At 34.4% G+C, this 72,089-nt stretch overlaps 1 protein-coding gene and 1 pseudogene across 3 annotated transcripts in view; one reads left to right on the top strand and one right to left on the bottom strand.

Moving 5' to 3' along the window:
- LOC105421379 (pentatricopeptide repeat-containing protein At5g66520 pseudogene) overlaps positions 1-393 on the bottom strand; it is a 2,827-nt pseudogene extending 2,434 nt beyond the window's left edge. The window contains exon 1 of the transcript XR_016056683.1: positions 1-393. This exon is cut by the window's left edge and continues 2,434 nt beyond it. The product of XR_016056683.1 is annotated as a pentatricopeptide repeat-containing protein At5g66520 pseudogene (transcript).
- A 40,436-nt stretch (positions 394-40,829) lies between these two features.
- On the top strand, positions 40,830-46,996 carry LOC18443628 (IQ domain-containing protein IQM1). Of its 2 annotated transcripts, XM_020673223.2 has the most exons (11): positions 40,948-41,367; positions 41,460-41,577; positions 42,506-43,196; positions 43,660-43,774; positions 44,013-44,078; positions 44,497-44,585; positions 44,715-44,802; positions 44,926-45,072; positions 45,306-45,398; positions 45,582-45,683; positions 46,067-46,996. In XM_020673223.2, exons 3-11 carry the CDS (start codon positions 42,607-42,609, stop codon positions 46,541-46,543), a joined length of 1,767 nt encoding a protein of 588 aa, XP_020528882.1. In that variant the 5' UTR covers positions 40,948-41,367; positions 41,460-41,577; positions 42,506-42,606; the 3' UTR covers positions 46,544-46,996. The 2 variants fall into 2 exon arrangements, with proteins under 2 accessions (XP_011626842.1, XP_020528882.1); XM_011628540.3 differs by lacking the exon at positions 41,460-41,577 and having other exon boundaries at positions 40,830-41,367.
- Positions 46,997-72,089: the final 25,093 nt, after the last annotated feature.

Below are 72,089 nucleotides of genomic sequence, written 5' to 3'. Positions count from 1 at the left end.
ATCATGAGAGAGAGAGATTTTTATATTGCGAGTTGTCTCTCAGCCGTTGGGCTGAATGACTGTTGCTGTGTGGGGTGGAATGCTCCAAAGTTTTGCAGTTCCAGTGTTGATTCTCTTTTTGAGATTCAACTTAAATCTCTCTCTCGAGCTGGGTGGGATGGTTTGAGGTTCAGGTTCCAAGTTCTAAAACCATGCTCTCTCTCTCTCTCTCTCTCTCTCTCTCTCTCGCAAGAGAGGGACTATTTTACCGCTCGCGAGTTTGTCTTTCAACGAATCCTTATCAGACTTCGTTGGTTCCTATTTTGATATGGGATTCACAGTTTGAAAACCTGGTAGGGTAGGGTAGGGCAGATTGGCCATATGGAAATCGCTTCAGATCCGTTGATCGGGGTCTTGATCGATACATCCGCCTGTTTCGGCCTTAAAAGAATTTAAAAGAATTATTAAATTTTTTAAAATTGTTTTATAAACTCTTTTAAAATTTAGTTTTATAATAAATTTATATAAGATTGCAACTTTAAAATGTAGAATTAAAGATGCAACTCAAAAATTCATCGAAACAAGTTGTTTTAATGGTGAAAAACACTCGAATCGATCATCTCGACATCAAGATGCATGACTATGAAAAAAAAAAAAAAAAGTTTGAGTCTCAAACATAGTGCATCTTATAATACATTATCTAGACTGTCGATTTTCAAAATTCTCATATGTTTACGATCTTCTTGATTTTAAACAATTTTGAAATATAAAAAAATTATAATTAGAGATGAAAAAATATTTTTTGATAATCTGAAGAATTTTTTACATCGAAATTACATGTTATGATAAAATTTGGAGGTGTACCTTAATTGGATTGTTTAAGGTTGCAACCTTATACAAACCACACCCATTACTTATAGTTTTTCATTATTTTATCAAAAATATGTAAATACTGTGATCATATTTCATGTTTGAGTGTATGTTATCTATTACATTCATTTCAGAGACAATAATCCATCTTTCTCCCTTTGGTAGTGTGCGATTTTTCCAAGCATATTGTGTTAGTTACAATAAAATAATAATAAATAAATAAAATTGATAAACAACTTACTAGGATTTGTCTTTAAATCACACAAGGGACTTAAGGTTCCATACCAAATGCTATAGACCAAGCCATTCAGTGACAGGAAACCTTGAGAGTCATATTTGGTGAATCTCATTCACCTTCAATCTCTCTTTTCCTATCATTTTCTTTGTCTTTTCTAGAGGGGTTAACCTCTTTTTATAGATAATACATTTCTTTTGTAACTCTCACATTCATGGTCTATAGGAGTTGAGATCTGAGTTAAGATCTGAGTTGAGATCTAAGTGTAACTTTTGCCTTAATTCCCTGAAGTGCGGCTAATTAAGACTAACAAGTTGCCGCCAAGTTGTTAATCCTATATAATGAGTTAAACCTATCACTAGTCCACTAATGACTCACATAATAGGATGTCACCCAAGCATTCCCACAATTTGATAAAAGATATTTGGAAATTAAATAGACTTTGTATATGTATAACATAAAAATAAATTATTACAAAGAATCCAAACATACCATTGGGTTTTCCCTCCAGGGCATTATCCTATTAAAGCTCAAAAATAGATCCAAGTATATGGCATTGCCTCATGTTAACCACATGGGATTTCACAAATACTTCAATATGGCTTTTGTACTATTATTGAAAACACATTTCTAGGAGAAAAGGGCCTGATAGGCCTCATTTCCAATTACTCCCACTTAGCATTAAGGTCATTTGTCGTCTTTGTATAGACCATTACCTCATACTTTCCACATTGGATTTTCACATTGGATTTTCATATACTCAACCAGTGTAGTCTTACACCACACTTAGATTTCCTGGCCTCTAAACAGCCTTGTATATGGCATTGCTTCATGCTACTTGCATGAGATTTTACATATACCCTACCAATGTGGTCATACACCACAATTAGATTTGCTGGCCCCAACAACCTTGTATAGGGCATTGCCTTATGTTACTTGCATGAGATTTCATATATACCTTGCCAATGTGGATCATATACCATACTTATATTTCTTGGCCCCTGCATTACCAAGAAAGAAAGACCTATGTGATCTTTTACTGGGGAATAATATTTTTTTTTTTATATCACCTTTTTTGTTTTGGTAAAAATCACTTATAGGTGGTCTTTTTACAACATCATGTACTTGAAAATAAAATCAACTTGGCAATAAAACCAAGATATTAAACTTTGATGCCATTGAAATAACTATCCACTATGCTTGAGAATAAAAAATAAGATTGCAAGAAATAAAAGAGAAGAGTGCCGAAGATTACCTCAAGCGAGCTTATTACACCCCACACCGAGTCACCATCCGATGGCTCGGGATCGACGATCTTGCTTCAATCTCAAACCGAGAAAGCAAGTTTAGGCCAAGCAACACCAAATGAACATGAACCCCTTTGATCACAAACTCAAGCCCTCAGTGAATTCTCTTAGCAACCTAGTTTGAGAGAGATATATTATTTTGTTGCTAAGCCTAAAACCCTTAGCCATAAATCTATAGTTGAGAGATGGGAGAAAGAAGAACTCCATAGCTTAAACCCTTAGCCCATTTTCACAATGTGGGAGAGAGAGAGATCAAATATGAGAGAGAAACTTTCTTAAGAGAGAGATAATCTTTTTTTTTAAGAGAGAGAGATATAAAGATAAGGTGTAGAGATTTTAGGGTAGAGACAATCCCTTTTTTATAGGCTTGAACAATATTAAGGTTTCTTAAGGTTTTATTTGGCTTGCCTCTTCTTGTGAGATTGAACATGGACCGTCGATCAAGGGTGACGTGTGGGGTGAGAGATTAAAGTCATCCATTCTATAGATAGGTCATCAACATTATGGAAGATGCATGAACCCTTGTCCCCCGTGAACCCTTGTCCCCCTTTCCTAAATCATTTTCTCATTAATAGAAAATAAGCTAATTTAATTTTAATTAAATATTGTGTATTCCATAAAAAATAACACAGATCTACACATATTTTCCATAAAATCTATCAAATATATATCAAGTCAATATCTACTTCCATATTAAGTCAATATATGGTTAATACATACTCAATCCATAATTTAACCACATGTCACAATTTAAAGTTACCAAAACATAAGGTCATATGAACCACAAAACAAAACTTTCCATAAAAAGTAATAAGAGGTGGGGCGTGCCACCCATGGGAGGCACATGTGGCCCACCTTCTAGAAACATGGTGGGCCCATATGCACAATGGGCATCCATGATTTATTTTTTTATACATTTAAAATTAACAAAATAATTTCTAATGAATATTAAAATATTATAAAATCAATATCTTTAATTTTATAAATTCAAAAATTATAAATAAAATATCTAAATATTCATAAAAATTCAAATAATAATTCTAAAATAACCATTATCATAAAATAAACATAATTAAATTAATTTGATGGGAAATGGATCCATATAGTTTAGGAATTGAATTAACAATCATGAGGCACTCCACCTTCAACTGTGGACTACGGACCACACTTGCTTTATCAGACCGACCCAGAGTTTCCCATGACCCACAATTCAAGCAGGAGCTCATTAGCCAAGGGGTCGCAATCCCAATCATTGAATTACAGGTCCTCCTCTAGAGACGAGTCCATGTTACCAAGACCTGATGCGACCACAGTTCTATGGCATATAGGGCGATCTCTCGTACATGCATACGTTTCACCCTAAAAGGTGGATTTCTGGCTTTTTCGAACAATCTATCGATATGCATGTTGTGTGATGGCACATGGATGGAATTTTGGTCCCCGTCTATGTCAGCTACCATCACACACAAGCGTTACGTAGTCCCTCGGCTCACTCATTCGGGCATGTTCTCCGATCTCATCAAAAACTATCCTATGAACCCTCCTCGGTTTGTTATTCATGCCCAAATAATAAGGATTTGTCCCAACCGACAGGCCTAAATCGTCAAGCACAGTCCGGTATCTGCAAACATCGTTTGTATGGTATGGTCCACGAGGGACCACATTCCCACTGAGTTTATGTTCCACTATATCATTTCCTTTTACAAGCACTCATAAGGCCTTTATGGGACCACATTCCCCCTGAGTTTATGTTCCACTATATCATTTCATTTTACAAGCACTCATAAGGCCTTTATAGGCCACATAAACCCAACATCTCTCACTTAGCCTTTGAAGGCTTTACATTTTCTCTTCCTCACTTTCTCTCATTCCTATCTCCTCTCCCAATTACAATATCTCTCTCAAGCAATTTTCGCTTATTTTCTCTTAATACATTAATCATGGCTTTCACCATCAATCCTTTCAGAAAAAGATTTATAGAGCCAATGTATTTTCTCTTTACTGCTAGGATTTCATCCCAAAAGTGGTCGTAGTCTATCTTTCATGTCGCATCGCGAATCATGGACCTATTGTCGTAGAAGATCATTATGTATCATCATCACATGGGATCGTATGTTCATGGGCTCAAAGGAGTTCTTCAAACAAACTACCCCCTTTTGTAGTCATACAACCAGCGCCACACATCCGAGTTCCTTGGGTGAACAACATCGTAGTCTATTATTTCAGCTGACATGCCAAGGTGCTCCCACTGGAATATTTAGTTTATCTAGATCTCAATCTTTCTCGATCTCACCTCATTCCTGAAGTGATAGACACAGTTTTATATGCTTGGAGCTCTTATGGAATCGTGGCTCTTTTGACACATATATCACTGTCGTGTTGTCGCAGAAAATCCTTACTGTCTCACAACACACAGAATGAAGGTCAAGTCGATTAAAAAATTATAGTCTCCTTGGCCACCAAACAGCATGCCACGTACTTTGTCTCCATAGTGGACAATTCCACCACATCTTGTTTATTTGATTTCCAAGAAACTCTGTCTCCTCCAAGCATGAGCACATATTCAGATGTAGAGTTCGCATCATCTAGATTCGTGAGATAACTTACACCTGTATATCTGAATATCCAAGCAGCTAAAAGAAATGAATGACTGTATTTGATTCTACTCAATTATTGCACATATAACATATATATTCTCAACATTCTTATGCCTATATCATGAGGTAGCATTGCAAGTTTCATATAATATGTAACTTAATACATGTTAGTTTCACAATATGCAAAAACTTCATGAACCACAAAGGTTCAACCATACTAGTTGCCTTGGTAGTAAATCCATACAAACCAAGTTATCTAATCAATACAACATGTGTCAAGGAAGCCTAGCAAGTGGACCTTTCTACAACATTCTCGATGGTTCAACGTCTTAGGTAATCAAATATTTTAAATAACTAGAAACTTAGATCAAGGCACATGGGTATTTCAAAACTAGTGCATGCCAGTTTTTTTTTTTTTTTTTATAAATACTGTCAAGACACAATGTTTTTCTCTTTAATAAAAAATATTAACTTGGTATATATATATGAATTCACAAACAATAGTTAGTATAACAGTTTAAAATGATTTTTTCATAAAGATTTAGTGGACCTTGCAAGACTATATGGTTTTTTAGAACCACATTCATAGAGTTAGGTTTTTCTCAAATCATCCATTTTAATTTTAAAATACATGCTTAGCCTTCATAAATCATTTTACCACATTCACCTTTAATTTCCTATCAAGTCAAATTTATGGCCATAAAACAAATCATAAATACCATCTTATAATTTTATCCAAAATAAAGCATGACTAAATAATGGTTATTAAAGCCTTAACAAAATCCTTCCTTTTTGGCAAATATGGAGATTTTATCAAGAGATTATCATCACATGTAATACATCATATTATAGACATTATTGGGAGGATGGTCACTAAGACTGAGTTCCATCAGAACATTCCCTTCATACTTACATATTTGAATGAGCCACACCCATCTCTCGTGTTTCATACTTAGGCTTAAAGCCCTCGATCAAACCGCATCTCCATGTATATTACCTTAAGTAGTTCATACTCAAGGACAAGGAGGTACAAAAAAATACAAGGTCTTCAAAACTGTCTCTTTCAAATTTGTTAGTGCCTATCACCTAATGTCCATACACACACTCCATATATATTCTTATAAAATAATTGGCCAAAATATAACCAAAGCATATAAAATAAAAGTTATTGCATCATCTTTCCCTATATGAACTTACTATGTAATGTGGGATAGATTTCATACCTCAAAACCATATAGTGTGGTACCGGGGCTTTCTTGATTCATTGTTTTTACTTGTTTGACAAGCTTTTGTGATCTTAGAAGAGCACGCAACTTATGGAGAACATATTGGTCATCAATTTCACATGTCACGAAGTGTCCATCTCTTCGACACTGGGATTCTCTCTGTCTCACACCATAAAAAAAAAAAAAAATCTTCTTCATCTCATCATTTCAAATATCACAATTTCGATTCTCCCACTGATCTTTAGCATTTCTATGCTATCACCAAGTCTCTCTATATATCCCTTCATTTCGAAGAAACCAAAACCCTTTTATAGGTATTGTGTTTCTTTTTTTTTCTACTATTCCCATCAAATACTCTTCACATAGAGTATCATATCTTGCCAACTCTGTACTACCTCTCTCTGAAGTTTTATTATAATAAGCCATACTCATAAAACACTATAAAACTTTTTAAATGAGCCTTAAAAAGGTCTTCATTATGAGGAATCCAAAGATATGCCTTAACATACCACATCTTCTGTAGAATTGAACATGAGTATCTCATGATAAAAATATGGTATCTCTCAACTCATAAAGAGTTTATCTCTGAATCTTTTTTAGCACTTAAATAAACTAAAAAGCATAAAATATTGATCAGTTCCATCCATAAATTATGCCATTTAATGAGTCTTCATCTTAGTGACTTTTTCGTACAATGCTATTTTCTCAGCAGAAAATTAGGTTGAGGACATCTCAATACAAAATTTGTTTATTTCAATCCTCAAAGAATTTTGTCTTGAAATATTTTTTTGAAAATTATACTCAAAACCAAATCACAACATCATGGTGTGAATCCCAAATAATATTTTTCTTGAGAGAAATAAATAAATGACATTTCCGTCACAAAAATAAATCACACTACAGAATTCTAGGGTGATCATTATCTAGTAAAATTATATTTTCTCTCTACACTAATGGAGTTTCCCTTTCAAACCAAATTTGCTTGAAATTAGACACATAACGATAACACATATAATTCCACAAGCCTCATATGACTCTGTTAAGTAAGCTTGATAAATATAGTTATCATGTCTCAATGGAGAACATACCAAATTACAAAAAATTTAGGATGACATTTTTTTAATCCAAAATTTGTATTCCTCTCTTCTCGTAGATATTTCTCTTTCAAATAAATTTTATTAGAAAATATACTTAGAATGGAAGTCTAAAAATTTAGTGTGGACCATAAAACATTCTGTTATGCATAACAATATAATCATGACTTCCAAGTCATAGAAAAAGTTTTTGTTGTAGAAAACAACACTTGCGCATCCTTCAATAAATTGATCATATCTTGCAAACCACAAAGACTTTCTTGATGAAACTTCTTAACCTTGAAAGTAGACTCAATTTTATGAGTCACATGAAATTTCAGCCAAAAATAAAATCATATGATTAGTGGGAAATATCATGGAACTCAATAGACAGTTTCAAGATTTTGTAAGGTCAAAACTAACACCCTTCATGTTGAGTCCATAACTCTAAATTCCCTTAGGATCTCCTACCAAAATTTTGTAGGTAGATCCTACTCTTAAACACACACAATATCACAGAAGTATATAATAGAAAAATATATCATTATGTTTTTCATATCACTGATCCAATGTAAACTAGAATACCCATTATGCAGAGTGCTTTTATCGGTGTTTGAATATTTCAATAATTCTTTAACCGATGTGTATTACTTAGCCACAAAGGTCATTAGCTTTCTTATTTCTCATTCTCAAACTTGATCTAAACTCAATAAAGATAAAAGAAAACTAATAGCATCAAGTATCAGTAGCTCTGATACCAATGAAAAAAAGAGTTATGTGATCTCTTACCGAGTCATCACCATCCGATGACGTGGGATCGACGATCTTGCTTCAATCTCAAACTGGAAAAGCAAGTTTAGGCCAAGCCACACCAATTGAACATGAACCCCTTTGATCACAAACTCAAACCCTAAGTGAATTCCTTTAGCAGCCTAGTTTGAGAGAGATGTATTCTCTTTTTGCTAACCCTAAAACCCTTAGCCATAAATCTATAGTTGAGAGATGGGAGAGTGAAGAACTCTATAGCCTAAACCCTTAGCCCATTTTCATAATGTGGGAGAGAGAAAAATCAAATATGAGAGAGAAACTTTCTTAAGAGAGAGAGAATCATTTTTTTAAGAGAGAGAGATAGAAAGAAAAGGTGTGGAGATTTTAAGTAAAGACAATCCATTTTTTATAGGCTTGAACAATATTAAGGTTTCTTACGGTTTTCCTTGGTTTGCCTCTTCTTGTGAGATTGAACATGGACCGTCGATCAAATGTGACTTGTAAGGTGAGAGATCTGAGTTATCCATTCCATAAATGGGACATCAACATTATGGAATGTGCATGAACCCTTATTCTCATTTCCTAAACTATTTTCCCATAAATAGAAAATAAGTTCAATTAATTTTAATTAAATATTGTGCATTCCATAAAATAACACATCTCTATATATATTTTTCATAAAATCTATCAAAGATATATCAAGTCAATATCGACTTCCATATTAAGTCAATATATGGTCAATACATACTCAATCCATAATTTTAACCACATGTCACAATTTAAAATTACCAAAACATAAGGTCACTTGCACCACAAAACAAAACTTTCTATAAAAGTAGTAAGAGGTGAGGTGTGCCACCCATGGGAGGCACATGTGGGCCTCACCTTCTAGAAACATATTGGGTCCATGTACACAATAGGCCCCCATGATTTTTTTTTATGCATTTAAAATTAACAAAATAATTTTTAGTGGGTATTAAAATATTGTAAAATCAATATCTTTAATTTTATAAATCCAAAAAATATAAATAAAATATCCAAATGTTCATAAAAATTCAAATAATAATTATAAAATAATCATTATCACAAAACAAACTCAATTAAATTAATTTGATGGAAAATGGATCCATATAGTTTAGGAACTGAATCAACAATCATGGGGCACTCCACCTTCAACTGTGGACTACGGACCACACTTGCTTTATCAGACCGATCCAGAGTTTCCCATGACCCACAGTCCAAGCAGGGGCTTATTAGTGGGTAACCAAAATCTGCCCGATGAGCCAAGGCGTCGCAATCGCAATCTGTGAATTATAGGTTCTCCTCTAGAGACGAGTCAAGGTCACCAAGACCTGATGCGACCACAGCTCTATGGTGCATAGGGGGATCTCTCGCATATGCATACGTTTCACTCTAAAAGGTGGATTTTTGGCCTTCCCAAACGATCTATCGATATCCATGTTGTGTGATGGCACATGGATGAGGTTTTAGCCCCCATCTCCATAGGCTACCATCGCACACAAGGGTCACACAATCCCTCGGCTCACTCATCTGGACATGTTCTCCGATCTCATCAAGGGCTAACCCATGGACCCTCCTTGGCTTATTCTTCATGCCCAGGTAACATAGGTTTTTTGCAACCGACTGGCCTAGATCGTCACGTACAATCTGGTATCTGTAAACATCGTTTGTATGGTATGGTCCACGAGGGACCACGCTTCCACTGAGTTCATATTCCACTATATCATTTCATTTTACAAGCACTCATAAGACCTTTAAAGGCCACATAAACCGAATATGCCTCACGCTAATGAGATTTTACATATACCATGCCGATGTGATCATACACCACACTTAGATTTTCTAACATCAACAACCTTATATATGGTATTGCCTCATGCTACTTGTATGGGATTTCACATATATCATGCCAATTTGATTATACACTACACTCAGATTTCTTGGCCTCAACAGCTTTGTATGTAGCATTGCCTCATTCTACTTGCATGAGATTTCACGTATACCCTGCCAATCTGGTCAAACACCACACTTGGATTTCTTGGCCTCAATAGTTTTGTATATGGCATCGTCTCATGCTGCCTGCATGGGATTTCTCACATACCTTACCAATTATTCACCAACACATTGGATTTTGTCTACATCTATCTTTTAGCCAAGAGAAAAAGGACCATTACTTCTGCTTGTTTCTTAAATATGTCATCCACCATTGGTCTTTAAGTCCAAAGCTCATATTCAAATCATAGGTCAAAATAATAAGAACAACAATAATTTGACAGAGCTTTAGGTGGTGGAGGTTCGAGTCCTCTTCAAGGCATTAAGAATGCTCATTGAATGAGCAATTCAATAACGTTCTTAATGTGTATTGATCATCATCGATATAACAAATTCAATTCTAATTTGGTAAATGATGATTTACTTCTACTATCCAATGAATAGCTATCAACAATATACTAATTCAATTTAACATTATACAACATTAAATATGTTAATGTCATGTGGATATACACATAGCAATATAAGGTGCCAATGATTGCTACATCTTAATTTAAAATAATAGCATTAGAAGGTGCCAATGATTACTTTATCTCAATGAAAAGTAATAGCTTAGCATCACATCTTCGAGGGTAGAAATTTAATTTTCTAAATAAAAGGAAGAATAGTAAGCAAAATAAATAAAAATAAATCACAAATCGATTAAAAATAATAAACAATATTATCAATCCAAACAAAATATTCGTACACATGGCCAATAAGCTTATATTTTCCAAATATGTTGTAATGCATAATCTTGTAAAAAAAATGAGGGACGTAAAAGAATATTATCACAAATATAAATATTTTGTTGAACTTGGAATATTCATAAGCATTTATCACCATGAAATATTTCAAATCAAGTATTTCTTTACCTAAATAGTTGTCTTGTCGTAATATGTATAATTGCTAGAGGGTTATGTTAGAAGTAGAAAAGTAAATAGCGAACACCAAATTTCTCTTCTGTATATGGGCAATGAGAGAGTGCATCTCTCTTTCCTCTCCATATGTTTTCATACAAATGGTTAGATGAATGGATATTGAGATTTGCCTGAGAGTGAGCAAACCACCTTTTGTGCATCACAAGGTTTACCAAAAATATAAAATAATGTTTTACATTATTACGATCAACGCAACTTTTCAATGATGTTCATGGGTATAGACATGGGGATGTTGGTGTTCATGTGGTTCATGGCCCATGGTCTAAATGAATGCATCTATGTTCATTGAAGAGATAGACTTACTTATCTTTAGGTAGAGAGAGAAAGATTTACGTTTTGAAATAGGACCACATATTGATTTATATTGGTTTCATGCTATTAAGATAAAATAGAATGTAATCAAATTTTTAATTTAAGGCAATAAAAAATTTACTATAAAATATTTGTAATTGAAATATTTCAAATACTTTTCATATTCAAAGTGCATTGATTTCATGCTATTTAGATAAAATAGATTATGTACAAATTTCTAATTTAAGGCAATAAAGAATTTACCAAAAAATAAATAAATCTAAATGGAACTTACTCGGATCTATCTTTAAATCTCACGATGAACTTAAGGTTTCATACCAATCCTATAAACCAAGCCATATGGTGACATGCAATATTGAGAGTCATCTTTGGTAAATCTCATTCACCTTCAATCTCTCTTTCTCTATCATTTTCTCTGTCTTCTCTAAAGGGGTTAACCTCTTTTTGTAGAGAACATGTTCATTTTGTAACTCTCAAATTCATAGTCTATAGAAGTTGATATCTAAGTGTAATTCATGTCTTAATGCATTTAAGTGCAGCTGATTAGGATTAACAAGTTGTCACCTAACTGTTAATCGTATGTAATGAACTAAACCTGTTATTAGTCCTCTAATGACTCATATAATAGGATGTCATCTAAGCATTTTTCCAATTTGATAAAAGATATTTATAAATTAAATAAATTTTGAATATCTAGAATATAAAAACAAATTTTTACAAAGAATCCAAACATACCACTGGGTTTTTCCGCTAGTGCAACATCCTATTAAAGCTTAAAAATGGATCCAAATATATGGTATTACCTCATTTTAACCACATGAGATTTCACATATTCTTCAATATGGCTTTTGTATCATTATTGAAAAACAAATTTCCGAGAAAAAAAGACATGATAGGCCACATTACCAACATATTAAACATGCGACTTTTTTTCTTTTTTTTTTTATGAGGTTAATCCATAGGTTTAAGAGGTTACCCAGAAGTCTTTAAAGATACTCTAGCTTAGCTTGTAAACAAGAGAGAGTATATTAACACTCTGCTCCCTGAGCATAACATCATTTCACCTTTCCAAATAGTCAATCCCTTTCTCACTTGAGAAGTGTATACACCATTTTAAATATGAAAAATTTTTATATAAGCTTGTAACTTTAAAATTTTATATAAATCCATTACAAAATATTGTTTTGATGTCGGAAAACCGTCTAATTGATCAACTCGACGTCAAAATGTAAGACATCAAAAAAATAAAAATAAAAATTTGAGTGCTAAAAATAGTATATCTCGTAATGCATTATCTGGACCGTCTATTTTCAAGATTTTCATGTGTTTATCGATCTACTTAATTTAAATTATTTTTAAAGTTCAAGATTTAATAATTAAAGCTGAGAATAAATTCTCAAACCATCCTAAAAAAAATTTCATACCAATATTATATTTATAATAAAAATTTGGAGGACGTATTGTTTAATGTTGCAAACTTATACAAACCACACCCTTTGAATATTCAATCTCTTTTCTCTTGAGAAGTGTATGTATACGTCTTCCCTGGGGAAGAAAAGGTCACAATCGTGGGTGTTTTAATTAAAACACCCTTCGTTTTCCCTCTATAGATTTGAACATAAATATATCAGGAAAAAGGGTAAGATGCAATTTATGTTAAAATGAGTGTTGGAAAGAGCGAGTTGGGCCGACTAATCGGTTATGGCCCGAGCCAATTAGTTGGACCGACTGCGACTTAGAGAACTGATTAGTGCCAAGGTTTATGCTAAAAAAAAAATGGGGTTAAAAAATCTCAAAAATTATAAGAAAATCATAAAAAATGTTTAAATTTTTATGTATTGCTTTTTTATATTGTTACATAAAATAAGAGAAGCAAAAAAATATTATAGGCATAATTGAGTCCGGACAAAAAAATTTAGGCACCTGAAGCAATACTCTTTCGTTGAACTTTGAAATTTTTTATACTAAAAAGCTAACTTGAGAATAAAACCAGTTTTATAAATTATTAATTTCATATCACACTTTAGTAATTTGAGAATAAAAGTAGACTTATACCTTTTTTTATTATAACATTTAATTTGAGAGGAAAAGATAAAGAGAAACCAAGAGAAAGAGGGAGAGATACCGAGAGAGGGAAGCAAAGTAGGAGAGAGAGGATAGGGGAACCGAGAGAGAGAGATAGATAGATGTTGGGGTAGGCCCCTGCCCCAATTGAGAGAGAGAGGTGTTGGGGCAGACCCATGCCCCAACAGAGAGGGAGAGAGAGGCCCTGCCCAAAGAGAGAGGTTGGGGCAGCCCTTGCCCCTGCCCCAATTGAGAGAGAGAGAATGTAGCCCTAGTCAAATAGAGAGAGAGAGAATATAGCCCCAATCAGATAGAGAGAGAAAGGGGGGAAGGGGGGTCGGGGCACCTTGCCCCAATCCACATAGAGAGTGAGAGACTCACTGTGTACGAGAGAGAAAGAGAGAGCCGGCCACAGAACTTGAGGGTCTTATAGACCCCCTATGGCACAAAAATTTCATGCATAATAGAGATTCTCTTCGTATCTTTTCTCAGCAAAATACTCAATAATGGAGCCTAAAACACTTAAGAAAATAAAATAGAGGACTGTAAAATCCATATTCGCCTTGTAAAAAACTCTTTATGTACTACAACAGTGTAAAAATCTACCAATTTTTTTAATAAATCTCCAATTAGTATACATATCAGTCAATTAGTGTATAAATTGGCCAATTTTTACACTAAATCAGCCAATTAGTACACTGTAGGAGAATGTCGTAATGCATGGCCTATGAAATCGGGGCTACTCGGGCTTAGCCAGTGCCCAAGTCCAAGTTAGCCTGCAGATTTTTTAAAAGTCAGCAGACTTTTGAAGGAGTAGTTAAAAAAGGAGGTAACATGCAATGGATTGAGAAAGAAATAAGTATCTTTTTATAAATAATTTAACATTTACCATCATAAATAGGGGTGGGTGGCTGTTGGATCGGTCTTTTTTTTTTTTTTTTTTGACCTTGCTGGTCAGGTCGGACATTATCGGGTCAGGTCACAAATCAACCTAACCCGACCCATCCGAACCCAGCATAAAATATGTAAAAAATATAAAATATATACTAAATAATATATAAAATAAAATTTTATTTTTAATTTCTAGACCTGGGTCCGGGTCGAAGTCCCTTGGACCTGACCTAATCCAGGGTCGAGTCCAAGTGGGACCTAGTTAGGCCAATCTGGTTTGGAGTCCGCCCCGTCCCGACCCGACCGGTTTCCACCCTTCTTCATAAATTACTTCCAAAACATATGTCCATTTGGAATTATATGCTAACTTGCTAAACATCCTTTCTGATGCAGGCACGGACTGCCAAAATGTAGAGGCTACTTTCAACATCCCCAAAGAACTTTTAAAACGTACCTTAAGTGCCTTATCCCAGGAGGTAAATATCTATGCTTTTAAGTTTCTTTTTTTTCTTTTTAACATTCCATGTGCATGCAACCTCTCTTTTGCATTTTGCGATAAAAAATTGAGGCTAACCTCAATTTCTCAAAATTTAGTCATGGAACTTTTTATTAATTTTTGGTTATCTTAATGTGAATATTGTGCAGTTTCAACTTTAGAGGAGTCCATTTCCCCACCCTTTGTACAATCAAATGTAGTTTCGAACTTATTCAACAACATTTTGGCTTCTTATTTTATAAAATAATTGGTAGACGCCATGTCTCGTCTCGCATAAACTTTTAAGCTCTTATTAGTCATACATCAGGGTTGCTATAAGTCTATAGAGAGGCAAGGCCTATAAAATATAGGCGGGTGCTTAAAAAATTATAGGTATGCTTGTGGCTGCTCCATTGAATTGAGGGTGTGGGGCATTTCTTGGCTAATAAAGTAAATTTGAATTAAAATTTTTGAAACTGATAGAAAAATAAAAAATTGTAGGAACCGGGTTATCAAAACTGATTGATTCTTTCTGGAATTGCCAACTTCCTAATATATTAAAGGAACTGGCTCGGCTCCACATATTTTTAGTTCAGATTAGGCAATTCCAATCTGACCAGGTGTTTTTTTAAATACCGATGGGATTTAGTTGCCCATTGGATGGACTTATGATCTTAATCATTATGCACACACAATATTTCCAAGTTGAATTTCACACCCGAGCATCTTTCACTTTGAGAACTTCCAGACATGTTGTCAAACAAGTATTCCAAAATTCCATATATTAACAGTTCTAGCTCTTAGGAACCTAGAACTTCTAAGTTCAAGGAATTCACAACTTCCAAATACCAAATGTGCCCAATTGAAATCGTGAAATAATCAATAATGAGCGAGTACACTAGCTACTGCAGGATGCATACTGCCCAATTACACCCTTGTGCGGATAAGTTATTTGGATCTGAAATTTTGGAATCCACTCAAAAATCACCATGTTATTGTTAAAAATAATAATAGATTTAAGTTCTTTAATACTTAGATATGATTGTCCAAAAATCAAGCCATCTGCGTACAATTATAGGATGCTATTTTTTTTCAAGCTCATCGAAAACATCTTGAAGGGATTGCATCCATATAACTTTGGTTCCTAAAATTTGGCGTACATTTATGACATGTTTGGTTCGTGTGAAAATGTTTTCTAGAAAATATTTTCACATGAAAATATTCTCTCATATGGTCAAGTTTGAAAATATTTTTACATCAGTTAATTATCAACTGGTGTGAAAAGATGCACTGAGACTAATTTGTATAAAAATATTTACATATTTGACCGCATGAGATAATTTTTACATGTTAATAAATGGATAGTATCTCATGAGCGTGGAATATTTAAATGGCGTCAAATGTGATTTCTTCAAAAATCCATCCAGATTTGGGATACGAAACATATCTTAAGCCACTCAAGATATAATTGTACTTTAGATCCTTGCTTTTGTGGCTCAAAAAATAGTGTAGAGCCGATAATCTCCAAAGAATTAAAATGAACGATCCAACAGCAATGTTAAAAATTGTATTTTTTAAGGTTTGAAATTATTTTCCCCCTTTTTTTCTTTTGTTTTTTTCTTTTTCTTTTTATTTTAATGCGCATAATATTTTCCTCAAGAACAAATTGTACACACACTCACTCACGAAAAAAAACTACTTGGAATGAATTTTTTGATATCAAATTTTGGGGTATGCTAAAGAAGGGTGTAGCTTGCATGAGGCGTCAACTTAAACAATCCAAATGCGGCGTGCTTCTCAATTATGCTAAAAGATGTGGTTTTGGTGTTGGAAAATTTTGTGATAACCTAAAAATTATTTTTGTCTGCTAATCAAGTATATCGATAAACAAGCAAAAATCTTGAAAATGGACCATCCAGATAATCCACTACAAGATTTTCGTCTTTCCATGTCTATACAACTTGAGGTCAAAATGATTAATTGGAGGGCTTTGCAATGTCAAACAATTCATTAGTGGGTATTTAAGGAGCCCCTTATTTCGACAGTACCATGTTGAAACCTTATAAAACTTTTTCTACTTAGGAATTACTGGTGATTATTTCAAAAGAAAAGGATAAAAGCTAGATTTGAGTTTTTAACACTTAAAATCTTTCCCTACAAAAATTGGAAGGTTTCTATTGAATCTTGCATTTTTAGGTGCACACAACGATGTGAATATTTATTTGATGAGGTTTAATGCGGGTCGAAAAGATTCATTCTCAAAATTTTAGGTCCCAAAGGTAATGCTTGATTGGGTTTTACCTGAGGGAGCAAATAGACAATATACTCTCATAAGAGCACAAAATATTTTAGTCTTACCCTTTTTACATTTTGCGTTTTCTTAGAGATTCATTATCACTTGAGCTTCAGTACCCAATGGATATGAAAAAGCTTCTCTGGCGAAGAAAGCATGTCCATCTTATCTCCTTCACCTGGTCCATCTTATCTCCTTCACCTTAGTCTATCCTCTCCCCCAAACATTCAGCCTCTTACCAGTTTCGGCTTTGAGAGGTTTTGGCAATAAGTCAGTATTTAAAAAAAAAAAAATTAAAAATATAAATAAAATCTCAAAAATAAGGAATTTGGTTTATAATGTATTTTTTAATATTCTTTATATTATGGTAAATATTAAAAATCGCTTTAATCATTGATACTCACTTTTATATCTTTCCATCTTTTTTGAAATTTTTAAAAAATACCTTTAGGCACAAATCGATTCTTTCAAATCCATTTTTTCCATTATTTTTTAACTTTATTTGAATGTGTTTTGTTTTAATCATTCTTTACGTACTTTTTATATTTTAGTATTTTTTTTGTACTTTTTTTATTTTTTTCTATAATTTTTTGATCATCCAAGACTTATCCGGTTAGAACGGTTAAATTGGCCGATTTACCAGTTAGGGCGGTTAAACCACTTATGGCCCATGTCCGGTTAACCATTCCAATTTGATTTTACGAACACTGCTATTACCTGATTTAATGAAAGCTTTTGGTGCTAGCTGCTATGACCCCAAGAAAACGACTAGTCCTCAATTGTGATTCCATGGAATCTTCCCTACCTACCTACCTCTTCTCTCTAAATTTATATTAGAGGGTGCACCAAAAGGTGGAATGCATCTTAGAAAGAAAAAACAAGGGAAATTATCCGATGTAGCCCTTATTTTTGGTATCCCTTTTAATGTATCCTAGAAAGAAAAAAAAAGGAAAAATATCATCGTACCTCCTATTTTTGGCATCCATTTTTTCATGAGACCAAAAGATTCATAACATTACTTGGAGCATAGGGTGTCTATCTTTTTAATCATCTAATCCCCTCCTCCACCATACATTTTTTACTCAAAAAAATAGTAAAATGACACCCTCTCATTTATTTCGCCGTCAACTTTATTGTCTCTCACTCAAATACCCAAATTAATGCAAAAAATTCCTCTCTCCTTGTCAATATGGAGATTTTTAAGGTGTTCAAAGCAATGGTATCCAATTCTTTTTAAGGTGTTCAAAGCAATGGTATCCAATTCGCTTCATAGTCTTTTTAAGTTTGATGAGAAAAATAAAGCAATTCAATGTTTTCGTTCTATTTGGAGAAGACTTCAAACTTATATTTTAATTTAATATGAATAAATTAGATATTTTTATATAAAATATTTAAAAAAATCAAAAAAAAATTAAAATAAAAATAACTTTTAATATAAATTTTTTTTTTTGCTTCGGCCAAATCAGATTTCGTTTCAATTCAATCTAGGCCTAAAATAGCAGGTTTGACAAGAGTGGCCCAAAGTGCATTTTATGGGCTTCTGACTTTACTATAAATTATAGGCCCTATATAAAACCGTTCCTGAACTATGACGTGCCCTGCAAGGTTGCAACAAACTGACAAGGGCTACATCCTGGCTCCAGCCGCCCTGATGTCATTCATATGCGCGTCCCAATTTATTATTAAGACAACTACTCCCACCCACCCTAAACTCATTGAACCTCAAAGAAGAAACGTCATTTTTACATGTAATGAATGCAAACAATTTATTTGAATCAACCACTTGCATTGATGACCATGCTTGTCCTTGTAACTAGATTGTGACTTAACCTTAAAAAAAAAAAAATAAATAAATAAATTGTATATTATAAGATTATTACCTTTTTTTTGTTTTTTTTTTCTTTTTTGTAATAATATCACGATTGAAAATCAGACATATTTTATGCAGCATAATATTTGAAAAATTTTATTTTAGACTTTGTGCTTAAGTAGTGGTGTATCTTCAATTATCCAATCTCACATCTAATGATCAATTATAATTGTGACTTCTTTGTATTAAAAATAAATGGCCACGTCATATAAGTTTCCAAAAACTAAAAAACACTCAACCTAATTCCAGCTCGTACTCTGTTTCGCCTTGAAACCTAAATGTCACCCAAATAAATACTGAACTATCCAACAATGGGCACTTGGCATGGCCCTTTATTTTTCTTATGTTTCCCTTTGTTTATTTTGTTTTGTATTTGACCAATCATGGCCGAGGGCCTCGGCTAGGGCCTCTTGCTCGAGCAGGCTAGAGCTGTCGAGGAACTAAGCCTAGCCGAGACCGACTCCCATACGTGCATATTCCAATTAATTGAGTAAAACTGGAACTGAAGTAGTACCCTCCACTTTGGTACCCCATTTTCAAGGAAAAAATAATAATTTAAGGTTCTTTTTCAAGTCTCATTCTGTTTTTAACTTTTTTTTATTGATTATCCATCAAAGCTATAATCAGCCCCGTTTTCTTCGATTTTAACATCAATTGACTTCTATCAGCCCATATCAAAAGAATATTTGTTCGGTTTTGGCTTTGGAAGAGTGCCCTTTACCAAAACATTTATCATTTTTTACCCCAAAAACCCTAATTTTCCATTCTATAAAGTTCTCTCCAAATTATCAAGTAATTCATTGAAACATGTATCAATTTTTCATCTTTGGGCTCTCTATCGACCCCCTATAGCAATTTGTTTCATCAAATTGCAAAATAAAAGAAATTAAGAGCCCAAATTTCAGCATTTTTTGAAACCGAAATCGATAATCTTTTATTTCTCTTTCATTTTTATCTTCAAACTCATGAAAACTTGTCTCAAATTGTTCCTAACACATCGATCTACAAAAGCCGTAACAAATGTTTTTGAATAAAACCTCAAAATGTCGAGAATCAATTTCTGCTATTTTTTGGATTTTTTCTGCCAATTGTATTTCCAAAGTTTATTTGGATTCGAATTTTTAGATTTTAACTTTGGTTTACGTATAATATCACACCATATTTAATATTTTGTTTACTTGATCTTACATACGTTTCTATTTTTTATTTTTTTTTTGTCTCTTAAAAATATATTTTTTTTGTTTCTTAAAAATATATTTTTTGAATAATTTGTTCTAGTCTTAGCTAGTGCTTCGATTTTTTTTTAATAATATTTGTATTTTAATTAATTTTTGTTTTGATTTTCGGTATACCTCAAAATTTTCAAGAAATAAATTTCTTTTCAGAAATACCATTTTATTTTATTCTTTTTTGTTATAGGCTGTCTTAAGTAGGGTGTAATTAATTTTTAATAACATTGGCATTCATTTTATTTACTGAAAATTCATAAAAATTTGAAAAGTTTGTAAACTAGAAACTTAGAGTTTGTTTCTTTCATTTTATGTTCTAGGTTGTGTTGGATGGGGTTTTAGATAGTTTTTTAATAATATTTGTATTTATCTAAAAAAATTCGTCAACCTAGGACTTTTCTAAAAATATTTGAGAAAATATGCATCTTTTATTAATATAATGATTCATTTTTTTCTAGTCTCTCTTAGGTAGGATGTAGCTATTTTTAATAATATATTTATTTATTTGTCTCTATTTATGTTATTTTTGGAATAATTTTGAGAAAGATTGAAATTTAATAGATATTATGTTAATTTTTTTGTTAGTTAGAGTTACTTTATTGTTATTGCATTTTTATTAGGTAGGGTTTAGATTTTATTGTTTTTGTGTTTTTTTTATCTTGTTTCATTTTTGAGATTTAACACATTTTAGACTGTGAATAATTGTGTGGTACTCAAATAGGACCCAGACTTCTGGTATTTTCACTTATATAGATAAGGGAAATGTTTTTATGCTTTCCCTACATTATAGAAGGTTTATCTTTCCCCTAGCATCCAGCTGTCCAATTTTGATCAAGAGAGTCATTCACCGTTTGATCTTAGATCCGACGTCTCAAAGTATTTTATTTCTATACAAATTGTATGAATATGAAATTTGGTACGTGTTATCTTCTCATTGGGGCGCACTATAAAAAATATTAAAAATAGTTTTTCAATAAAATATATTAATCAAAATACCTTTAGAATTTTTAAGGGGTATTTTGGTCATTTTATTTATTAAAAATATTTTTTATTTTATTTTTGGCTCGAGTGAATTTAATAGATAAATGGACCTCCAAAAATTGGTGTCAAAATAGTTTATAAAAAAAATTTAAAATAAAATAATATAGAGACGTGACATTGTGATTGAGACAATCTTAACCCTCCATTCAGAATGAACAATTGGATAACGGGAATGATAGAACTTCTATGCTGTAGGGAAAGCATAAAAAGCTTACCTTTTAGATAATTTGGTCAAAATACGAAACAATTCATTAAGAGCAGTGTATTGCACTATGATGCGCTACCAACTCAACTTATATAAAATTTATGTTAAAGAAATTAACATGATTGTAAAATTGATTTTAATTGGATATATTGCTGGAGTTTAAAGAGGCATACGCATTGGATTGCCTAGAAGTTAAAATTTTATTTACGTTGAATATGTTTTTTCCTTCTACAATTTGAATGTTTTTTTCATTTTATATTCCTTTTCAAATTTCAAGTGTGTAATATGTTTCATTAAATTAATAGAGGAGTCTATTGTCTTTTTATATCAGGCAACCTTGGTTGTTTGATACAGGGCAATGATCCAACGCAATTATTACATCTGAAGCAATTAGATGATATAACATCTGAAGCAATTAGATGATATAACATCTAAAGCAATTATTACATTGTTATTACAATTAATGCAAGCGATAAACTTGTCGGATGAGAAAAGATGTATGATGTGCTCCCAGGGGACCATACTATATAATTTTCATAGAGGGCCCACAAATATTTATAAAATCTAAAGTTTGTAAATATACTTTTAATCTATGGTTATTATTACGAGTGGTTATTATGGTGAAGAAAATTTTAATTCTTGGCTTTTTAAATAGGGTGTAGTTGGCATACGCATGCATCTGTAGCTGTAGAGGTAAGGTGCACCTTCAAATTTTATCATGATATATAATTTTGATGTAAAATGCTCTTAAGATTATCTCAAAATCTATTTTTATATCTAATTATAAAATTTTAAATTTAAAAAATGGTTAAAATCAAGTTGATCTATAAATATATAAAAATCTTAAAAATGGATGGTGTAGATAATATGTTGTAAAATGCACATTTCTAAGACTTAAAATCTTTTTATTTTTCATAGTCATACATCTTGATGTCGAGATGATCAATGAAAAGGTATTTCAACATTAAAACTACCTTTTCCGATGGATTTTTGAGGTGCATCCGATAGTTCTACTTTACAAGGTTGCATCTTTATATAAACTTTTTCCTTGTAATTATAAAAAGCATTTGGTGAGTCAGTGGACTTACACTATTTTTGTGCAATCTCCCTTTACAAAATATATCTCAATGATGTATTTTGGATCCAAATTTTTAGAGTTCAATAATCTCAACTATGACAATAACCTCAATTTGTAATTTTTATTTTTCAAAAAATGTAAATATTTTGTTTTAATTTATTTTTCACCATCTATTTTAACTTTTAGTGGATGTTACATTTTCTGATGTTAGAACAATAAGGGACCGCATGGTAATAGGTGAGTTGGTTGATTCACCAAAGCCGTGTACTTTTAAATATCCTATATGATTTAAAAAAATGCTCCATGAGTCAAAGGGCGCAAGAACTCGCTCTTCACTGTCGATCTTTAAGATGGATGTTGTGTAAAACACACAGGACGGTGCCAAAAAATCCAAAAAAATTACAAAATACTATTTTTGGGACTCGAAATATTTTTCTTTTCATATTCATATATCTCGTTGTTGACGTGATCAACTAGAGAGTTCTCCCATCAAAACAACATTTTATGATATATTTTTGACGTGCACCTTAACTCTATATTTTAACTTTTATCTAAACTTTTTCCGTCAAAATGTCCCATTTATTTAGTGCCGGTTCGGTTGGCCTTCCTTACGCATATTTCTTTCTTCTACAATTATAGACAAGGAAATAGGTTTTCTTTTTTGAGGTTATCATCAAAACCACTGTTTACAGTGTTTTTTACACATGCACTGTTTCAAACTGTGGAGGACGGTAACAGTACTTAGGGACAACAGGCTGGGCAACCCCTGGAGGGTCGTGTCGGGCCAAAACACCCCGGCCTTGGTCCAGGACCAATCTGGGCCTACTTTTGGGCTGTGGTTGCCCGGCTTTAACCTGCCCAAAGGCCACATTTCGTTGCTTAGGTCCTAATTTTTAGGGCCGGGCTGACTGAGCTAGGCCACACCCGGCCCATCGCCACCCTTAATACTACTAATTCATTCTCAATATTTTTTTTAAAAAAAGTACTATTTCAAAATAGTGGTCCATCCATTAAGACCTTAATTTCAAGGCTCGTATGGTGGGTGGTTGGGCTCCAATATTTTGTATTGTAACCTTGAATTGTTGTATCCAATAATACGCTTGATCTGAGTAGCCGGCGATTGTTTTCGTTCATTAAATTATGGTTGCGGTTAGCATGCGGTCAAGCCCGTACATTTAGAAATGTGGGGTTGGTAATAAATATATTTTTAAAATATAATTTGATCTTAATTTTTAAAGAATATATAATTTTTAACATGGAGATCATGAATATAAAAAAATAAATAAATTTTAAAATCTAGAAATACTAATTATATTAAGAAAACATTTGGACTGTTAATTATAATTGTTTTTAGATGGGATGTATACTTTATACATGTAAATCGCATATTGTAAATGCGGTCCAGCTCATATGAAATAATTGTTATTAAATTATTGTCAAAAGATCAATGGTAAGTTCTTTTGACAATAACAACTATTTCATATGGGGAATTATACACCCGCCTTGAATTTATATTTCTTAGGCATGCTCCTCCTCAATATTTTTGATACCACCTTATTGATCCCAACACTATTTTTCTTTATAACTAAATTGTAAAAAAATTAATATGTTGACCAAAATTCTCCCATTTTAACCCATGTTTCTAAAACATGATGCTCCAACCTGTGTCGGTCTAGCACAAAAATGTGTCGGACTGGCTTGTGTGCTAGACCAGCTTCTTACGAAAAGTGCTGGTCTAACACAATATATGTCGGATCGGCTTCTAACATTAAAATTCTGCCAACGTCGCACAAACTTATATTGAAATTGTCCTGATCTGGCACATGAAGTGTCAGGTTGGCTACCATATTCATGTTGTGCTCGTCCGACACATTTTGTGTTGGTCTTAGCTTCGAGAGAGACTAATGTGGTATAAAAAGAGGGTATTTTGATATTAAAAAGTGAACATTTTTAATTTCAAGGGATCGTATACAATGAAACTATTTACCTTTAGTACAAAGCGGGCACAATTATTTATAACTATCCGATGCAAAATCCGATAGCTTGGATGTGTTAAAAAATTAGCTAAATATTCTTTTGAACTTTGAGCTTGGTCAATGGAATAAATGCAACTACCTAGTTTCACATCCGATGGTCAAGATTAATCGTGGCCACCTTACACCACTTGTGATGTATAACCTTAAAATCCTCAACATTTTTGGACACTTAAATAACTTTGAATTGTAATACAAAATTTTTCATATAAGGGCATTTTTTGTCATTTTAGAGGTTAGAATGGATATTTCTATAATAATATAATAACATTCTATTAATAGTTAAAAATATTTAATGCATTATGTGCATGATGTCACATACCATGTCGGTGATGTCATCATCCACTATGTTAATAAATGTTTTTGTTTCTATTAAAAATTCCTACTATGCTCTTAACTAATTACTTAAAATACCTTGAGACAAAAAGTTCCTATGTAAGGTTATCTAAGTGCAGCATAACAAAACCATTTAAAAAATAATAATGTTGTGGTTAATAGTGTGCTGTTAAAGTGCTTGATTTGGGAGTTATTTATAGTTTTCCGTTATTGTTTTCTTGTGTCAATGTGTAACTTCCAAGAAATGGTTAAAAAAAAGAAAAAAAATTGTAAAATGTGTCCAATTCATATAAAAAGCCCGTCCACGTTTGATTGCACCGGCCGTCACGACCTCACTAAAGCGAAGCTGCTGGCTGAAAGCGAAGCTTCGTCGATGTCAATGAAAATATCAAGCCACCAAAAGAATGCCGAAATTACCCTCTCTCCCCAAACGTGTTCCTAATGAATATGATTAAAAACAATATATCTATATATATATATATATATAAACTTTCAGTCAAGGAAGAATGTCTTTCTGTTAACCAGACTTTTTACTCACCGAAAAAGTGTTCCATGATGTCTTCGATCATGACGATGTCCTATATATTGATAGAATCAGGATGTCTTCTGACCTTGACGATGTCCTATTTATTGACAAAATCAGCACGGATGACCGATTCTCAAGTCGAATTGAACAATTTTGTACTAATTCAGTGTTTTTAAGTCATTGGTTCCAATGGACATTGATTCCAAGCGGTAAGTGTGGCATTTTTAAGAATCGTCTGATTTTGTCACATTCGGTTGATTCTATCAAAAGATAGACCATTTGAATCTAAATTTGGATTAAAGTCATCATTCGGACCCTCACTTATTTACCCAAAAAAAAAAATCACCAATCGTATAATTTCGGAACTAATTTTGAACTTTACTTCAAAGTTATTAAAAATAAAAAAAATTTGTAAAATACAAGGCATTCATGCTTCACTGTTGTTGTGAATCCCCGACCATGGTGAAGGGTAACAACGACTTGTAATGCGCCTGCACAGACAATAAAGGATAGTCCGCACATGTATGGAGTTTCTGTCTAGTAGGGGTGCGAAATGGGCTGTGGACTTCGAAAGTCGAATCGACTGGGTCCGAGTTTGAACCCAATGGATTTGTCGGGTCAAATTTGGTTTTACGTGATCTCGTCTCAATTCGAGTCGGGCATGTTGGGCCTAGATTGATCCAACCTAGTATATATCAATATAAAATGTATAAACAATAATAACTATATACTATAATATATATATCGTTTTTTATATTTTTAATTTATAGACCTAGACCCAACCGGACTTGATGGGGTGCGGTCCAAGTCCAATTGACGTGGACCCCGACCCGAACCCAACCAAACACGTTCCCACTGCTACTCTCCAGCATCTCCCTCTGCTAAATCGCATGTGGGCCACCTCCTTTGAATGCATCCCATGCGCACGCTAAAGAGGCACCACTTGTGGGTGGTTAGGGTTTCTGATCTTTTGTGTTTTATTTCTACATGATCACAAATTGATGTTAACAGAAAAAAAGAAGCAAAAACTTGCATACGTATCAGTGCTATCAGGGCCGGATAGGCCACCAAACCCATAAGGGATTTGGTCTGGTCAAAATTAATTCAACCAATGATCAAATTGGCTCGACCGGATTTTATAAAAAAATACATATACTATATTCCCTTTGGAGGATAGTTTACGTTTACTCCCTTGGTCGGAAGACCTACTTGGTAGAGTTTTTTCAATATAAAATTTTAGAAAACACTTAAGAACTAGTAGATAATTATTCAAATTTTTTTTTTTGAAATTTTAGGTTTTTAACACTTGTATCTCACCATCTAAAATTTGGATGGTCTCTATTCAATTAGGATTTTTTTTTGAAATTTTTTTTATTGCGGTAATTCTAAGGACTTGAACGATTACATCCCAAAATTTGGAGTTGTGAAACTAGTTATTGGTGGGGTTTTATCTAAGAAAGTAATTTACAATTTACTAGAATGTAGGTTGTCTTTAGAAATAATAAAAGTAAAATGAAAATAATAGTTTAAAAATGTAAAATATACGAAATTACCCAGCTTCATTTTGCTAGTTCAAACGGTTGAAACCTGCTGGTTCAACTAGTCAAATTTGGTCAAACATTAGTTCTGACTGATTTTCGACCAAATATAGTTTTTACCTTGGACCAAACTGAACAAGATACCAGTGGGCATTAATCAACTTAGTAGAATTTTCCTTTTTCAATTTAACTAGTTCTAGCATTCAATGCTTCATTAATCTTAACCATAATAATAAATTATTCATTGATAGTGATCCTCATAAAAATATTTGAGATAAATTTAGTTGCAGCTTTATATATAGGAAAAATATACAACGATACCAATTACCTTTAGTATGAGGTCGTCGCAATTAATCTTGGCCCTTGTGTTTGAAATTTGGAGGTTGCATGTATTTCATTAACCACAATCAAAGCTCAAAAGAATATTTTTTGAACTTTATGACTCACCTAAGCTATCAGATTTTAGATTGGGTGGTTATTGGTAATTGTGACCTCTTTGTACCAATAGGTGTATTTTTTTGAAAAGTTGTTTTTAACTTTAGGAAATATATACAACGAGACTATTTACTTTTGATACAAGGAGGTCACAATCATTATTGACCATTAGATGTGAATCGAATGGATAAAAATGTAATTGATTGGACAGCAAATCCAAAATAAAATTTATTGAATGTTGTGATACACTTCAATATATTGGTTTAGCATCCAATGGCCAAAAGTGATTGTGACCTCCTTATACTAAAAGTGAATAGTCTCCTAGTATACAATCTATTTATTTTATTTAAAGTAATTTGCTAAAAATCAATTCCTTTTAACCAAAAACAATTAAAAATAACTGAAAATTATCTAAAACTAAAATAGTTCAGTAGTATTATATATATAATATGAGGTACGTACAAAAACAACTATTACAATGATATTTTGCAAATTAATTTCAAATAAGACAATTTCGTCATGATAAGATTGGTTGTAATCCACATCTAAAAGAAAGTTGATTGCACATCGGAAATAAAGGCATCTAGTTTTGGATGTATTTAAGATTAGAAACATATTCAGAACTGCAAATGTATTGGCACTTGAGATCCATGAATTCGCAGCTCAAAAATAGTATAGATAAGATGATCTATGAAGAATTAAAATAAACAATATGAAAATAGTTCAAATTAACTACTTTTAAAGTAAAATATTGTGTTATTTTCATATTCATGAATGTGACAGTTGGGATTATTGACCTATAAAATTTTAATCTAAAATCTCTTGCGTAGATTTAAGTAAGTGCACAACCTAAGGAGAGATTCTATACCCCTATTTTTAGTTTTTTTTACAAACTTTGTTAAAATATGGTTTATAGCTTTTTGTACTCACAAAATAACGGCCTATAGCTTTGTTAAAATATGGTCTATAGCTTTGTTAAAATATGTAAAAATATTAAAATATGGTATATAGCTTTGTTAAAATATGGTCTAAACTTTGTTAAAATATGTCAAAATTATGGTCTAAACTTCAATAAATAAATAATAATAATAATAATAACAATAATAATTAAAAAAAAAAAAAACCAGAAAGGGATGGCAAAGGGAGTTTCTTGGAAATGGGGAGGCAGAAAGTTGTATCAAAACCAATTGAAGGGAGCAACTGCACACATTTTGAGAATGGTGGGATAGGGCTCCAAGCTTCAATCTTGATTGCCAACCTATCAAAAGGGAAAGAGAAATTATAGTTTGGGAGTAGTGAATTATCTAACTCCTGGCATCAGTTTAAATAATTTGTAAGAATATAAAATTTTCAATAAAATTGAAAGAGCAGTTAGGATAAAATTATATAAAAAAACTTAAAAAGAGACTAAACTACGAAGGCGAAAAGGAAATAAAATATTATGGGCCTTTAATTTAAGATTACATAAAAGTATTTTTTTATAAATAAACTACTTTCAAGAAACCAGACACATTATCATGAGTTACAAAGTTGAAAGAGAGTAAAATGTTAAATACTCGATATCATAAGTGTATTTTGATGTATATACTTTTATAGCAAGTGTATTTTGATCAGTTTCACTATAAATTTTTGTATTTTAAAAGGTACAAATATATGAAAGTATTTCTTTGGCAAGATTAGGATAAACTCTCATGAATTTATAAAAGAGTTAGGGCACATTTCCTATGAGTCCCCAAACTCATATATGTAGAAATGTGGCTCTCTTGGTAATCAGTTTTTGAAATGGATTTTGGCTCTAACTTTTAAGGAAGGCATGAAGATTTTTTAATCTCTTTTCCTTAAAAATGACTGAAATTTTAGGGAAATTGGTCGAAAGTTTGTCTAAGCTGGATTGCACGTTGGGGAAAATTTTATCTAAAAATATGATATTTGTAGTAAATATTGGGTATAGAACTAGGTTATCCCTTGATGATGTTGGAGTTGCTCAGGGTAGAGAACCAAGGGGCTTTGTGACCCTTGTGTGTGATAGTAGACCTGTAGAGATGAAGGTCAAAACCTTACCTTTAAAATATCACACGACACGAACATATAATACCCGCATTGAGAAATAGTGTTACCATTGAAGGTAATACGTGTACATGTGCAAGAGATGACTACTATGCACTATAAAGTTGTGGTTGCACTAGGTCTGTGTGACCTTGGACTTGTCTCTAAAGGAGAACCTATAATCCGTTGATTGGAATTATATCCCCTTACCTATTGGCTAGTTTATTGACTAACTTTGGTGTCCTTATCATGAACTCTTGCGATGGTTTGTGCGTCATAAGAACTGTTGGGTCAGTTTGAGAAAATGAGTGTGGATTATAGTCTACATTAGAAGATAGATTGTTTCAGCAAATTTATAATTCCTTGAACTAGTTGGTTTCAATTCCCATAAAAAATATTTAGAATTAATTATTTTGATGTTAAATGATTTTTAGTCTAATAGTTTGATTTTTTTAGAAATCTCTGGATATTTTATTTTCTCAAAATAGATTTATAAATAAAAAGAAATTGAATTTTCATTATTTTAAATATTCAAAAAATAAATTTATTCATTTCTAGAAACTATTTTATAAGTTTTATAATTCATATAATTGATAGGGGCCTACCATGAGCTAAGGGTCCACTATCATATACACATGAAAATTGCGTGGGGCCCACTTATGGGTACCATAGAGTGGCACGCCTCACTTATGGGAACCACTTTTCTATTTTATGATGAGGCCCATAAGGTACTCAATCAAGATAAAATAAATTGGAAGGTTTTAAATTAAAGAGATATGATTTCAATTAAAAACATGTATAAGAGATTTATACAAGAGACATGAAAATATAACATATTTTTCATAATTTTATTATTTAATGGGATTAGGTTAAAGAAGCTGAAAGATAAGGTCCTAACTCATTCGTTTGAATAATGATGGATGGATGGCCAGCCTTAAGATACCCTAACCCTAAAAAAAATCAATAAATAGGTGGCACGTCACCCTTTCTTATCTCTCTCTTGATCTCTTTTTTTCTTTTTTGAACATTAACTCAACATTTTCATTAAATAAAAAAAGAGTTACAAAATACAAGATATACAAGAAGTAAAGAAAAGAGAGCATTAGAAAACATTGACAAGCAGAGAAGTGGAGTTTGCTCCTCCTTTGGCTAAGGCATGTGCCTCTTCATTCGCCTCACGAAAGCAATGATGCAAATTGGCCTTGATAGAAGAAAGGATAATCCTAATCTCATGAAATAATACTCTAAGGCTCCATGGAACATTGAATTGTTCACGACTCCAAGCTATGACATCGCGGAATCTCCTTCAATAATCTTTTGCCTTTCCCACCGTGAAAGAAGTTTCAAACCCTCTAGGAGACCTCTTGCCTTGGCTTCAATTGTAGTAGCAATACCACATGGGCCTGAATATGAGCACAAGACATTACCCAAATGATTTCTAATCAGACCACTATATCTAGCTGCCTTTGGATTGCCAAAGCTGCTGCTATCAAAGTTCAATTTGATTGACTATAAAGGAGGAGGGGACCAAACAACAGTTCTTCAGCCAGATCTCATGTTGGCCAAGGTCGCGACTACTAGGGGGTTGATGTAGAGCCACTCTCTTTGTGAGAGGAAAACTAATCTGTTGTTGAGGCTAAAATGTTAGATTTTAGTATAGCAAAATCAGTAGAGATTCATTCAAAAACTCTTCGACTCTCTTTCCACACACCCCAAAGGACACTTTCCCATAAGAACGCCAAAATATATTACCCACCTTTGGAATACCAGGGGATAATCATTGAGTGATAAGCAATATGCAAAACTTTGGAATTGGAATGGGTGAAACATTGGTGAACCCAATTCCAAAGATCAGAAATGAAAGGGCAGAAGATATATTAATATTGGGTTGTCTCTTCGCTAGCTTTGCACAAAATGCAAACATTGCATACAATGAACCCTGGCTTCCTTAAGTTATCCACAATGACTAGCTTGTCTTGACAAAGAATCTATAGAAATAATTGAACTTTAAGTGGAACATGAAGTTTTTTTATCTGAGAAAGTCTTGGATCCAGTTGTCTATATCGAGCATAGAAGATAAGAGCATATGTAGAATTAACTAAGAAATCACTCGAGGTAGTAAGCTCCCAGATCACATCATCATGTAGACTAGGGAAAAGTTGGGCATTGTTTAACATGTCCATTAAGGTTTGATACTCATGGATAAAAATCATTCTCCTATACCTGTAATGAATAGACCAAACAATGTTAGTATGAGCATCCCCACTAGCCTCATTTACTGTAGCTAGTGGGTTTGAGACTCTAGAGAACACCTTAGGGAAAGTGTATCTGAGAAGGTAGTCACCATATCATTTATCATACCAGAACAACATAGATTCCCTATTACCCATTACTTTTTGAAAAAGACAAAGCTATATAGGTCTCTCAAAGTCGATCCCCTTCCAAATATGGAAAAGAGTGGACTTATTTCTTGGGCTTTTTATAATACCATACACCTGATCGGTTTCATATTTTTCTCTCAAAATTTCTACCCAAAAGGAATATTGGTGAGTATGTACTCTCCACCACCATTTTAAGAGTAATGCAGAGTTCATGTTTTTCAATCTACGAATTCCCAAACCACCTTCTTTTATAGATGTGCACACCTTAGCCCAACTAACCAAATGAAGCCTTTTCTTTTTTTCATCATCTCCCCACAAAAAGTTCATAATGAGTCTATCTAGAATGCTAACAATCTGCATAGGCATTATAAATATAGACACATAGTGGATTGGAAGGTTAGATAGAGTAGATTTGATAAGTGTATATCGACTTCCTAGAGACAAAGTCTTTGCCTTCCACAAATCCATTTTCTTATTGAATCTCTCTACCACTGGATCCCAAATACATTTTGAGGGCATCAAATCCACCAAACGGATACCCAAATATTGGTAAGGCAACTACTTAACACCACATTCTAGTAGTCCATCCATCCTTGAAACTATGTTTTGAGGACATCCAATTCTGATGAACTTGGTTGTAGAGAGACTTACTTTGAACCCAATTGTCATTTCAACACTCTTTAGAAATATCTACAATCTACTATTTCCATTACGTTTGGATCGCAAAAAATTATGGTGTCATCTGCATACTGCAAGTGTGATACAGTCATACCATTATTCCCAACTTTGATGCCTGAAATAAGACCCTGTGAAGAAATACTTTTTAGCATAACACTGAAACTTTATGCCACCAATGTATATGAGAAAGGTGATAGGGGATCTCCTTATCTGATGCCTCTAGAACTATTAAAGAAATCAGTTTCCTTACCATTCACGAGAATTAAGAAGTGGGAACATGAAAGAAACCAGTTGCCTTACCATCTTATCATATGCTTTTTCAAAATCTATCTTACAAAGAAGACAAGGGTTTTTTTTTTTTTTTATTCTGGAATGAATACATTCTTGAGCTACCAGAATACTATCCATAATTTGTTTGTCTTTTAGGAAAGCAGATTGGGGACCTCAAATAATCAAGTGGATCACCTTTCGTAATTTATTAGAACATATCTTTACGATAATTTTATAAAGACTACTCAATAAGCTGATACAGCGGATGTCTTTCACATCCTCAATTACTTTTTTTTTAGGAATAATGCAATGAAGGTGGAATTCATTGCCACATTAATTCTACCTCTCCAATAGAATTCTTCCAACAATTGAACTTGGTCGTCTTTCAGGAGATCCCAAAATGTTTGAAAGAAAGCTAGGGGAAAACCATCAGGTCCCAGGGCTTTGTCTCTCCCAAGACCAAAAACTTTTTCCTTAATTTCTTGTTCCTCAAATTTTCTTTCTAGCCAAATTGCTTGATCTAGAGGTAGTTTCACAAACGGTAAATGTTGAATAGACATATTTATCCCATTATCAGCCAAGAAAGCCTCTTTAAAATGACTTATTAAAGCATTTTTTAGTCATGGTCCACCTTTACATTCTACCCTTAAACTTTCAGATTTTGGATAGAATTGCCCTTTCTTCTAGCGCATTCCTCTCCCTTGATCTCTTTAGCCCATCCCTCTCCCTTAGAAAATATTAGAGTAGAGAAAAGAAGGGGCATGCCCCAACCTAGACCATTGATAGCCTATGGCTGCCCATGCTTTAAAGATTTGAGATAGACCATTGATCTTATACACATCAACTCCATTAATCTCGTGCACACCAACTCCATTGATCTCATGCGCACTAGTTAGGGTAATCTTCTAACAACTTTTTTATTCTTCGCAGTCTTACGTTTTCTAGTTTAAAAGAAATTTTATTAGTGGCAGCAAATGAGAAATTATTTTTATAATTGTTTTTTGTTTATTTTGAGTTTATTTAATTGTAATTGAACTTTTTTAAGTGTTTTAGTTAGCATAAAAAAGAAATTAAAAACCACATATAATGTGTTAGTTCACCTTGTCCAACTTTCAATACTTCCTTGCAATTGACTATTTTTATTTTATTTATCTGTTATATTTTTTTCCCCATTTCCTACATCTCATTATGTCCGTCAGTATGCCCCTACATTTGTTGAGAAAAAAATTGATTAAATTCTATATTAGTGGGCAAAGCCAGAAAAATGTGCTCAGCTATTCCAAAGTCCAAGTATTTATTGTTCGATTTGAATTGGAAATCATCAATTAGGGTAAATAATCTATTAGGACTGAAATGGTTTTGGGAATGTTCAGTTCTCCAACCTTAAAAAGAAAACTTTTTACAATTTTTTTCAAGTTTGTTTAATATTTTTTTAGATTCCTTTTAACTCCCCACTCTATGAACCAGTGGTTTAAAAAGCGGATCGGTGCCCCGGATCGGACACCTCAAAAACCCATCGAGATTGATGAATCGGCAATTTGGTTCGGAAATCGGCCGAATCGGTCCTATTAAGCCTTAAAACAAATCCAAAAAAATTATGAAAATTCATTATAAATGTTATTTTTTAATAATCCAATAAGAAATATAGGTATTACATTATTAAATTTTATTTTTAATCAATTTATGAATAATTAAGATTCTTTCCCTGTATGAACTTATGTTAACCATTAAATTTGCATCACATAAAACAAAAAGCATAGAATTACCATGGATAAAGTATATAATCATACATAGACTACAATAAATAATGGATTAAATCGATAAAACATGGCCACTAAAATCTCGAATTGGCGGAAAAACCTAATCCATTAAAACAAAAAAAAAACCAAATTATTACAACCTAACTAACTATAATCCAAAATTATTACAACCTATCCAACTATAATATTATATATTGCAACAAAAATTGTTGGCTTATATTTTATTATATAAATAATAGCAAATTTAAAAAATTTTATAATAACATTTAATTTAAAATATATTATTGACAACTGATACATTACAAGATTTATAAATAAAATATTTTATTAGAAAGAAATAAAATATTTTATTATCAATATATAAATTATTCGAATGCGCATCAATTTTTGAAATAACACTTCAAATTTTTAAAAATATAATTTTTTAGAATTCTAGAATAAATTTAATGGAAGAGATTGTTAGAGACAGAAAAATATTTCAAATGCTTATGAATCACATTTAAAATTAATATTCCTAAATTTATGTTAAATCTTATCATATTATAAAAATAAAAATTATAATTAGATCAGTTATTCCTAGTTTGTATTAAAAAATATTTGTTGTATTAAGAAATATCTTATATTTTTTTGACAAGAAATACTTGTTGTATTTATTTTTTATGAGAAAATATGATATTTATTGTATTAATTTTTTTTTTTTACTAGAAAAAAGAAGAAGATGTTATGTTACCTTTTTTTTTTGCTTGTTGTAATGCTTTTGATTTTATTTATTTTTTTTATCATATTATTTTCTTCATTTTAGTTTTTTTTTAAGACAAAAGTAAAAACCTATCTTTTTTTCTTAGTTTTTTTTTATTTTTATGAAGATAAATTTTAGTTTATTTTTTAAGACAAAAGTAAAAACCAATCTTCTTCTTTTTTTTATGATATTATTTTTAAAATTTTTTTTTCATGATATTATTATCTTATTTTCTTATGATATTATTATCTTATTTTCTTTTCTTTTTTATTTTTATTTCTTATGAAGATAAATTTTATTTTTTTTTTACGACAAAAGTAAAAACCTATCTTTTGTTTTTTTTTTTTTTTTTTTTTAAGATATTATTTTTTTAAAAAAAAAAATTTGAAAACAAAAAGTGAATTTTGCACAATAGCGTTCCAACTGGAATTCAAATTTGAAACGCAAAAGAACCACTGCTGCTAACCATGGTAGCCTTTCGCACACTGCTGAAGAGTTTTGTATAATGATTACCTATGTTGCATGAATTTTCAATACAATATGGCTTAGCACAAGTTCCACATCGAAGAATTTGAGAAAGAGTAGAAGGTATAAATACATTTACAAAAGCCTTAACTCTAGTGTGATGGAGAGAAAGGGTACACTAGTTATGATATTTTTGATAAAAATTACCAAAATATCCTCAAGTAACGACTCGCGTCCTGTGTGATATCACTAAGCGATTTATGACGTAATAGGGGGAGACATCACTAAGCAGGGAGAGGTTGGACATCACTATGTATGGAGAGGCTGAAATCGTGATTTAAAAATTACCAAAATGTCCTCAAGTAACACATCACTAAGTGGGGAGCGGCAACCAAAATATCCTCAGGTAATGTCAAAATGTCCTCAAGTTCGTGACTTAAAAATTACCAAAATGTCCTCAAGTAACACATCACTAAGTGGGGAGCGGCAACCAAAATATCCTCAGGTAATGTCAAAATGTCCTCAAGTAATGACTCTCGCCTTGTGACGACAAAAAGGTAATGTCAAACCAAAATATGGTAATGTCCTCAGGTAACAACAAAATGTCCTTAGGTAACGACTAGCCCTAATGTCCTTAGGACGACAAAATGTCGACTCGCCCTAATGTCCTCAGGACGACAAAATGTCGACTCGCCCTAATGTCCTCAAGACGACAAAATGTCGACTCACCCTGTGACGTGACGTCACTAAGCGGCTAAAAATTACGTCCTCAGGTAACGACTCGCCCTAATGTCCTCAAGACGACAAAATGTCGACTCGCCCTAATGTCCTCAGGACGACAAAATGTTGGCTAGCCCTAATGTCCTCCGGACGACAAAATGTTGACCAAAATATCCTCAAGTAATTTATGACTCTAAAAATTACGTCCTTAGGTAACGACCCGCCCTAATGTCCTCAGGACGACAAAATGTTGACTCGCCCTAATGTCCTCTGGACGACAAAATGTTGACCAAAATATCCTCAAGTAATTTATGACTCTAAAAATTACGTCCTTAGGTAACGACCCGCCCTAATGTCCTCAGGACGACAAAATGTTGACTCGCCCTAATGTCCTCAGGACGACAAAATGTCGACCAAAATATCCTAAGGTAATGTCAAAATGTCCTCAAGTAACGACTCTCGCCCTGTGACGACAAAAAGGTAATGTCAAACCAAAATATGGTAATGTCCTTAGGTAACAACAAAATGTCCTTAGGTAATGACTCGCCCTAATGTCCTCAGGACGACAAAATGTCGACTCGCCCTAATGTCCTCAGGACGACAAAATGTTGACTCGCCTTAATGTCCTCAGGACGACAAAATGTCGACTCGCCCTAATGTCCTCAGGACGACAAAATGTCGACTCGTCCTGTGACGTGACGTTACTAAGCGGCTAAAAATTGTGTCCTTAGGTAACAACTCGCCCTAATGTCCTCAGGACGACAAAATGTTGACTCGCACTAATGTCCTCAGGACAAAAAAATGTCGACTTGCCCTGTGACGTGACGTCACTAAGCAGCTAAAAATTACCAAAATGTCCTCAAGTAATGTCAAAATGTCCTCAGGTGTCGACTCGCTGACTCTCCCTGTGACGTGACGTCACTAAGCGGCTAAAAATTACCAAAATGTCCTCAGGTAATGTCAAAATGTCCTCAGGTGTCGACTCGCCCTGTGACGTGACGTCACTAAGCGTCTAAAAATTACCAAAATATCCTCAAGTAATGTCAAAATGTCCTCAGGTAATGACTCGCGGACTCGCTCTGTGACGTTGCATCACTAAGCTGCTAAAATTACCAAAATGTCCTCAGGTAAGTACAAAATGTCCTCAGGTAATGACTCACCCTGTGATGTGACGTCACTAAGCGGCTAAAAATTACCAAAATGTCCTCAGGTAACTACAGAATGTCCTCAGGAAACGACTCACCCTGTGACGTGATGTCACTAAGCGGCTAAAATTACCAAAATGTCCTCAGGTAACTACAAATGTCCTCAAGTAACAACTCGCCCTAATGTCCTTAGGTACGCCTGTGACGTGACGTCACTAAGCGGCTAAAAATGTCCTCAGGTAACAACAAAATATCCTCAGGTAACGACTCGCCCTAATGTCCTAAGGTAACGACTCGCCCTGTGACGTGACATCGCTAAGCGACTAAAAATTACTATAATATCCTCAGGTAACGACAAAATGTCCTCAGGTAACGACTCGCCCTGTGACGTCACTAAACGGTTGGAATCACGATTTATGACGTAATAGGGGTGATTGGAATCGTGATTTATGACGTAATAGGGCGATTCACTGTTTAAAATCGCCGATTCTCTTGTAGGATCGAGCGATTCCCTTTTTTACATAAGAATCGATACATAAATTCCTGTGGGCGAGTCCGTGACGACTCGCCGATTTTTGAAACCCTCCTATAAACCCCTATTCTAATTTTGGCTTTTTATTATTTTTAATATTTTGTGGATTACTCATTCACACCAATCCGAATCTTGCTATTCAGCTATCCCACATGGATATGCTTTTTCACAACACTTTTTATTTTTTATTTTTTATTTTAATGAAACTCACTTCACAAATTTTCTTTTACAAAATCATCCGTATCACCCGCACCCACATATGTCCAACGACCTACCCTCTATTGTACGTCGGTTCCCGTGTATGGAACATTTTAACGTCAATCGTACAAAACCATTGACCCAAAGTGATTAACTTGTAAAAGCACGTTGATTATATGTTTACGGGAAAATTACAAAAACTCCCTTGGACATAATAATCTTTACCGCCCCCTTCAATTTTTTAATCCCAACTTTTACCTTAAAACGTATTTTTTTATAAATACCTCTAAACAAAAAATAGTACAGTTATGTAGATCAAAATATGTGTTTTTTTTTTTTTTAACACTTCTAACTATCGATCCAGCCATGGTCTTTCTCTTTAGGCTGTTTTTTCGGCATGAGGTGCACTTTGTTCGACACTTCCAATTGTTGGTTCGACATTGTACTCTCTGCCCGACATAATATGCACACAGTCATGCATAAAGTGCCTTCGGTTTGACAAACATGCAAAGGGTCAGATAATGTTTTTAACCTGAGTTCAGCACAAGGTGACATCGGTCCGGCACTTAACCTATTAGAATGGGTTGTGGGAGGGGCTAGTCTGGATACCTGTCCGATAGTTGTTTATAGTGCGGTCAATTATATTGTTCACGTTATCCAACAGTTGGGTATTGGATTCCAATAATGGTTTTATTGTACCGATCCGAAAGTTTTTTTTTACCACGGTCGGACGGTTAGCTTCTGGATCGTTGCGCATCCTATCCGGATGTGATGGGGACTGTGGGGGATAAGGTGGAAAAAAAAATTTGGTTAGAAGGAAAAATGTCTCGAAGTATAAATTGGGGGTATGTGCAATTTTCTTTTACTTTTTTGAACTTTTAAGGGCAATATTATATACTTTTTCGATTAGGGGAGTTCATATGTGTGGATTAGAGAACTTTTTATAAGATTGTTGTGGGCCAATAATGCGGGAACACGTGCAGAGTTGGGGCATTATAGTAATTTTCATCGTCAAGTGGTGGTACGCGATACGTACTGAAAGCGGCAAGAGCAGTGAGTCGTCGCCCACTATTTTGACCAACGCCCGTCAATTCCTGGTGGGCCCCGTGCTTTTTTAATTTATTTTAATTGTTGTTGAAATCAATTGATCTCTTTTTATTTTTATTTTTATTGGAGCTTCGAAGTCCTTGCCAACTTCCTATATCCTTATCAAAAAGTTAATATGCCATTTGTATCCTTACCCACATTTAAATGTAAGTCCTACTCCCTCGGGTGAAACTCACCAAGCATTGGTTTTAGGAACCCTAAATTTTGGGGATGGGAGCCCTTCAACTCATAGAGGACTCTTAACTTTTGGGGATGGAAGCTCTTCAACTTGTAGGGGACCCCAAGTTTGGGAGATGGATCCTCTTCAAGTAATATATGACCCCAAATATTGGGGATGCAACATCTTAAATTAACCTCAATAATTTTTTTCCTTAGTATTTGAAAAAAAGAATATCTTAAGATCAGAGATAGACCATCCAATTTATAGAGTGGAGATTTAAGAGTTAGAGAGCTCAATATTCAAATTTTTTATTTTAAGAGTAATCTAGTGATTCTTAAATAGTTTCTAAAATTTTAGATTGAAAAAAACCTTCCAATATAGCTTTTTTGATCAATGAAGTAGATGTATGCTGTGGTCTTACTGGAGCATGATATACACTGCTCGATCATTTTGAAATGAACTCAAGGTTTTTTTACAAGTGAAAAGAAACAAATGACATTTACTCCAATAACGAATTGTCTTATCATTTTCAATAACGAATTTGTCTATATCAGGTACACCCAATATGGGTCCGAGTATAGATCCAACATTTGGACCCAAGGGGTCAGGTTTGGGTCCACAACCTTGACCCAAATACTATTTGGGTTTGGGTTTGGGTCCAGTTGGACCCGACCCGTACCTATAAACTGTAGAAGATAAAACACTGCAAGGCCTATCCATTTGGGTGTATTAAAAAGTGTATACGATAAGAACTTGTAGTCATTTTTAGCTATTAAACGACAAATCATACAACTTAAAATCTAATGGAGGGCAATTGTGACTTTGTTGCCAATAATATGAGTATATGATGGTTAAAAAAAAAGTAAAAAAAGAAAAGAAATAAACTCATAGTGAGGGTAGCAATGGACCCGACCAGACCTAGGACCTGATGTGATAGGTTCGAGACTCAACATGATAGACCTGGGACCTAACAGGTATGGGTCAAACTTTTAGACTCGACCGGTCGGGTCTGGATCCAAAACCATGCTATTCGGGTCTGGGCCCGAGTGCAGTCGGACCCGACCTGTTGCCACCAATAGTTAAAATCTTGCAAAGAGGAAGGACCTCTATGCAATTATAATCGTTGAAGGGATGTATACCTAGTGTTCTTATGCTCTCTCTCTAGAGAGGGAAACAAGTAGCACGGGAATAGAGAGAGAAGTAAAGGACAAATAATAGAAGGGGATTTAATAGGGAGGGAGGGGGGTAAATGTATAGCTTTTAGATTTTGCATAGAGAGTGATGATAGAGAGGGACTACAGAGGCAAATAAAGACAACAAATGGCTAATGGGAAGTTAGTCAGAGAGGAAAAACGAGACAAGAAATGTAGTAGAGAGAGAGAGAGAGAGAGAGGGAGGGTTCATGGGAAATTACAGGAAGACATGGGCGGGCGGTCAGAGAGAAACATGGCATGAACAGAGAGAGAAAGTGTGTGTGCATGGGAAATCAGCACAAGAAAGGGAAATAGTTGGGTAGTCAGAGAGGGAGAGCTGCAGGAAAACAAGAGAGAGAGTGAGGAAAGAGAAGAGAGAAGAGAGGAGAGAAGAGAGAAGAGAGAAGAGAAGAGAGAGGAGAGAGAGAGGAGAGAGAGGTGGGAAATGAAGGGAAGAAATGGGGTGCGTGGTCTTACCCCGTGTTTTGACAGCTTCAAACTTGAACAATATATGCTTTCGAGTCGGATGGTGTGTTGAAGTTATCTGGGGTGAGAGACAAGAAAACTTTGGCTCCCTGTGTGTTCCATGGTGGTGAAAGGTGAAATTCAAAATTCAACCTTGTTTTTTGCGTTGTTGAATTCATGCCTCTTTGAAGGGACTCAGATTTTCATCGCTTTGAATTGAAAGCAGTTACCATTAATGAATTCATTAAGGGGGTGCCCCCTCCTATATAAAGGCCAAGCATGTTGGACACAGTCCTCATAGTTATCCACACACAGTACATCTTTTGGCCTTGGCTTAGTTGATGGTATGGGTTTTTTCTTCTGCTCTCTATGATCTCTCTCTCTGTTTGGAGTTGCTTCTATGCATTTGTTCTTCTGTTTTGGTTTCCTTGGTTTGTGACTTTGTATTCCTGTTTCTTCTTTTCATTCTTCTCTCTCTAACTATCTTTCTCTCTTGTTTGGGTTGATGGAAATGTTATCTCTGTGTATACTCTGTTTAATTTGAGGCGGGTTTTTGCTTGGATACCTTGTTAGGATTTCGAAATCACAGAAGACCCTTTTGTTTTCCTCTTTCTTGTGTGTCCTTTTTCTATTTGGGTTTTGATAGTATTGAAGAAACAAGAAACAAATTTTGCTGTTTTCTTGATGTTGAAAAACTCAAGTGGTTCTTCAAATGGGTCTTTGAAGTTTGAAAAAATGTCTGGTGAATCATTCACGAAGCTCTTAATTTGCTGTTTTCTTTATCTACTCAGTTTGTTCCATTTATACCTGACTTATGAGTTATGATCTTGCTTGTTCAATCTCAATATGGTCCTGCTCTTTCCATTTTCCTTGCCACTTTCTCCATTAATCTTTGCTCAATTAGTCGAAATGCGCCTCTGCTTCATTTATGCTAATTTAAAGACCTTCCATAATTGCAAAATTTTTTTTTTTTTTTAAGTTAACATATTTCCATTTTCACTGCTGAACTCTTGAAAATGTTCTCTTTTGATGTTTTACCATCCTACAAATGCAAAATATGTAATCCTTATTATGTTGTATTATTTGCTTTTTATTCTCTTCAGACTTTAGCTATTGTTGACCTGAATCATATATTCATATCATAGATATCTTGCATAAGCAAAATATCTACTTTTCCTTTGTCTTTTACAAAAATAAAAGAGCATTGTACATCTACGCTTAGCCATAAACGCTGGAAAATTAATTTTAATGGTTCTCTGTTCCTTCTTTCAGGTTCCTCCCCTTCATCGCTTTGTAGAAACGAAAAGCCAAGAGCCTAGGAATCTATTTATCTGAAAATTAGAAAAAACCATTTTTTCTCTGCTGATACTTTGATGGGTCAATCTCTTTCATCATTCCCTTCACTCTGGGGAGAAGATTTGGAAGCGTACAGAGATAGAATCAGGGACTCAACCAATAACATCGAGACTGTAATACTGAGATCAATCAGTTTTGATGGAGAAGAAGTAGAAACCAGCGTTAGGTCACTTAGCTTTAAAAGAGGTGATCCTAAGAGCATTTTGAGATCAGTTGGGTCAGGGAAAATGGTTCTTCAAGAATCATTAAGCTCCAAGAAATGGGACTCTGAGAATTTGAAGCTTGAAACTGCCATTTCATTTAAGGGTCCAGGTTTGGAAGAGGAGAGAGCTGGTGGGTCTATTAGTTTTGGAGATAAAGAAAATAACCAAGCATCTCCATTAAAACCCAGTAATAGCATCAAGGAATCCTCTCTCAGGCCCCTAAATTTTGGAAATAAAGAAAATAACCAAGCATCTCCATTAAGACCCAGTAATAGCATCAAGGAATCCTCTCCCAGGCTCCTAAACGAAAGGGATGCAGCAGCCGTTAAGCTTCAAAAGGTATACAAGAGTTACCGGACGCGAAGAAATCTTGCAGATTGTGCCGTCGTTGTTGAGGAGCTCTGGTTTGTCTCTCTCTCTCTCTCTCCACAGTTTTTTGTCTTGATCTCCCTCTCTCTCTCTCGCTACATATTGTCTTCTCTGTTTCCAATTTCTCCCTTGTTTATTTCAGAGTTCAACAAATTAAGGTTTTCAAGTTTTGATTCTGTTGGTCTAATAGTCTTGTGACCAGTCTTTCTCTGAATTTCTTAGTCATATCTTTTTATCTATTGCCATGAAATAATGAAGGGTTTGAACTTTTGATGCTAGTGGTCTAAAGTTTGACCCCTCTCTCTCTCTCTCTCTCTCTCCATGCCCCCCCCCCAAAACCCCCTCACACACTACCATCCCCCCCTCCCCACAAAAAAGATGTTCTTCTATTCCTGTTTTCTAATCCTTGGATGTATATGTGGAATTTAGAAAGTGGGGTTAAAATTCTAAGATTTACTTTAATGGTAGTCTAACAATCTATATAATTTTTGTGGTCAGGTGGAAGGCACTAGATTCTGCAGTTCTAGAGAGGAGCTCTGTGACCTTTTTTGATATAACAAAACCAGAGTCCGCTATTTCTCGGTGGTCCCGAGCAAGACTAAGAGCAGCCAAGGTAGGCTATATACTCTTTGATTCAAGTTATTCAATATACTGTGTTGACATAAATTTATTGCTTATTAATAAATAAAATTTTAAACTTAGTAAACTACACCTATAAAACAAATTTAAAATATCTTCTATGGATATGCAGAACCATGTATCTATAGATCGTTAGTAGCATATTCCAAAGTTTCAATCTTTTTATTTCAATAGGTCTGAATTTTCTGATATGAGGTTCGGTGTTCATACAGGTTGGGAAGGGTTTATCGAAGGATGAAAAAGCACAAAAGCTAGCTTTGCAACACTGGCTTGAGGCGGTATGTTCCAATCTAGTGAAACACTTATCAGTAAATCTGCTATTGCGAGAAATGTGATGGATGCTGCACCAAGTTATACATAGCAATGCAAATTTCGATATTGCTTCATCTCCGATCTACCTATTTATCTATACCTGCACATATGCCTATGTATCACTATGTCTTCTACATGTACACACACCCACACACAGGTAGTCATAGGAAACTTGAGATTATCCTTTCTGGCAACGATCACCATATTATGATATGGCCTTAATTGAGTAGTATGGTTGAGCGGTTTGGGTTTCCCTGGTGGATTAGTACTTTCTGTGATTGGTGTCTTTTGATAAAGTATTTTATGCAATAATGGGATGCAATGAACATACTTTTTGTATTGTGTTTCTGAAAACCTCACACATCGTTTTCTTTCTTCTTGCAGATTGATGCTCGCCATCGTTATGGACATAATCTGCACTTTTATTATGACATGTGGTATGAAAGTGCAAGTTGCCAACCCTTCTTCTACTGGTAAGCCATCCTTTGCAAAACTTCTATTATTTATTGTGGAAGAATAGTAATATATATATATATATATATAAACAAATCGCTATACATTTCAGATTTAGTTTATTTTTCTGAAATAAATTGGGATCACAGGTTGGATGTTGGTGATGGGAAAGAGGTAAATCTTGCTAAGTGCCCTAGGTGTGATCTTAATCGTCAATGCATCCAATATCTGGGCCCGGTGAGTCGCCGATTTCTAAGAATTCCTGATGTTATCTTGAGATCACAAATTATGGGTTTTTATTGTTCTTAAAGACCAGCAATTTTGTACTTACTCCTGTTTTGCTTTTCTTTGGTCATGCAGAAAGAAAGGGAAGCATATGAGGTGATTGTAGACAATGGGAGGCTTGTGTATAGGCAAAGTAGGATTATTTTGGACACAACTGAAGGGACTAAAGGGTCAAAATGGATTTTTGTCCTGAGCACATCGAGGAACTTATACGTGGGGCAGGTGAATTCTCAGACCAATAGTTTTTCATTTTGTAAGATCTAATGTGAAAGTAAAATCCTTGCTAATTGCAAGATCTAATGTGAAAGTAAAATCCTTGCTAAGGGGAAAGTAAAAGTTTTTTCTTGCTTTTGAACTTTACTATTTTCCTCTTCAAACAGCAAATAATCTCTCTTCTCTCTCTCTCTCTATCTATATTTACTTTAGTAACAATTCTTCATTTGTCGTACTTGCAGAAGAAGAAAGGCTCATTTCAACATTCTAGTTTTTTGGCTGGGGGAGCTACATCAGCAGCCGGAAGATTAATTTCTGAAAAAGGAATTCTCAAAGTGAGTACTATATCGTGTTATCTAATCACTTCTGTCAAAAGATCTCTCTCTCTCCTCTTCTCTTCTCTGCTTCAAGAACTAGCGGCACACGTCATTAGAAAATCTGAAAAGTGAATGCTCCGTTAGCATATTTACCCCAATAAACAATAGAATAATATTGCTAATAACTGTTGTTTTCTGCAGGCCATATGGCCATATAGTGGTCACTACCTCCCAACTGAGGAGAACTTTAAAGAGTTTGTCACCTTTCTCAAGGAGAATAATATCGACCTCACCGATGTCAAGGTACCCACTTCTTCCCTTTCGATTTATGTACTAATGATCTTATCTAATCAATATCTAGTTGCAATCCGGCCTTACTACAATGGAAAACAAATATCAATTTTTACTGGTTCTTGGGTCATAACAATGACTTGCAATTTCAATAATGACTGAAGGACCCTCTACATAGCTTTATACAGGATAAATGACTTTCAAGTAGCGAGTTTGGGTTTCGCCGTCGATTAGGTCATGATGTCATACAAATTGTTTTACAATAGAAACAGACCTTAATTATGAAATACAATATTCAATATGCAGTCATCTAAAAAACCTTAGGAGAACTGATCAACATTTTCACTTTTCGCATTTGAATCTCACTCGTTGCATCTTTATCTTGATTCTTACAGACAAGCGCAATGGACGATGACAACCCAAGCGAGACATCAAAATCCGAGAAGGCTGAGGCTCTTGCTTCTGAGGTCTCAGTGTCAGCTGCTATGGTCGTTGATAACCAAAACATGGAATCCTCCACAACCAAGAAACCCAAAGAAGAGAAGGATGATACATTAGAGGAGGCCGAGGTAGAGGCTGCACCATGTCCTCTTGGAAACCGTCTATCATCTAAGTGGACAACTGGAGCTGGTCCACGTATTGGGTGTGTTAGGGACTATCCAATAGAGCTCCAATTTAGGGCATTGGAGAAGGTTAACCTTAGCCCTAGGACCATCCCTTCACCCTTTGGCCAACATCAAGGGCCTATTCCTTCGCCACGCCCTAGCCCTAGGGTAAGGCTATCCCCTAGGCTATGTGGGGTACCCCTTCCGAGCCCTGTGCCCAGACCACCCACCAAACTAAGTCTCCCTACAATTGGAAGGAAACTTTGAGCATTAGGCCTTGGAACCACCCCTGGGGCCAAATCCTTCATTTCGCTCCATGTCATAGGGTAAGGTCATCCCCTAGTCTCTTAAAGGTATCCCTAACCATAGGGTCTCCATGAACTAAAGCTCCCTGCAATTGGAAAGAAGATTGCTCCAGTTTTGGTTCGTTTTCTAGGCCTTGGGTATTTTTTATTGGTTTGCAATTGTTATGTTTTATTGGGGAATTGGGACACAACCTTTGTTTCCCATTGGGATTTAGATTTTTTCATTTTTCTTTTGCTGGGAATAACCATTCTTTAGTTTAATAGTTGACTACGATGAAATTTTTTTTTTTTTTTTCCTGTTGTGAAGAATAACCATTCTTTTCTTAATTTCATTGTACAAAGCGGCTGTGTATCATGAGAAGATTCATGTGAAGAAAATGATTCATTAATTGCAAGATAGTACCTCATTTTTATCGATCTTGAATCACATTTTAAAGCTTCAGTTCATATCTTAAGATGGTATGGCCATGTATTCTGATCAAATTATTGCTGAATATTACTTTTGTTTAATCATAATCATATTGTAAAACTTTGTAGCACCCAAAGAGTTAGCGTATAAGAGGGTATTCTGATAATTATTTTTTGGGTAAATTCTCATTACGAAAACTATTGAAAACTTTCAATAATTGAGGAAATATCAAGCTAGAAGTTGTCCAAAAAAAGACATCATATTTGAGTTAAACTAAAATAAAAATCAGAGTATGAGCTCTCCATATTTTTGCATAACCAACCTAGATATTATTACTATCCATTGGTTCTTTGCCTTGGTTTCCTTCTCCATGAAAATGCAGGACCATCCAATTCCCTCTTTTCAGTCCAGCACTGATCATAGTATACGGAACTTGTAAGGTGCTTCCACCATCAACTAAGTTGTTTCCCAAAATGCTAAAATGAAAATCATAATACCAAGTTGTTTTGAGGTGCTTTCAGAATGTACCAAGGCATGTTGCCATAAACAAGGGAAACACTTGAAAATATTGTTCTCAACAACTAGGTGTTTGCACCATTGCATTAAGGGATCTACCATTCAGCAAGGGGACACTATCCCTACCTGTTACAATATTACGCACCTCATGCAAGAGCAAAGGTCCCTTGGGGTTAATTTGTGTTTTGCCCCCCTCAAGGTGAATTAAGATTTTATGTACATTTCATTTTTTGCATTTTATGTGCAAGGTAATAAAACCCTTACAAGGTCCTAATAGTTTCTTATACAAAAATGAGTAGTTCTTGCAATTTATTTGCGAGCAACATGCCCCTCTAATAAATAGGGAAAACAACTAAGTCCTAAACAAAACTGGTAGTCATGAGGGTAATCTCCATCCATTTTACTGTTTGATGGTGAGGGAGAGAGGGATCAACCATTTAGACATTGGAGTATTATCATTTGTTGGTGGTTCCCACTGTCTTACTAAGCTTTGATTGGATGGTGATGACTATCATGACTGACAATTTCCGAATATTCATGGCACGTGAGGAGTACCATATGGCACTGCATCTCAAGTTCGATTCCTCATACTACCCATATCACTGATCTATGGGTTCAAATTGTATATTTGGATCATTTAGCCCAAAAATTTGTACATTACATTACAAAGCATAGTGAGGTATAAGGTTGGCAATGGACTGGGCAGCCTAGCTCGACCCTGAAAAACTATGATTTGGGCCACAAAATATAGCTTGAGGGCTAGGCTACCTCGGCTTGAGGGTTGGGCCCTGTTGGTCTTGGGATAGGGGTGGGTTGGACCAACCCCTTTTCCCTTATTTTGCTCCTTATATTTCCTTTTGAGTTTACTAGGCCCCATTTAGATTGGGTCAAGGCTAGGCTTGGTCAGAACCGGGCTGGCTTATTGAGAGACCAGGATCGGGGCTGGCCCCATTCAAGCCTTGGCCTGTTGCCAGCCGTTGTAAAATGAATATGTATGACCTAAATTATTCTCATATCTTATTTGATTCCTCCTAATATCAAATTTGGGATTTTTTTTTTTAGCTCAAAATTCCCTGGATGTGAAATTGATTTTGGGAACTTTTGTGATTAAAATCAATGTTTCCATTCAAATATTATTCTCTGACAAATGTGATCTTATAGTTTTAGGCAATCATTTCTAAGGAGGAGTTGACCCCGTGGGTGCCAAGACCAATATGGACCCGTGGGTTCATAGAATACTTTCTTTCTACACCGCAGTTTGTTTTTTCACAAGGTGAATGGGCTCTTCCCTTTGTTCCTCAACGACCATTCAAAAATAAAATTACAAAATGTAAATTATAATTTGAATTAGAAACCATATCGTTTGCAATAGCTAAATATACACAAAATGAGAATATAACTACATGGGAAAAAGGAAATACCTCAATAGCTATTAAAGAAGATGAAACAATTGTCTCAAAAATTTAAAACGAAGAAAAATAAAAGAGCTAAACAGGTAAAAAGATCCAAAAAAAAAAAATCGCATGCTCGGGGGAGCATAATGTCCAACAACTACCTCGGCAGAAGAGTAATTGGTGAGAATTTTTTTTTTTGTCAGAATTCCGAAACTTTGGATTTCATCTAAGTATCATCATGATTATTTCAAGGAAAGAGGTTTAGATTTTCAGTTTTTGAACACGCAGATCTTGCTTCCCAAAACTTGAATGGTTCTTGTTCAATCATGAGATGTCAATATTTTTGAGGCACATACTTCATGAAAAAAGCTTGGATTTTTTTTCAGCATTTGACATTGGTTATTAGGTTATAGAGGCTACATCCCCAAAATTATGGGGGTAGAAAAATATTCCTAACATGAGTTTTACCCGGAGGTAGCAAATGATCAGTCAGTATGATTTTGTGGGAAAAACAAATCTATTTTACTTAATTAGGTATAGTGTAGATAGGATTCTTGTTCCTTGACTTGAGAGAACCTGGAATATAGGACCGTAGATATCGATAAAAAGTAAAGAAAATTTTCAATATATATCTAAGAACCACCGATTTTCAATTATTCACCATGACTTTTTTCAAAGGGTTTTTTCAAAAGGGAAACGTTTATATAGAGTCGAGTCTCTGAACAATCAAATTGGAAATCTACAACAAAAATTTCACTAGAAGAGGTTGTTTTGATGCTCAAATATCCTCAACTTGATCATTTCGACATCAAGATGTATGGACATGAGAAAAAAATGGACGTCAAGTTTTGAAAATAAGGTATTTTGTAATGCATTTTTGGACTGTCAATTTTAAAGATTTTCAAGTTTTCATAGATCTGTCGATCTACATTACTTTTTAAGCTTAATAAATTAAGATGAAAAATATTTTAAGACTATCACAAAGATTTTCAGTAATGAAACCACATTACTCGACACTATTTGAAGGTAGGCTCTAATGTGATTGTTTAGAGCCTAGGCTCTATACAAACCGCACCCTTTTTTAAATGAAATCTACTAAAGAAGTAAAATGTTAAATAACCCATCTCTTGAATGTATTTTGATAAATTTCTCTAAAATGTGAGATGATCTTGTAAGCCAGTAAAATATCATCTCATCTTAGCAATCAAAATATCCGGAGAGAAAAGGAAATTTACGATTACATGTCATGTGTAAGTTGAGGAATTTAAAGTTCACTCTTAGTTATATATTTTACCCTCATGAGTCACTTTTTTATAAATTTTATTTTTCCCAAAGTATATCTAATTCGAAACTCGATATGAATGAATTTTTGTTAGCCAAATAGTAGTGGAGAGTAGCAACCGGAGATGATATGTTGCGGAAATAAGTTTACTAGGAGCTAAACATGGAGGGGCTGAGGAAGTATCATTTCAAACAAGTTGGGGACAAATAGTTCATCATCAATTCATCATATGCATGGAAAGCTATAGAATATTTCGGACCTCTTTTCCGAAGATATAGCAGAATTATGGACATGGCTTGAAGACAATCTCCTGGAAAAGCAAATGGCTGAGTCAAATAGCTTTGAACATCCAAGATCCAAGCATGTCCCAGAAAGCAGCCTGACCATGGATAATAGTGAGCCTCAAAGTTTATGTTTTTATGTGATCACAGCATCAAAAAGAGAGTCTGAATTTTCCACAGAAGCCGGCTCGAAATATTTGTTCTTAGCTGCAGATTCTGCACTTGGATTTAGCTCTTTGGATTCATTCTAATATTCTATCATTCTAATTTAGTTATTAATTCTATTTAGAAGAGTGGATGAAGAGCTAGCAAGATATTACACCTAAATATTAGCTATACTGCAGGATGTAAACTATTACCCTGAAATGCAAGATTTAGTAGCATGGGAACTAAGTGCTAGAGGATGCTTTTAGGTGAAGTCCTTATATGCTAAGTTGAATAAGGACTAATATATAAACCCAACCAATTATGTGAAGAAAGCTTGGGCATTATGTATACCATATCATGTGAAAGTTTTTATATTGTTGACAATTAAGAGTAGGTTATTATCCATTGAGCAGTTGAGAAGAAGATGATTAATTTTGACCAATATTTGCCTCCTAAGTAAAGCACATGAGGATGCCATCACGATGAATTTGCGCCTTTTGGATCAGGGCTTCAATGTGATCTTTAATGAGGAAGCAACCGTCGACCATGTGTCCCAGCATCCTATGGAAGATGTAGTAATTATTGCAATCAGCGAGCCCTGCTTGCTCGGCTCTCCTTGGTGTCGGTACTAAAGATCATCAATTTCTTCATTGCTCATGTACAAGGGAGATGAGGAAATTGATATTGCAACAATTCCAGCTTCAATGGCTAACCCCAAAATCTGTTACTCAACTATTTGCACAGTGGGTGGCTCCCCATTTCTAAAATTGGGCATTCGACTCATTTCTAAAATTGGGCATTAGACTCTGGGGTATTGCAGTTGCTGCAATATGTGGCATCTCTTGAAAGAAAGGAATATGAGGGCCTTTGAAGATAGGGTTCCTGAATTAGAGGAGGTCAAGTACAAAACAATGGCTTCTATAGTGGGTTGGACACAAGCATCAGAAGAGTTCATAGAAGTATCAACAACAAGCAAATGCTTGTACAATCAAGGAGAAAATTGCTAAAATCTGATAAATGGGAAACACCACCAATTGGTATGGGTTAAACTCAATTTTTATGGGAGTTCTAGGGGCGAAGAAGGGAACTAGGGAATGTGTTAAGAGAGTTATTTATCATTGTATAGCCATTTATTTATTCTCTCTTACCCTCAAGAGTACTTTAGTCTTTTGCTTTTTATTTTACATATATATGTTATTGAGAAAATGAAATGTGGTGGAGTGGTTGGAATGAATGAAGGAGTGTTATTTTCCCCCCTCTCTAGGGTTTTCAAATTGGGAAAATATCTTCGTACACTCTATTTTGGTATACCATTTTTCAACACACTCAAAATTTTTAAAAATTTCTGGCTACATAAGAATTTCACAAAACATATCTTCTAACCCCCTGAACCCAATTTACCCTTTTGTCTGTACTTTTTTTGCTCAAATAAAGTTAAAAAAGACACCTCTATCTAATTCTTTCTAAACCTCTCTCTATATAAGGTCTCTCTCTCACCGATGGATTTTTAAGTGTGCATAACAGAAACAAAATTCAAACAAGATAGAAAGAGCAAAACCACCAAATGTTTTAAAAATCCAAAAAAAGCCATCAAATATTAGGAAGAAAAACCTGCATATTCTTGGACAAAAAAATATGATTTGGATGAAATACTTTGTACAAGGACAAGGATAATTCCCCTACAACTTAGCTCTTCTATGGCCACATTATTGGTGAGAGTGAGCGAACATTATAGAGAAAGAGATAGACGTTTAGAAAGAAATAGATGAGAGTGTATTTTTTAACTTTGTTTGGGCAAGTGAAAAGGGATAAACAAGGTCTAGAGGGTTAGAAGATATGTTTTGTGAAATCTATGTGTCGTCAGAAATATTTAAAAACTCTAGATCGGTTGAAAAATGATACACAAAAACAAGATGTAGGGAGATATTTTCCCTTTCAAATTCTTACATGGTATCAAAGCCTTCTTGAAAGGGACCTCCTCAGAGACACGATCTCGATCTGTAAGTGTATCGTTTCTCCTATGGTTGAATCCGTTACCTTCTCTTTCTATTGTAGGTCTTTCGTCACTCTCTTTCTCTAACATTGTCTCTGGCTCTCTGCAAGTCTCTCCTAAGGAATTCTAGAGAGAGAAAGGTACTTTTGAGAAGATAATTGTGCTCCACATTAATTTCTTGTGGTGGTTTTTTCATTGTATATTTAATAGCAATACAATGGTAAAATGTGCAATTTTCTATCTTGTTACATACAATATGCACTTTCCTGTATTGTTACCTTCCACAATGACAATATTTTAATATACAGTTTCCTATCTTGCTACATTCTACAATGGTAATATTTTCTTTCTATTACTCCCCCTCAAACTCGGCTGAGGAGGTATTTGGAGCCCGAAGTTGAAGTTAAGATCTCAAAAAACATCTCGTGGCAAAGACTTGATGAAGCTATCAATTATTTGATTAATGAGAGGAAACAAAACGAGCGTTAAGTAATCCAAGAGTAACCTTTTCACGCACAAAATGATAGTTTAACTCAATGTGCTTTGTTCGTGCATGAAAAACATGATTAATTGGCATATAGAGAGCACTAATATTGTTACTAAAAAGTGTTGGTAGTTGAGGAAGTGGCAACCCAATATCCCGAAGAATAAAAGAAAACCATTTCAGTTCTACAGCAGTGGATATCATAGATTGATATTCCACTTCAGCACTAGAACAAACTACACGCGATTGTTTTTTAGCACTCCAAGATATGCAATTGAAACAAAGATAAGAGCAGAAACTAGTGGTTGAACGACAGGTTGTTGTATACCCAGTCCAGTCTGCATTAGAGAAGACATATAACTCAAGAGAATTAGCGTATAAGATTCTTATACCACATGATTGTGTACCATCGAGATAATGAAGAATCCGCTTAACTGCCTGAAAATGTGCAATTGTAGGCGCATGCATAAATTAACATATTGTATTAACACTATAGGAAAGGTCTAGCCGTGTTATGGAAATGTATTGAAGTGCATCAACAATGCTCCGATAAATAGATGGATCAGTATTCCCATGAATAATATTCTTTATTGCCATTGGTGTTGAAATAGGTTTGGCATCGAGCATCTGAGTACGATCAAGAAGATCCCGGACATATTTTCTTTGTGAGCGAAAAATGTCACGTGAAAAATAAGATACCTCTATACCAAGAAAGTAACGAAGAGGTCCAAGATCTTTCATTGCAAATTTCCTTCCAAGTTGGGAAATGAACCACTCCAAAGATTCGAGTTATCACCAGTAATAACAATATCATTAACATAAGAAGGATAATAATGCCTATAGTAGTGCGAGAAACAAATAGAAATGATTCAACAATGCTTCAATAAAATCCCAATGATAATAAATAGGCACTAAATTGATCAAACCAGGTACGATGTGTTTGCTTGAAACTATATAAAGCTCTTTTTAATTTGCACACATGATTTGGATATTTTGAGTTCACAAATCCAGGAGGTTGTTCCATAAATACAGGTTCCTTAAGAAAGCCATGCAGGAAATTATTTTTCACATCAAGTTATTTGATAGGCCAGTGGCACACAATAGCAATGGTGAGCATAATTCGAATACTAGCAAACTTAATAATAGGATTGAATATTTCAGATAAATCGATTCCAACAACCTGATTGTATCATTTAACAACTAGTCTAGCTTTAAGTCTCTTTAGACTTCAATCAGACTTTAATTTAAACTTATAGACCCAACGACAATTAACACCATTCATACTTGGAAGACGTGGAACTAGCTCCTAAGTTGAATTAATATATCTGGCTTCAATTTCCTCTTCCATAACGCGATGTCAACCCGAATGGCCTAAGGCAGACTTAATGGTTTTAGGTTTAGAAGGGATATTTCAATAGTATGAGAACTAGATATTGCTGTCATGGATAGGAGAATTCGAGGTCTTCAAGTACCATCTTGAGATCTTGTAACCATGTGATGACGGGATGCTCAGATACTGGTAAAAAATTGGATTGATTGGTTTCTTGAGTAGCAACATTTTCATCACCATAGTTGTGTGTTGCATCATCATGGACATCGTGGATCGATGTTGCAGTGGTGACATCTCCCTATAAAAGAGAAGTTGGAGATCTATCATTGGTGAGATCTATCATTGGTGATGGGCAAAGAAGGATCTGAGGGACTAGATACATCATGGGCATCCCATATGGGTGGTTCATATGGAACTGATGAATTAGAAGAGGAAGGAGCCTATATGTCAGACTCTTACACTCTGACCATTCTGCATAGGTGGATAGAATTGGGGTTGGCATAAGGAGACATATTTTCATCAAATACAATGCATCTAGAGATATAAACACGTCTTGTGGGTGGATGTAGACATCAGTAGCCCCCTTATGCTAGACACTATAGCCCAAGAATACATATAAAAGAGAACGATGACTAAATTTGTTTGCAGCATAGTCTCGAAGATAGGGAAAACATCGACAACCAAATACTCGAAGTGAGGAGTAGTTTGGTAAGCGTCCAAATAATTATGAGTATGATGAATCCATTTTTAAACTGGTAAAGGGAATTCTGATGATAACAAATACGACAGTATGAAAGACTTCTACCCAAATTTTTTTAGGAATTCCTGTATGAAATATCGTTGTAAGGCCAAATTTTACAATATTTCACTTTTTCCTTTCAGCTATTCCATTTTGCTTAGGGGTTCCCAGACATGATAATTGTCCCATGATACCTTTGTCATTAAGATGATCAAGAAATTATTTTTTGGCAAATTCATCACCTCCATCACATTGAAAAACTCTAATTCTTTTATCAAATCTTCTTTTAACCATATGATGAAATTTTATAAATGCAACTAAAAATTTAGATTTTTGTTTCAAAGGATAAATTTAAGTAAAACGAGGGTAATCATCAACAAATACCACATAAAATTGATAATTTTGATTAGATAAAATTGGAGTAGGGCCCCATAAATCTGAATGAATCTTAAATCAATAGAGGTTTTATCAACACCACTAAAATGAAGCTTACAACTTTTTCCCATCTAACAACTAACACAAACAAAATAAGATTTATCTCATGCATCAACATTGATCAACTGTTTAGATTCTAATAACGAACTACTTTATTTTGAGGATGTCCAAGATGTTGATGCTACATATCTTCTGATGTTCTTTTATTTTGATTAGATAATAAAGTTTGTTTAACTTCTTCAAGTGTATACAATCCTCCCTTTCTACTCTCGTTAATCAGAAAACCATTTGATGAGAATTTAAAAGTACAAAGGAAATCTGTTGTAAATTGATTAACAGATAACAAGTTCTTTTTCATTTTAGGCACCAAAAACACATTAGAAACGTTGAATTTTCTAAATTCAATAGCAATATTTGCATCACCAACATGTGAACTAGTTAATTATTTACCATTCCCAACCAACTGTATTTGTGCCTCTAAAGGGACGAAGATTTTGTAACTTACCTGGATCTCATGTCATATGAGTGGAAGCTCATGCGTTTGAGAACCATTTTGAGCCTTGTGAATCAGCTATAGTCATTATAGCAAGGACTTGAGGAATGTCTTCTGATTGGTACGTGTGATTGAATTGCTGCCAACACTTGAATGCAACATGTCCAAGTTTCTCACAAATTTGACAATTTTCCTGAGTAGATTGTTGTATTTGGGAAACTTGTTGGAATTGACCCATGGGTCGCATCAAAAGTGTACCACCACTTTTTTGGTTTTTTTGGGTCATCTCACAACCCCCATTACTGATTTGACCAGTTTGAACAAAACCACGTCCTTGAGAGTTGAAGAACTGTTGACCACCATAGTTGTTTCTCCCTCTACCTTTGTAATTCCGGTTACCTTTATTGGGTCCAAAGAATTTTTGTTGTCCAATAAATGCTATATTTTGATTTGGATATGAGTATTCATCAGAGACCTGGGGCTGATTTCTAATCTCATAGCTTTGAATAAAGTGTAATTTTAGAATATGAAGGAATCAGAGGCTTGAACATAGTGGTAGCAAAATTCTCATATTTTGGACCAAGTCCGTTAAGGCGCAAAAATACCTTATTTTCATCTGGTGCATGTTTTCCAATAGCCGCGAAATCCTCACAAATACTTTTGAATTTGCTTATGTATTCTGATAAGGTTAAATTCCCTTTCTTGCAGAGTTGGAGTTGTTGCATATGTTGGAACTCCCTAGCTTGAGAATTACCTACGTAGGCATTTTTCAAGCATTTTCAAACTTCTGCAGAAGTCTTGAGGTCAACAATAAGGCTGAGACACTCTTAAAAATAATGTCCTTGTGATCTAGGCTTTAAGAAGACGGTCGGACTTTAGCCATGATTTATAATCTGGGTTTTTGATTACACTCTTACCATCAAGAGATGAAATCTTTTGACTTGGTGTAGAGCAATCACCAATAATGAATCCAAAAAATTATTGACTCTCAATGAGAGAGCATTTGAGTTTCCCATAATAGATAATTATTTTGTGTCTATTAATAGACACAAAATTTCCTATGTTAAAGGTGAAGGGATAAGGATACTTATTTGATGAGGATGAGCCGTCCATTGTGATAAAAGGTACTTGATGAGAGAGGGTAAGAGAGAGTGAATTTAGGTTGTGCATGAAGGTTAAGTGACATGAGATGAGGATGCTAAGAGAGATAGTTGGACGTTCGATGCAAGGTCATAGGTTTTTTTTTTAAAAAAAAACCAGTAGAAATGAAGATTAAAACAAAATATTGCTGGAGAGAGAGGGTAGAGTGAAAAAAGAGGTGATAGGCTTTGCAAGATTTTGCAAGAGATTGAACGTTTTGTAAACAAGACTTACTTTGCAAGTCTTTGATAACAATGAATATAAGTGAAGGGTACTAGGATGGAATGTGGGGAAGGTTTAAGGAAAGATAGAGTTTAGGAGATAGGGAGAGATGATAAAGACAAAAGGCTGAAAAAATAAAATAAAGATTGTTGCAACGCCTATCTTAACATGCAATGATGATAAAGAAGATGCTAAGCAGAGATGATAAGTACGGAAGACTGTATGCAAGAGCAAGAATCTAGAAATTAATAAATACGGAAGACTGTATGCAAGAGCAAGAATCTAGAAATTAATAAATACAGAAGACCGAAAATACTCACGTTGGAAGGCTCGAAATAGATAGAGAGATTAACTTTGGGAGAGGAATGGCCTCAAGGTGGAGGGTTGAGAGGATCGATATTGCTCTGATACCATAAAGAATTCTAGAGAGAGAAAGAAACTTTTGAGAAGATACTTGTGCCTCACATTAATTTCTTGTGGTGGTTCTTTCATTGTATATATAATGATAATACAATGGTATAATGTGTACTTTCCTATCTTGTTACATGCAATATACACTTTTTTCTCTTGTTATCTTCTACAATGGTAAGATCTCAATATACACTTTCTTATCTTGCTACATTCTACAATGGTAATATTTTCTTTCTATTATCTCCCTCATCTTGTCTTATTGTGTTCATCTGGTCTTTCTCAAAGGCATTTCTTTGCTACATTTGCTTTCTCATTCCTCATCTAATAGTTGGATCATAAAAAAGTGTCTTGTAAAGAAACTCAAATTTGTCTTGGTGTCTTGTAAAAGAATATTGTTAATTTTGTAAAGGGTGCGATTTATATAGAGCCGAGGCTCTAAACAATCAAAGTAAAGCGTACCTTCAAATAGTGTCAAGAAATGTGGTTGCAATACTGGAAATCTTTGTGGTAGCCGTAAAATATATTTTTATATTTAATTATAAAATTTAAAAGTTTAAAAATAGTGTAGATCGAGCAGATCTATGGAAACTTAAAAATCTTAAAAATTGATGGTCAAAAAATGTGTTACAAGATGCACTATTTTCGAAACTTGAAATCCATTTTGTTCTCATGTTCATGTATCTTGATGTCGAGATGATCAATTTGAGGATATTTGGGCATAAAAAAAACCTCATCTAGTGAAATTTTTGAGGTAGGCTCTAATTTGATTGTTTAGAGCATAGTTATCGGGGGTGCCACCCTACCCGCTCCGAAATCTGGCTCCGGCGTTCTGGTGACCGGGATCTCGCAGGGAACTTGTTTCGAACTTTTTGGGATCTCGTTCCAATTTTTAGGATTCTTGATCCTATTCACAACAGAGCTCGCTCCCTCTACATTGGGAATCTCGCTCCCATTCACAATGGAGCTCGCTTCCTCTACTTCATGGATCTCACTCTCATTCACAAAGGAACTCGCTCCTTCTAATACATGGATCTTGATCCCAATCACAACGGAGTTTGCTCCCTCTTCTTCACTGATCTCGCTCCCATTGTCTCACAGAACGTGTTCCGTAACATTGTACATATGGTTCCCGAACAAACTAGATCCCCGCTCCCATAATTTTAAAATCGCTATCTCGATGTTCTCAGAACTAGATCCTAAAAAGGCTGTGACCCCGATCCTATAATCTATGTAACTCTCTCATGAAGAAAGTGGATCTCGATCCCAAAAGTATAAGGTCATCGATTTATGAAATCCGGGATTGCGATCCCCAAGAACTCGAACGTTAACTCCATGTCTATTTATTTGTTCATTGTAGTCTATGCTTTATACCTACAAGGGGCATTTACCTATAGTAATTTCCCCCCAAAAAAAAGGCTAAATTTTGTATAGGTTGTGGTTCCTACTTTCTATAAGGTTACAACCTTAAATAATCCAATTAAGCCGCGCACGTCTAAATTTTGTTATAATATGGAATTTTGGTGTATTTTTTTTTAAGATTATCTAAAATCTATTTTCATATTCAATTATAAAATTGTAAACTCCAAAAATGGTTAAAATCAAGTAGATCTATAAACCTATGAAAATCTTGAAAATACACGGTCTAAATAATGTGTTGCAAGATGCAAAATTCTTTGTATAATTGAGGGTGTTACTAGATTCATCAAATATTTTTCTAAAGTTTAATAGTCCAGCAATAGACTTTTCTATAAAAAAATTTGTGGTACGTATGTTAGTGCACCCAGAAAATTAGAGGTTTCCTGGAGATAGAAAGACCCAGATATAGACAGTGAACAAGACAAAGCAAAGAAAGACTCAGAAATAGAGAGTGAAGAAGACAAAACTTAGAAAGACTAAGTACCAAGATGTACCAAAAATTGCAATATTCTCAAAGGCCAAGAAAAAATGATTCAGATTGAAGGCAATAACTATTTGGAAGGATAACCTCATAAAGATTTCTAGTTCATTGAAAAATATATCACTTTGCCCTCAAAACAATGTGTCAAATAAATTCAGGTGAGACTCAAATATTTTTTGCCTTAGTCACGTTTGTTTTTAAATCTTTACCCTCCTGCGAATCTCTCATTCTCTCTTATCTAAAAGGTCTCCTCTCCACAGGCAGGACTCTCTCGCTCGTCAAGGTCTCTCCACACAGAAGCCCCTCTCTCTCATCAAAGTTCTCTCCTCATGCAAGCTCTATCTCTCTAGTCTCTCTCTACATATTCATCTCCTTCTCTCTCCCTTTCATCCTGTGTCCTAATTCGAAGACTAATTTCTGCAACTTTTGCAAACTAAGTAGCATGTTTCGCTGGTGTGTATGGATCATTAGTGCCACATTGTTGTCTTCAGCATTTTGGTTAAAAGTTAGAGGTCAAGGAGAATTCTAGGTTTTTTGTTCAAAATAGAAGCATCTAAGGGAATGGGGGATGTTGGAGCTTCAGTAACTTGGCATTAGCAGATCCTCAAACTTTATGCTTTTGTTGCATTAATTTTGTGTTTTTATTAGATAATATTCTTTGGTTTTTGTTGCTTGTCATTTTCATGTTTGCAGTGGTAAATCAAGTGGAAAACAACATAGCAGCCTATGTAATATTCAATTTTTGTGCTCTTATTAGAGTTTTTTTACAGGTCTTTGTTGCATGCCGTTTCATGTTTGAAATGGTTAATTAATGAAAAAGTCAACATATTCTATCCATATTCTAATAAGGGTTCGGTTGGTATACAGATGCATCTGTTTTTATGTTTGTTGCATTTCCTCTTCATGTTTGGGTGGAAGCAATGGCACGAGTTGTTCTTAGGTGGAAGCAATGGAAATGATTGTATAGGTCCTTTAGGACCCTGCCACAAATAGTGGTGTAAGACCCTTATAGATCACCGTCGAGTAGAAATGGCTTTTCACCTCTCTTTCTCTCTCTCCATTAAAACCTTGATCCACACGTACTCTACCTATCATTATCCCTATCTCTCTCTCTCAAGACGGCCCGTGTAAAATAAAAACGTGTTTTTCACCTCTCTCTCCCTCTCCCTCTTCCTCACAGTCTCTCTCCTCTCTCAATCACGACCTCTCTCCTCTCTTTATATGGTTTGTTCATAATTTATCTCTCTTGCCACTACCTCCCTCTCCCTCACAGCCTCTGTCTTAATCCCATGAAGCCAAACGCCTTGCAAGGGTTGGGGGAGAAAACCGTTCTTGAAATCAAAAGCTTTCGAACAAAAAAATTAAGGACTACAAAAGCTGAGAGAATCGGTAGCACCAAAAAACCCATAGCAGCTAAACTCTAGAAATTTACATATGTTGTAAAGTTTTGCTTAAAATTATGTGTTATTTTGCTATAATTCGTGTCCAATATTTGAGAGGTTGTGTATTTTAGTTTGCCATATTACAAGCCAAACTACACTCTGTTCCTGGACAGTAAATTGATAAGGGACTGTAAATTGATCCATTTTACCAAAGTTAGCTTAACATTAGAACATCGCAATAATTTTTTGGTGTAATCCAATCGGATTAAAAAATTTTGATTTTTAGGTTTTGCGCACGCCCATACATGCACACACAGAGTTTAGACTCATGATCCACTTCAGCCTTAGAGAGAGGATGGGGGCAGAAATGTAGCAGGTAGAGAGACAAGGGGAGTAACGCAAATTTTATGGTTGGGAAATTAAGGGGAGTTTCAAACAAAAAAGAGCTTTACTGTTTTTGTAATTAACGAGGCAAATATGCTGTCCCACAATAATTCCATGCAAAATCGTACACCATTCTTCTCTTCCTCTCCTAGTACCCTGGGCCATGGATATTCACAAACACTCTAAACCATAGTTACTGGGAGCGTTGGATCGATGGCTCCCAAAAGCTTCGGAGCTCAGGGAGTGAGTTCCGGTGAGGATAGAAAGCACAGTTCGATATCCCTTTTGAACAGGGAGCGAGATCCTAATACATTGGGATCGAGGTCTCGATTGAACGGGGAACATGTTCTATGTATTACAAGCCGAGATCCCGTTGAATACGGAGCGAGATCCCGTTTGAATAAAGAGCGATATCCTTATACATTACGATCGAAATCGCTATTTGACGGGAATGTGTTCTATGTAACATGGGATTGCGTTCCTATGTCTATTAGGATCGCGCTCCCATCGACAACAAGAACGAGATCCCATTTAACGTTGAGTCTCCCCGCCATCTAAAAAAATGCTGCGAACCTATTTGGCTAGGATCGAGCTCCATTTAGTGTAGGATCGCATTCTGGACAATAGTGGTCCGCGCCCCCATCGCACAGAACTCCACTTGTATGAAGAAGAATAACCCAATTCCATTACACATGGAATCGTGCGCCCACTAAGCACGGCAGCCCGTTCCCATATAAATGCGATCTCGATTTGGTTAAAGTTAGAAACCATTATTCTATCGAGCACTGGCCCATGCGGCTAGATCCATGGATTAATTAAATCCCATTAATCTAGTATGAATTAAAGTCTTCCAATGCTATTAACGATTAATGTTATTAGTGTTCAAAATCTTGTACATGATATGAAAATGAGCTTCACGTTGGATTTTGTATACATGGAAATATATTTTTTTGGAAAAGTTTATATAAGAATGCTATCTTAAAATGTAGAACTACGGATGCCCCTCAAAAATCCATCAGAAAAGGTAGTTTTAATGTTGAAAAACCCTTTGATTGATCATCTAGACATCAAGATGTATGACTATGAAAAATAAAAAGATTTAAAGTACCAGAAATAGTGCATTTTACAACATATTATCTACACCGTCCATTTTTTAAATTTTCATATGTTAATAGATTTACTTGATTTTAACCATTTTTGAAATTTAAAATTATATAATTAGATATAAAAATAGATTTTGAGATAATCCTAAGAACATTTTACATCAACATTATATACCATTATAAACTTTGCAGGTGCACCTTACCTCTACACCTACAGATGCATCCGTATGCCAACTGTGCCCAGTTTTTTTTGACTGAAATATATATGGAAATATATTGTCTAGGATTTGGGTACCATTTTGATGCAACCTAAACATATATGGTTACTGTTAGGCTTAAATTCGGGAAATACATCACCGTTATATTTGGGTGGAAATAAATATATGAAAATTTTACTAAAAATATTAACTTTTATACTTAAATGTTATTTTTATTCAAGAAGTTTATTTGAGAAAGTCATGAAATGGTAAAATAAATTTATTCAAAATTTCAAAAAATTTATTGTAATAGAAATAAAGGTAATTTTAATTTTTATATAGCATTGCTCATATATATATATATACATATATATATATATATATATATATATATATATATACATATATATATATATATAGCAACTAACGTTGTTAAAGGCAAGTCAAGCCACTTTATGGTTTGAAGGGAAATTTTTTGAGGATATGTTGCATTGGCATATTGTATATTTACTCTTTATTAGAAAAAATATAATCCTAAGAAGCTTTTTCACCAAAATTACATGATGTGATAAATTTTGGTGGTGCGTCTTAAAAGGATTGTTTAAGGTTGCAACATTATAGATACCACAACCAAGGATATATAAAATTGGAAATAATAAATTTCAAGGTTATTATGTTAGGGTAAACCCTAATGGAACATGGGCACGGGTCGCACTCGACAACTCAACAAGCGATCTAATTTCCATTTCCAGGTAAACAAATAGTTCAATGTCTATTATATTTGCTATTACTTAATCACCATTTTGCTCTCGCGTGAGGTAAGTTTACCTATCACATGGTGTAATCCATTTACACTCTCTCTCATTGTGAATTGAAATACAAGCATGTGGGGGATATCATAGGTAATTTTAGTAATGTCATTTCATTCCCACTTACTCTAATGTTCACACAGGCTGTAATTCTTAAATGTCCTTGTAATATACAATGACATTACAATAAAGAAATTACAATTATAAAAAAAGCCATGGAGAGTGTGAGAGAGAAAATAATAAATTTCCTCGTAATATTGGACCCTTTGGGGAAGAGAGAGAGAGTAAAACACAATTAGAGATTCATCCTGTTGGGAGCCCTCCAGACTATTCGCAGTCTTTGCATGATAGTTGTCGAAGACGAAGCTTCACTTCGGGTAGATGGGGTTGCAATCGAAGATTGTACTAAAGTATGGGGTTGCGAACCGTGGTCATGATGGAGATCTAAAGGGCTATCATGCTCTTCTATAGCAGGTGGGGAAACAGCCGTTCTAGTACGTGGTGGGGGAGAAGCCAAATCATCGTCCGCTTCGAAATGTACATCCTACACAGCTAAGGCATCTATGTCATCAACAAGGTGGTCATCTTCAAGATGAGCATCCCAGTTCTTGTATTTGGCCTTGTAATCAGTCCTCAATCTGCTTAGTAGACTATTATTGTAATGAACATATACCAACGACTCAGATCAATAAGCATTCAGTCGATTACACTTAACACTGTGGATGTAACTGTACATGCTCCAACATCACTCAGCGCATGAAGAGTTAACGCTTTGGAACAGCACCTTAACTGCAACTGAATACAACTCTGGGGCCCCACCACGACACTAATGACATTGTACCTCTATCAGCTATGAACGTTGGCAATAAGAAAGTCTCCCTGCAACCAACAAAATCACTTATTTGTTGCTGTACCCTACTCCGATCAGCCTCATCCCTTATTATCGCAACAATAGCATCATGGTAGCATGCGACACCTCAATATCATGATGGGGCTTCACCCTCCTCTCCCCACTAGGTGTAGGTAATGACAACTATTCACGCGAATAATATTTAGGGTTAAGAAGAAAACAAAACAATGAAGTGGAAGGTTAACCCTATTTAATTTGGCTATCACTAAGTCCCTAACCTTTTGAAGTAACAGTAGATTATCATATAGAGCAACCGATATTTCTCCTAACATAGTATCCATACGCTCGTATACATATCTAATTACAGCCTTATCACTATCTGCAAATTTTATCATCTTCCATAGTGGCCTTGTGAACCCTAATATTTTTTTGTTTGTTGCCCAAAAATTATCATCCATCACTATTGTGTAAACTATACCATGTTCCGCGTCTCCCGGGCAATGTCTAAGTCCTTATCAATGGTCGCCTAAGATGAGGGATGTCAACGCGAGCCTCACTTCCTTAAGGCGCCTTAACATGATGTAGTGATAACCGAATCTGGTCTTCTCAGCTTTTAGAAGCTCGAGTTTCGAAATAGTTCAAAATATGTACAAACACCTTGTGTGGTTGCGTATATATGTCACTACCCTTTTACCCTCTTTGCAATTATCCCTAATAAAAGCAAATGTTAGGCGCCTTTTCTTTTTATCCACAATATCCTTCATGAGAAGGCTCAACTTGTGAGCTAAGCAGCCTGACCAAAAAATATGGGGATGAGGATATTGAATTATTGAACCAGCTCCCTTGCAATTCGATGCGTTGTCAGTCACAACTTGAACGACATTATAAGGTCCAATATGGTCAATGACATTCAAGAGTATATCCGCAATATTCTGACTAGTATGCTCAATTTCGTAGCAATCATAGCCATTCACAAACCTAGCCTTATCCCTTGATATAACCATTATATTTATAAAATGATTGATTCTTCACATTACTCCATCCATTAGAACTAATAGAAACACCATAAGTTGGCCACTCACTTCTCAATACACCTAGCTCGTGATTCGACTCTTATCTTTATCTAAAAAACTTATCCTCAATCTCTCATATTTAGGGGGCACATAACCCTTGGGAGCATTGTTTATTGCATATAGCATTTCTTGAAACCGATAACCCTTCACAACATTAAAAGGGATTCCATGAGCATAAAACATTGAGCAATAATCGCATTAACATCCTCCCTCGCATGAGCATCAAACATATGAGCTATACTGCCCCTTGCCCTTTTATTTGAACTTGTAGCATTTTGTATCAACCTTGAACGCTGCGATAATGATGTGAATACAATTTGATCAAGTGATGTCATGTTATCTTTTCGACTCGAACTAAACAAATGTTTAGCCTCAGACTTTTCTAACCTCAACACATCTCATTCGTCTTTTGATATTTTTGGGCAAAGAATTATCCCCTTAGACTTCTCCCTTGGTGAAAGGCCTAATAAATGTGCATGCATACGTACGTACAATCATGTGAAAGGAATGTCTCGACAGCTGAAATTACATTTCCATTTCCTCCCCCCGCCTCCCAATTTTGTATCACCACCTACTAAAGTTACATAACGCCACAAATGTTTTCATGAGGGTTCATCAATCTCTTCATCTTCTACATTCATATTATCCCCTCCAAAATATTGAATGACATCATCTGGTTCCATAATATTACAAAATGGGATACACTGCACAATAAGAGAATATTACTTTATTAATCTCATCTCTCAATACAATTTCCAAGCTCTCATCTTAGCCTTATCTCACTAGGCCTCTCTCTCTCTCTCTCTCTCTCTCTCACACCATTCCACTCTCTTTATATCCATTTCCTTCTCTCCCTAAACTTAGTCGAAGATAGACTTGTATAATAAGGTCAAGAACGTTCATAATTTCTTGTGCACAACAAACCGTTAATAATTTCTTGCGCGTAATGAAAGTGATATAAGTGAATAAAAGTGACAATAATAAATTTAATGTCAATGTGGTAGCCAAACTAAAAAAAAACCGACGTATAAAAGAGACAAGATAAGGAGAGAGATGAGATAGATAATACGTATCACAAAAGTGCAATCAATAACCAAGTAAAAGATATACAAAAAGATATATATATATATATATATATATATATATATATATATATATATATATATATATATATATATATATATATATATATATATATAGATAACCCATAAAGATTATCAACGAAAAAAATAGAGAAGAGTGAGAGAGAGGATAAATTAAATGCACAATAAAGTGCCAATAATTATAGTCAGAAGAATATAAAAGATAGAGTAGAAGTGTTGGCGCCCATAAAAATCCAACATGAAGATGGTACCCTCCATCAATGACCACAAACAAGGAACCTCAAAGCGTCACAATCCATGGCTGCACGCACCGACAGGCACTGGCCAACTCCACCCCCTCCCACCCTCCAATAAGGAACTCCAAACAATACATGAACCGTAGCCACCATGACATCCGACAAAAACAAATGTGGTAGACCCTAAGGCGACTATAGGCCACTAAAAAAATAAGGTGACATCAAGAAGAAATAGGAACATCTAAAAAGGTTGGAGGCCTTCCATATAAAAATCAAGAGGTGGGAGAGGACCAAGAGGTTGATTACGATATGCCGTAAGAGGTGGGAGAGGACCAAGAGATTCATTACGATATGCCACAACGGGTCCTCCATATACAAATCAAGACGTGGTGAATATCTTTCTTCTTTAACATTATTCATCTAATGATAATGAAGCGATCTAAAAATTTTTGGAAAAAAAATTCATTCTGAAGCCCAAATTTATGCATCTTATCAAAATGGAGGGCCTATGTTAATTGGGTTAAAAAAATATTTTTGAAGTTGCCTTCCCTCTTTCTCTCTCTCTCCTCACATCGTTACCCCCCGCCCTATTTTTACTATCTTGAAACTTTTACCCATCGTAGTACACACCTCTTTAATTTTTTCTCTCTCCTAGACTTTTTCCCTCATAATACACACTAATCCACTGAATTTCATGTTATCACGTCTCCTTTGTACTTTAAATTTTTATATATATGTATATATATTAAGAGTAACGTATGTACGTTTATCTAATTCCAATGATTGACATTTATGTACTTGCATCCTATCCTGTTAGCGTCACCAGAAATACATTAAGATTTAAGACATTCAAACGATTGTTCCAGGCTTCCAGCTTACAATGTGTTGGGAAAATATAAAACGATGCAAATTTATATATAATCTACAAGGCCATTTTAGGCATGTTACAAATTTTTTATAACCCATGAAATGTAATCACTCAAGTGTATCATTTCGATGAATATTTAATTCACTCAGCATTTAATGCACAATTTTTTTGACAAGGAGAGTATAGATTTTATTTAGACGAAATGTCAAATTACATATGTACTTGCATCCAGAATGTGCCATGTGGATTTCTTTTAGAAATTCAAGCTGTTGTTCGGGTAGAATGGCTTACAATGCCTTTGGGTGGGCAAAATATAAGGAAAACGTTTATATAAGGTCTCGACCTTATACTGTAGAAGTAAGTTGCAACTTAACCCATCGAAAAATGTCTTTTCGTGACTAGAAAATTCTCCAATTGATCATATTGACCTTGATATATATGGTTATGAAAGAAAGAATGAACTTCAAGTTGTAAACATAGTGCATTTCATAACACATTTTTTAGACCGTCAATTTTCAAGATTTTTGAGTGCTCATAGATATGTTAGATTTGGACCATTTTTTGAGCTTTCAATTTCATTATAAGAGTCAAAAATAGATTTTTAGACCATAAGAAGAGTTTTGAAACCGAAAATACATCTTCTAATGAGATATTGTGGTGCACCTTACCGTGTTTGTTTAAGGTTGACACCTTATACAAACCTGACGCAAATATAAAGGGGAAAGTTAATATATGGTTGCAACCTTAAAATGTAAATTTGAAGTCCACGTCTCTCTCGCTCAAAAGGCTCAAGTCCATTGCACGTGGCTATCAAAGACTCTCTTTCTCTGATGTTGCATAAAAGATTTATCTCACTCTAACACTTAAAAGGTTCAAGTGCATTCCACACGGCTATCAAAGACTGTCTTTCTTGGTGTTGCCATAAAAGATCCCTCTCACTTAACAAGTATCTTCTCAAGCTATGAAATCTTGACTGCTTATGGCAACATCAAGAGTCTTGACCATTTATGGCAACTATGAAATCTTCTCTAAACAAAAAAGTAGTTTTAATTAATATTTTATCCCAAAAAGATAACAGAAGCCAAAAAAAAACACACTACTATAATTAAAATTAAAACAATAATTTTTAATCAAAATGTCGGTAATATATTTTCCAGATATAGCCAAACGATAGCATTGTATTTCCCAGGTTGCATCTAGATACTACACATAAAAGTAACAATCCATTTATAAGTAATGTATTACGCAAGTAATATATTACGACATTAATATATTTTACAGACATATGCATTATGTCACATTACATATGTACTTGCACCCTGTCAGTACCACATGAAATACACTAAGAAACGCAAACTGTTGTTTTGGTACTATAGCTTACTCATAATATAAAACAATGCCAATTTACAGATACAGATAACCTGCAGGCTCATTTTAGGCATGTTACAAAATTTGTTCTCAACCAATGAATTGTAATAAGTGTTGTCATTTTGGAATACCAGGCACTTAATCCACAAACTTTTTGATAAGGAGAGTATAGATTTTTTAAGACCAAATGTCACATTACATATGTACTTACATCCTGTCAGCACCACGTAGAATACATTTAGAAATTCAAACTGTCGTTCCAGCATAATGGCTTACGATACTTTTAGGTGGCAAATAATATATAAAACGATGCCAATAGAGAGAGAGAGGGGCATGCTCAGAGAGAGAAAACCCCAAAATAGAGAGAGATGGGTTGATAATGTGTCAGGAAATCACTAATACTGTCAGGCAGGATATTAAAATATTTAAAATTTGAATTGAAAAATATTGGAACGAAAAAGTCTTTTAACAAATTATAAATTTGACTTCAGCCTCAGCCATTGGATTGTAGTTGATCTAATGGCTTAAATTATGCCAACACATCATTGCATCTGCATCTACCTTTGCAACCATTGGATCATATTTTATAACCTGCAGGCCCATTTTAAGCAAGTTACAATTTTTTTTTTCAACCAATGAATTGTAATCAATGTCATCATTTCGATGAATACCCGACATTTACTGCACAATTTTTTGGAAGGAGAGTATATATATTATTTAAGACTAAATAGATTTTTCACTTCTAAGTATTTTATGCATATTAATGCACTTCTATTATTAAAATATTATATTCATGTCTTGCATAGTAGTAAGAACGAAATAATTTTGTGATCCCCGAAGAAGTACAATGCTCTTTAGCATGTACAAGGGAAAACCTATATATCTTTTTTAATTGGTAAAATATAAAAATAAGTTTTTCTTTAACTAGATATGAAGTGAAAATAATAATAATAATAAGTATTGAATTGAAGACACTGTTATATAATATAGTCATGCAGGTCCATGATTTTTCTTATCCTCATGATCATTTAAAAGTAGCGTGTAGTTTTGGAAGGAGAGCATAGATTTTTGTAAGACCAAATAGATTTTTCATTCATAAGTTTTTCTTGCATATTAATGCACCTATATTATTAAAATATTATATTCAAACGAAATAATTTTGTGATCCCCGAAGGAGTACAATGCTCTTTAGTATGTACAAGGAAAAACCTATATATCTTTTTTAAATCGTAAAATATAAAAATAAGTTTTTCTTTAACTAGTTATGAAGTGAAAAAGAAATTAATAATAAGCGTTAGATTGAAGACACTGTTATATAATATAGTCGAGCGGTTCCACGATTATTCTCATCTTCATGAGCATTTAAAGGTGGCTTGTAGTTTTGGAAGGAGAGTGTAGATTTTTTTTAAGATCAAATAGATTTTTCACTTATAAGTACTTCATGCAAATTAATGCACCTCTATTATTAAAAAATTTTATTCATGTCTTGCAAAGTGGTAAGAATATAAATAATTTTGTGATCCTCGAAAGAGTACAATGCTCTTTAGCATGTACAAGGGAAAACTTATATATCTTTTTTATATGGTAAAATATAAAAATAAGTTTTTCTTTAACTAGTTATGAAGTGAAAAAAAAATTAATAATAAGTATTAGATTGAAGACACTGTTATATAATATAGTCATGCGGTTCCACAATTTTTCTTATCGTGGGCATGTAGTTTTTGAAGGAGAGTAAAGATTTTTTTTAAGACCAAATAGATTTTTCACTCATAAGAATTTAATGCATATTGTCTATTATTAAAATATTTTATTCATGTATAGTGGTAAGGACAAAATAATTTTGTAATCCCCGAAAGAGTACAATACTTTTTAGCATGTACAAGGGAAAACCTATATATCTTTTTTATATGTTAAAATATAAAAATAAGTCTTTCTTTAACTAAATATGAAGTGAAAAAGAAATTAATAATAAATGTTAGATTGAAGACACAGTTATATAATACAGTCGTGGGTTCCACGATTGTTTTAATCCTCACGAGCGTAGTTTGGGAGATTGCCTCATTTTGGGAAATATGGACTCCTGATGCTGGCAGGGTGTATTAATTTTGAGAAGGAAATATGGACTATGATGATTTAATGCATGCGTTTGGGGAAAGATAAATATTTTTAAATGTTAGATATGTATAAATTTCCATATGCCACGTGTTTCATATTTTTTTAAAAATGCGGTCCTATAAATAAAGGGTGTGGTTTGTATAAAGCTGCCTCTTTATACTGTAGAAGTAAGGCATACCTATAAAATTTATTTAGAAATGTTGTTATGGTGTCCAAAACTTTATGATGGCTTCAAAATCTTTTTTTATCCTTAGTTATAAGTTTTAAAATTTATAGTAAATAAATGGCGTGTGTAAGAATGGCATGCAGTAAATTTGGAAATAGATGGCGTCTTTAAGAAAAAACGTATTCATGGCATGTAGTAATTTTGTAAATAGGAAAATGACCCTGTGCATCCCTCACTCACCGAAAGCTTTAAATAAATTTGGCTCTCGTCATTTGATTTGTCTCTCGCTGTTAAATAAATATGGTGTGATCATCTTGGGGTTTTTATTGGGAGTAAAGTGTGTGAATGGGCTGAGGTATTTGGGATTTAAGATTTGGGTTTTTGGGGTAAAGAGATGTAAGAGATGTGAGAGAAGAAAGTATTTTTTAATCGAGATTCACCGATAATAAAGCATTTCCATTACAAAGAGGGAAGGAAAGTCGGAGAAATAGTGAAAAACGTACCCATTGCAAATCTTTGAATACAATGGATAAGCATTTGGAAGCAGACGATGATTTGGCCTCTCCCCTACCATGTACTAGACCGGTCTTTCCCCTTACTATAGAAGAGTATGATAACCCTTTAGATCTCCATCATGACCACGGTTCGTAACCCCATACTCTATTGCAATTTTTGATTGCG

This window comes from Amborella trichopoda, chromosome 5, assembly GCF_054954075.1.
Source record: "Amborella trichopoda isolate Santa Cruz 75 chromosome 5, AtrichopodaSantaCruz75HAP2 v2.0, whole genome shotgun sequence".
NCBI classification, from domain to species: Eukaryota; Viridiplantae; Streptophyta; class Magnoliopsida; order Amborellales; family Amborellaceae; genus Amborella; species Amborella trichopoda.
Note: the sequence above shows the minus strand (reverse complement) of the source record. Positions and strands in the feature narration are given on the sequence as shown.

What these genes read in the sequence shown, in the direction of transcription:
- LOC18443628 (XM_011628540.3), top strand. Translation starts at nt 42,607, where the DNA reads ATGGGTCAATCTCTTTCATCATTCCCTTCACTCTGGGGAGAAGATTTG. An exon ending in GGAACTTATACGTGGGGCAG is followed by an intron (nt 45,073 to 45,305) that starts GTGAATTCTCAG and finishes TCGTACTTGCAG; the next exon opens with AAGAAGAAAGGCTCATTTCA. An exon ending in CTGAAAAAGGAATTCTCAAA is followed by an intron (nt 45,399 to 45,581) that starts GTGAGTACTATA and finishes TGTTTTCTGCAG; the next exon opens with GCCATATGGCCATATAGTGG.